This window comes from Callospermophilus lateralis, chromosome 10 (genome assembly GCF_048772815.1).
Source record: "Callospermophilus lateralis isolate mCalLat2 chromosome 10, mCalLat2.hap1, whole genome shotgun sequence".
NCBI classification, from domain to species: Eukaryota; Metazoa; Chordata; class Mammalia; order Rodentia; family Sciuridae; genus Callospermophilus; species Callospermophilus lateralis.
The window spans coordinates 67,784,898-67,856,986 of NC_135314.1; the positions used below are offsets into that span (position 1 = coordinate 67,784,898).

The window sequence follows — 72,089 nt, forward strand, 5'->3', positions numbered from 1 at the left end:
CTTGGATTCAATCCTCACCACTGTAAACAAACAAGCCAGCAAACAAAAACAGCCACCAAATTTGACAAATCTCAGTAGTTGAGAGGAAAACTATTTTGAAGCAGCAGCAGGATTGTTCCAAAGATGAGCACATGAGAAGTCTTGGATTGCAGTCATCTGTAACAATAATCATTTCAACAATTTTATACTTGCCACTTAACTTTTCTAAGCCTCAGTTTATCCAGCAAAGGGCAACTAAACCATTTGTTTGTTTGACTTTTTTTTTTTTTTTTTTTTTTTTCTTTTTTCATTTTTGGTACTGGAGACTACATTAAACCCAGGAGTGTATAACCACTAAACTACATCCCGGGCCCTTTTCACCTTTTCTTACTTACTAAGTTGGTTAGGACCTCACTAAATTTGCTGAGGCTGGCCTCAAACTTGTGATCTTCCTGCCTCAGCCTTACCAGCTTCTGGGATTACAGGCATGCACCACCACATCCCATAATTTTTCTTATTTTTTATTTTGAGAAAGGATGCTGCCAAGTTGCTGAGGCTGGCTTTGAGCTTGTGATGCTCTTGCCTCACCCTCCAGAATCACTGGATTACAGGTGTGCTCCATCACATCCTTGTTTGTTTTTGACTCTTTGCTCTGTCATTTTGTGGTGATGGGATTGAACCCAGGACCTCACACAATCTAGGCAAGGGCTCTAGCACCGAGCCACAGCCACAGTCCTAAGGATAATTTCACTGGCATTTCAATGGTGGGTTTCTATTTTAAAGGATAAAACTTGATAATTTTTGTTTTCCCTGTTACTAAAACCAAACATTTCATTTGTTTTATAGGAACAAGACTTTAATTAATAGTCTCCGGTGGGTATAGAATACCAAGATAAAAGAACTGTCTATGGTTTTCTCATCCCCTTCTGATGTCACCTGCTGTTCTTGTGATGTGGCAAGCTATGACTGAGACTGATGGAAATCCAAAAGCCTATGTATGTCCTCAGATGGCCACCTTACCAAGAAATCACTGGAACATGTCAGATGGCAGTGGCATATGCCTATAATCCCAGCAATTTAGGAAACTGAGGCCGAAGGATCACGAGTTCCAGGCAGCTTGGGCAATTTAGTCATAAAATGAAAAGGACTGGGGATGTAGCAAGAAGCTCATGGGTTCAATCCCAGCACCAAACAAAAACCAAAACAAAAGGAAAAAAAGAACCAAACTGTCGACCTTGTTTCACATTCCTTTAACCAAAAGGAGCCTCATAGAGGAGCCAGTGAGACCACCAAAACCTTCAACAGGCTGGGCAACAAGTACACACTTGTCATCCTAGCTACTTGGGAAGCGGAGGCAGGAGGATCCCAAGTTTGAGGCCAGCCTTGGCAATTTAGTGAGATGCTATATCAAAATCAGAAACAAAAAGGGTTGCAGATGTAGTTCAGTGATAGAGCAGCCCTGGGTTCAATCCCCAGTACCAAAAAAGAAAGAAAGAAAAAACCTTCAATGGGGTCCCCGAGTTCATTGTGTGGCTGCTGACACCCAGCCCCAGCGGTGAACACCAGAATTCATGCCCTGTGTGTCTGAGTGCAGGGCTGAAGGGTTGGTCTCCTGGGCTGTCAGCTGTCCTATTAGCAACACAAAGGGCCCAGCTCTGAAGCTGCAGGTGCAGCCCACCTAGCCTGGAGCCTGGGACACACTCTCCCACTGACTCCTCCCCCAGTTGAGGCACATTGTTCATGTTAGCATGGTATATGCATCTGGTTTCTAAATTTTATTGTTTCCATTTTATAGGGTTGGTTTTTGTTTGGGGGAGGTACTAGGGATTGAACCCTGGGTTAGTTGTTTTTTGGGGGCGGGGTACTAGGGATAGAACACAGGAATGCATTTCCACTGAGCTACACCCTTATACATTTTTATTTTTTGTTTTGAGACAGTCTCGCTAAATTGCTAAAGCTGGCCTTGAACTTGCCATCCTCCCTCAACCTTCTGATTCACTGGGATTGTGGGTGTACCTCCTCTTCCATTCTTTCATACTCCCTTTTGAGGAATGAGCTAATGCCTAGAATAGACTGAAGCCAAGGGGTAGAAGAACCCTTCAACAGCTGGCAGAGCCAGGACAAAACTGATCAGCCAGGATAGCCATCTGGTTCCAGCTTTCATGGACTTATTTCATAGATTACGCAACATGGTGGGAGTAAACACTAGCCACTGGGTGTCTTTGGTGCTGGGCATAAAAAATCATTCCTGGACTGGGAATGTGCCTCAAGTGGTGGTGCGCTTGCCTGGCATGCGTGTGGCCCGGGTTTGATCCTCAGCACCACATACAAACAAAGATGTTGTGCCCGCCAAAAACTAAAAAAAAAAATAAATATTAAAAAATTCTCTCTTAAAATAAATAAATAAATAAATGGAAGTTTGCATTTTAAAAAATTAAAAAAAAAAAGATCATTCCTTACAAATGTTAAAATGAGGTCTTTCCTTGGCTCCCGGGGATGGTGGATTATTATTATTTGTGCTCCTCCAACTCCCGCTCTCTTCCCCTAATGCTTTGAAAGAAAGGGAGACCAACACCTGGAGCTGCCCACTCCATGTGCCTCAGATGAATTCTGCAGCAGAGGTGGGACCTACCATCCTCTTGCTGTTTAGGGGTAGCCAAGGGAAGAGATTTGCACTCCAGTTCCCAGCCTTGCAGATAGGTCTGTGCCCATAGTATGTGGTGTGAACCAGGTGTGAAGTACAACAGGAATGGTGGTGTACGAAATCAAGAACCGGCCTTCCAAATTTCTCTTGGCTCCAAAGGGACACAGAAGATTCCAAGAGTAGGTGCTGAAGTCCAAAGGGCCTGCCAAGCCTGAGCTGACTGACAGAGGGAGATGGGTCTGCAGAAAGACAGCCAGTGAACTCCTTGACAGAATCATAGCAGATGTCAGCACATCTCCAAGCATCTCCAGTCCATGAGGAGAGCCAGGGAGGGAAAAGCAGATGGGGAGATTTTTAAAACCCAATTCACTAAAAAAATTGAAGTTATATTTCCTAAAAATGCACCAAGTTTCTACATTTTAGCAAAGATGGGGCTTACAGACATCATTGAAATTTTTTATGTCCATCTTAGGCAAATTTAGCACCACCAGAAATGGTGAAAACTGAAATGTATCATCTGGTATCATACAATGGACAGCACACAGTATTACTAATATATTTGCTGATAGGATTTATGGAAATCTCATCATGAAGAAATAATTGTCCTGATTATATCTGTTGTTTCAGTATAATAATTAGAGTGAGCTTAATACTCTTGGGCTCCCTGTTTTCTGTTTCCAACACTTTTAAATAAACAAATTTCTCTCATATAAAGTAAATTAATAATTGTATTCCACCATTAATACAGTTTGTATATATCTCCCTTCACTGAATACGGAATAAATATTGCATGATACTATAGCAATTTTTTTTTTTAATTTTGTTCTTTTTTCCAACTTTTCTTCCCTGCAAACTCAGGGTAGAAACTAAATTTCTTTGTTGTGATAACTAGTGTGGTTATGCAGAATATAGGTATATAATATGCAGAGAGAATTTTGCAAAAAACATTAAAAATTAATGAGATATAGAATATATACAGGTACACCAACTTTTTTTTTTTTTTTTTTTTTTTTTTTTTTTTTTTTGTACCGTGAATTGAACTCACAGGCACTCAACCACTGAGACACATCCCCAGTCCTATTTTGTATTTTATTTTAGAGACAGGGTCTCACTGAATTGCTTAGTGCCTTGCAGAGGCTGGCTTTGAACTCGCCATCCTGTCTCAGCCTCCCAAGCCTCTGGCATTACAGGTGTGCACCACTGCGCCGAGCAGGTACACAAACTTTTAAGTTTGAAAAGTAACCGAAACTTGGGAAAAGAGACAGACACTAGGACACAGGCGTGTAGTCCCAGGGACTCTGGAGGCTGAGGCAGAAGTCTTAGAAGTTTCAGGCCAGCCTCAGCCACTTAGTGAGACTCCGCCTCAGAACAAAAAGGGTTGGGGATGGGCGCGGTGGCCCACACCTGTAATCCCAACGGTTTGGGAGGCTGAGACCAGAAGATGGCGAGTTCAAAGCCAGCCTCAGCAAGGCACTAAGCAACTCTGTTTCCCGGTACCAAAAAGGGGGGCAGGGGCGGGGATATAACTCAGTGGTGGAGCACTCCAGGGTTCACCCTTGGGAAAATACTCATTTGTATATATGAAAAGATCTTTAGAAATACAAATCAGCTCACCACATTCTTCTCATTAAACCCTCCCAAAGATCACATTTCATTCAGAAAAAACCTGTCCTTGTAATGACCTCCCATACCTTATCTATCTTTTGTCCTCTTTATCTCTTGCCTCACCTCCAACCACCCTGCCCTTCCTGTTTCTTAAGCAGCCAAATATTATCTCACTTTAGGGTCTTATCTTTGGTTGGAATGATCATTCTCCCAATGTTTCCGTGGTAAACTATTTTTTTTTCTTTTTTAAAGAGAGAGTGAGAGAGGTGAGAGAGAGAGAATTTTTAATATTTATTTTCTAGTTCTCGGCAGACACAGCATCTTTGTTGGTATGTGGTGCTGAGGATCGAACCCGGGCCGCCCGCATGCCAGGCGAGCACGCCACCGCTTGAGCCACATCCCCAGCCCGGTAAACTATTTTTTTAAGTCTCTCTTAATGTCACTTTATCAAAGAGGCAAACTCTGAACCCCTTTTGAAATCACAAGCTGTTTCTCAACCCCTACATGTACCATTTAGCCCCTTTGTATACTGCCTATAGCTTTCTATTTTTCTATGACATTAATCTCCTTTAACATAATCCATAATTTGATATTTTCGTTTGTCTTCCTCTAATAGTATCCTTTTTTGTTTGTTTGGTTTGGTTCGATTTGATTTGGTACTGGGGATTGAACTCCAAGGGTTCTCTACTACCAAGCTACATCCCTAGGCCTTTGCATTTCTTGTTTTAAGTTGTCCTGGCTGAGGGCTGGGGGTTGTGGCTCAGTGGCAGAGCGCTTACTTAGCATGTGTGAGGCACTGGGTTTGATCCTCAGCACCACATAAAATAAATAAATAAAATAAAGGTATTGTGTCCATCTATAACTAAAAAATATAAAAAAAAAAAAAACAAAAAACAGCTGTCCTGGCTGAATTCAAGCTTACAATGTTCCTGCCTCAACCTCCAGAGTCACTGGAATTACGGGCATGTGCTACCGTACCTGGCTTCCTCTAATAGTATGAAGATTTACTGTGTCTTATGCAGTTAGATGTACAATCTTTTGGTCTTTCGTTTTTGAACCTGTTCTTTTCCCATCACTGGGAGGAATTATAATTTTGCAGGAAAGTGTTAATGTGTTCAGAAGAGGAGTGCGACCACCTGAGTATCCCATTTCTCTTTATTTACTTCAAAGCATGCAGGTAAAGGACATTGTGTCTTTTTGTGATCTACTACAGGGGAAGTAACTGATCTCAACTTTATTTTTAAATTTTATTTATAGGTCTTGCAGTGCCGGGGTTTGAACCCAGGGCTTCACACACCGAGCTACATCCCTAGCTCCAATATGGTCCCAACTTTAAAATCACCACTGCGAGTTCATGCTCAGGCTATAACTCTTACCAACTACTCCCAACCAGCAAGAGCTGCAGGGATTCTGTGCCTGGGTCATTTTTACAGTTTAGACTCCAGGACTCCTCATCAGCCCTGCTGACACTGTCAGAACTGCACTGACACTTGGGATGCCTCCTTTCCAAACTCCCTTCCCTCCTTCACAGGGTCTCATGGTCTCCCCGTCTCAGGGTCTCCCAGCCTTCCCTGGCCTCTAATTTTTCTTAACTGTTTTCTACAATAAATCTGACATCTTGCCATCTGCTTCTTGGAGGACTCAAACAAATCTATGTTGTTCCAAAAATGGTCACAGGAAAAGGTTATCAGATGGGACTCTGAACTCTCTTACTTGCCTGCCACTGCACACGGGAGGACACCATTCTGAATACTGTGTGGGACATGGATACCTGGCAAATGATGGTGGTCCAACTGCTGAAGACTTCACTGGGAATGACTTGGAAAATGTCCTGGTGGAAAAGAAAGCCTTTGAAAGTGCAATGATTCAGACATTTGAAAAATGTAAGCATGAAAGTGTCTATGAAAGCCCAGTGCACTGGCATGTGGCCTCTAATCCCAGCAACTCAAGAGGCTGAGACAGGAGGATCTTAAGTTTTTGGCCAGCCTCAGCAATTTAGGGAGGCCCTAAGCAACTTAGCAAGAACCTGTCTCAAAAAAACAAACAAACAAACAACAACAACAAAAAAAAAAAACGAAGGCAAGCTCCTATGGAGCAGAAGAGCAAAAGCTCGCTTGATCTTGATTTTCAAAATAAAAATAATAAAATTAAAAGGGCTGGAGAGGGCTGAAGTTATAGCTCAGTGGTAGAGTGCTTGCCTAGCACACGTAAGGCACTGGGTTCAAACCTCAGCACCACATAAACAAATAAAAACATAAAGGTATTGTGTCCATCTACAACTCATATTTTTTAAAAGGGGGGCGGGTTGGGGATATGACTCAGTGGTTAAGCACTGGGGAGGGGAGGGGAAGCAGCATATGTTGTAATCCCAGCAGCTTTGGAGGCTGAGGCAGGAGGATATTGAGTTCAAAGCCAGCCTCAGCAAAAGCAAGGCACTAAGCACCTCAGTGAGACCCTGTCTCTAAATAAAATACAAAATAGGACTGGGGTTGTGGCTCAGTGATGGAGTGCCACTGAGTTCAATCCCTGGAACCAAAAAAAAAAAAAAGCTAGAGGGAGGGAGAAAGAAAATTCCATTTAAAAAAAAAAAATTAGTTGTAGAAGGACACAATATCTTTATTTATTTATTTCTATGTGGTGCTGAGGATTGAACCCAGTGGGAGGCAAGTGCTTTACCACTGAGCCACAGCCACAGCCCAAGAAAATTCCATTTTGAGGGGTTGCTGAGTTACTTTTACTTCAAAACAGAAACCCAAGAGTTATGGCTGTTTAAACTGGTGAAGGAAAGAATCAAGTGTTCTGGATTTTTTTTTTCGTTTTGTTTTGTTTGTTTCCAGGGATTGAACCCAAGGTGCTTAACCACTGAGCAACATCCTCAGCTTTTTAAATTTAATTTTTTATTTTGCAACAGGGTCCTCCTAGGTTGCTTATAGGCTCCTCACTAGGTTGAACCTAGCTTACTAGTTTCCTTCTCTTGCTCAGCTGTAGTGATTGTGGGCTTTTTTCAACTACAGATGCCTATATGGCACATGACATAAATTTACTAAGACTGTAGTCAAAAAGGCCATGTTATGGAGGCTTCTTTCTAAAAGTGGTCAGTGAAATAGAATCACTGGAAAGCCCTGTGAAGTTGTAGCAAGGATTCAGACTGGTGGGTGGGGAAGAGGTCATTTCATGCCAGGAAGGAAACCCTCTTTTTCTCTTTTCTTTTTGTTGTTGCTGGGGTTGCATGTCTAGTGACTTCTATGTTTTCATCAAAGGCAGATCTGCTACGCTAAAGTCAACAATCTGGGTGGGGAAATTTGAAACCCTAAAATATAGGGCAAGGACATTTGGATGGTTGTCCCTGAGAGTGTTGGCTCTGCAGACCACTATGAAGTCCCAGAGCTTGCAGCAGTGGTCTGCATTTCCCTAGGAAGAACTGGCATTATTCTCGTGCTGGAAGATGCTGTACACTCCCCTCCTCCTCAAGGCAACAGATGCTGCTTTCCAAAGCTCCTTCCAATTCCATTTCCAGTACTAGGCCTATCACCTACAATTAAATTTCAGCAAAGCCCATCTGAGGAAGTTCTGAGCTGGCAAGAGTGGAAAGAGAATATACGCCAAAGGAATGGCAGATATTAGCAGTATTGGCAGGAGTTAGGAGAGAATCTTCCATAGATTTCTTTTCTTTTCTTTTTTTGGTGCCAGAGATTGAACTCAAAGGCTCTTCACCACAGAGCCACATCCCAGTCCTTTCTATTTCTTATTTTGAGACAAGGTCTCACTAGGTTGCTTACAGCCTCCCTAAATTGCTCAGTGGTAAGGCTGGCTTCAAACCTGCAATCCTCCTGCCTCAGGCTCCAGACTCACTTGCAATTCAGGCATGAGCCACCTTGCCCAGCCTTCCCCATAGATTTTGAGAGCAATTGATCTAAGGAGTTGGAACATAATACTCAATAAGCAAGAATTCATCACCTTAGGGATATACTCTCCTGGCATAGGATATAACATCCGATGGGATAAATTCATGGCCAGGATGATTGCTCAAGACCTGGAAAAAGGGAAGGCCGGTACTGAACCAAGTAGAACTAATCCAAATTGTCATGACAGAGGGTAGAGGAAGGAATAACAAACTGAAGAAATAGGCTTGCAAGGATGAATACGTCACGTGGGGCTATACACCCACCAGTGGTTGTTTCTCAAGAGGGCTCACGGGATCAGACATTCAGAAAAACCATCAGGAATGTGCTGGAGATGGGGCACCCGCACTGCTGAAAAGGTCCTCAATAGACAAGGCTGACGGCAGGTGAAGCAGTCACAGTGCTGGGCTTTAATGTCATTTTAGGGATGATGGACCTGAAGTGATAAAGCTAGATTATGGCACTTAATCACTAGAAGCCAGGAGCTTGCAATTACCAGAAAGATTGGAGGACAGCCAAAGGGGTTTGACCTGTGGGGGACAATGAAGGTGGTTTATGGAGCATGGTGTCCCAAGGGGCAAGGTTTGATGGGCAGCCAACAAGGATGCTGCTTAACATCGACAATGAAAACAAGTCAAGGATGGAGAAGCAGGAAGCTGGGGGCAATTGTACCAATAAAAAGTTAATGTCTCTTGCTCAGCTTCCAAACCTGAGCTGATTTTTCAGTTCTGGGACCCACTGAGTAATGATATGGCTGGCTCCCTGGGAGAAAGGACTATGTACCGCCATGGTATTCCTTATAATGATTTTCCCCAGTACTTCCCCTAAGTGATCTAGAGTTACTCCTTTTTTTTTTTTTTTTTCTTTCTTTTGAGTACTGGAGATTGGACCCAGAGTCTCATGCATGCTAGGCAAGTGCTCTATCATTGAGCTATACCCCCAGCCCTTTTTAAAATTTTATTTTGAGATAGTATCTTGCTAAAATTGGCCAGGTTGACCTGGAACTTGCAATTGTCTTCCCTCAGACTCCCAACTAGATGAGATTACAGGTGTACCTCACCACATCCAGCTGATCTATAGCCATTCAGTCATGTGACTGTAAATTTTTTGGGGGGAAGATAAGCAATTTTAAGGACCTGCCTTGACAATGATAACAAAATTATCATAATCCTTGACTGTTATAGTGGGAGCTTAAAAAGAAGCAGGTAATAACTGGAATCCTGTCCAAAATCTTGGAGACCAAGGGGTTATTTCCTCAATCTCCAAAGCATAATTGGTGGAATCTACATACTTGACATTGAGTCCTTGGTCTTTGTGGTAATAGAAAGTAATCAAAGGAAGAAATCAAAGGAAGAAAGCCACCCACCTCAAAAACTATTCCTTATCTCAGCCTGGTAAACATAGACCCTAAGTTTTCTAAATATTAAACCAAGCTTAAGTTGGTGCATAATTAATATTTTATAGTATCAACAATGGAGCGGGGGTCATGTGTCATTAAAAAGAGCCAATTAAAAAAAATGGAGTAGGGCATGACGGCACATACCTGTAACCCCAGCAACTCAGGAGGCTGAGGCAGGAGAATGGCAAGTTCCAGACCAGCCTTCTAGCAACTTAGTGAGCTCCCAGCAATTTAGCAAGACCCTGTCTCAAAAGAAAAAAATAAATAAGTAAATAAAAATAAAGAACTAGGGATGTAGCTCAATGGTAAAATGCCTCTGGGTTCAACAAGAACAACACACCTGTAATCCCAGTGGCTCAAATAGGAGATTGTGAGTTCAAAGCCAGCCTCAACAAAAGCAAGGCACTAAGCAACTCAGTGAGACCCTGTCTCTAAATAAAATATAAAGTAGGGCTGGAGATGAGGCTTGGTGGTCCAGTGCCCCTGAGTTTAATCCCAGTTACCAAAAAAAATAAAAATAAAAATAAAATAAAATAAAATAAAAAATAAATAAATAAACTCAAGAAGGAACAAGTGACAAAATGAGATGGGGTTTACTTTTCTTATTCTGAATCCCCTTCCTTCCTCATCCATCACCATCAGGGAGAACAATAGTTCAATAACTCTTTTATTTGTTTATTTTGGTACTGGGGATTGAACTCAGGGGTGCCTTATCACTGAGCCAAATCCCCAACCCTTTTTATTTTTTATTTTGAGACAGGGTCTTTGCCCTGTTGCCTAGGTCCTTGCTAAATTGCTGAGGCTGGCCTTCAACTTGCAATCCTCCTGCCTCAGCCTCCTGAGTTACCGAGATTACAGATGAGCACCACCATACATGGCTTCCTTTTATTTTTTTGAGAGAGGTTCTCAACAACTTGTTGGGGCAGGCCTTGAACCTGTGATTCTCCTGCCTCGTTAGTTGCTGGGATTACAGGCATGTGCCACCATGCCCAACTGATAACTGTAGTTTTGAATGCTGTTGGATATATGAACACAACATATATTTTAAAAGTTTGATAATATTAAATAAACATTTTTTATATTTAGATATGGAAAAGCTATTGTAGTTATGATAAGAAAAATACTTTTTCCCCTGAATTTATTTGTAAATATTAGAACTGATATTAGCTTCCAAATGACCTAGTATAGGAGGAATGGGTAGAGGTTTACATTTGAAAGCGAGAGTGACTAGAAGTCGTTAATTACTGCAGCTGATAAATACATGGGAATTCATGACACCAATGATTCTTTTTCAACATGTTTGAACTTCCCATAATATAACACTATAAATACAGGAAAGCCAGTCCTGGTGACTACTCGGGAGGCTGAAGCAGGAGGTGGTGGCAGGTTGAAACCCAACCTAGCGAGTTAGTGAGACCCTGTCTCAAAATTAAAAATTAAAAAGGACTGTGGATGTAGCTCAACAGTAGAGCTCTATGTCTAGCTTGTGCAAGGTCCTGAGTTCAACCCGCAAGACCAGGGGTGGGGGCGATGAGAGACTTCAGGAAAAAGCTTCTGGGAAAATAAGTAAGACACTAATTTTGTGACAAATACTATGAAGAACAGAAACATGGTAATGAAATGGTCTTTCTACATGAAGCCCAGTCCCAGCTTAGCAAAAGGATCATCTCAGCCCACCAAGTAAGCTTCCCTCTAAATCACCCAGGCAAAACTGCAGGGGCCCCACACCCAAATGAGCTGGTGGAGAACTTTCTGATTTGAGTCTCTTTGGGCTGTATTTGGTTTTCGTTCTAAAAGGGAGGAACTGGTATTTCACCATTATCTACCATGATCTACCTATCTCCAAAGGCATTTGGTCAACTGCTAATCCTGCCAAGGCTTCTAGACTTGAGGAGCGTAAGAATTATCCAGAGGGCTTGTTGAAATATGGATTCCTGGGCTCCACCCTCCAAGATCTGATTTAGGAGGTCTAGGGTGGGGCCTCACCATTTGGATTTCTAACCAGTTCCTCGACAAACTAAAGATGAGGCTTCGTAGGCCCCATTTTGAATATATTGTATTACTAAATTAAATGGACTTCAGGCCCCTGAGTCCTCAGACTAATGGAGCAAATCATTTTCCTAGAGGCAGAGAAGGTCCACTCTAAGGGCACTCATCTCAGTGCGGCGGTGTTGTTTGTGGATAATGGTTCTTTTAGAAGTGCTGACTCCTTCCAATGACCTAGGAAAGCATCTGCTTCATCACCAGATGCCTGCTGCCTCCAGCGGTTGGCTCCAGAGCTCCCGGAATGCTTGCAGTTCATTCATTCTTTCCTTTATGTTTTGGCTGCTGCTCCTATTCTCAACAGCCTAACCTTTATTTTCTCATTATTACTGCAGGTTTGTGTTTAGAACTAGATCTAAGAGGGACATGTTAGACATCCCTCACAATTTAAATTCAGTGAGTGAAACACCCAGGGATATAAATGTAGTATAAAATACCTCCCTAGCTGGGTGTAGTGGCACATGCACACAATCCCAGTGGTTCAGGAGGCTAAAGCAGGAGGATTGCAAATTCAAGGCCAGCCTCAGCAATTTAGGGAGACCTTAAGCATCATAGTGGTACCCTGTCTCAAAATAAAAATATAAAAAGGGGTAGGGATGTAGCTTACTGGTTAAGCGCTATTGGGTTCAATCCCTGATACCAAAACAATTAAAAAAAAAAAAAACTAAATATTTCTCTAAAATCTTCTGAGTGTCTTTTCATTTAGTTGATCACCACTATTGTCCTGGAACTACTCTAGAATATTCCCTTCATTCAATTGGAACTTGTTGTCAACAAGGGTTTGTGGATTCCAGTTTTCTCCCAAGTCCCACCTTACAAACAAAAAGCTCATTTTTATCAAAAGGATTTAGAGTTAAACGAATTACTTAATCATCCATTACCTAGAGAACAAGACAGGATCCGGACAGTAATGAAACTAATAATTATTGCATTGTCAAATAATCAGGGAGGAGGGGCTGGGGATGTGGCTCAAGCAGTAGCGTGCTCGCCTGGCATGCGTGCGGCCTGGGTTCGATCCTCAGCACCACATACAAACAAAGATGTTGTGCCCGCCAATAACTAAAAAATAAATATTAAAATTCTCTGTCTCTCTGCCTCTCTCTACCTCTCTCTCTCTTAAAAAAAAAAAATAATAATCAGGGAGGAGAAATAGAGAAAGGAAAACAGCTCATCTGGGTAACAGGAAGTAGAAGGAGACATTTGCCTATAAAAGGAGCAGTCCGTAAGCCTCAGGTTACGAGGAGCACACAGCATAGCTGTCCTGAGCCCTGCTGCCTTTGCCGTCTCCCGGTGTTCCTGGAAATGTCAGGCGCAAATGACAGGGTCACTGAGAAGGTAAGTTTCCTTTCTCGAGGAATTAATTGTCTCACATTTGGTTTACACAGTCTTACTAGGTCTCACTTACATTTTCTTTTTGCTGCTATGAATCAATCCATTTCTGGGTGGAAGAAACCTCCATCTTGGAACCTCCTCCTCTTTCAGATGGATCCTTAACTTTTCTTTTGATTGATACTCTGTGTATCTGGGTGAGAATAAAAAGAAATAGTTTCCAACTCCGAAGGAAAAAATTTATCTTGTAGAGAGAGACAAGAAGTGCTGTAGCGGGTTAAGATAAAAATAGTAAAGAAATGGTCAGCTAAATTAAAAAAAAAAAAAAAAATGGGGGCTGGGCATGTGGCTCAAGCGGTAGCGCGCTCGCCTGGCATGCGTGTGGCCCGGGTTCGATCCTCAGCACCACATACAAACAAAGATGTTGTGTCCGCCGAAAACTAAAAAAATAAATAAATGTTAAAAAATTCTCTCTCTCTCTCTCTCTCTCTCTCTCTCTCAAAAAAAAAAAAAAAAAAAAGGGAATGTGTAATGTGACCAAAAGTCGGAAAGTAAAGTGACCGATTGCTTTTTCTCCCAGGAGGAGGAAGCAACCAATTTCCAATGCCCTTGTATCCCATGGGTTCCCAGACTAGACTTGATTCATCCTGGACAGGATAGGAAACTAAATTAAGATATCCTCGTGTATTTACCGGGGCCACTGTGCCAGGCTAGAGGACTGCTTCACATCCCCACTTTGCTCAGAGTGGAGTAATGTTCCACCAGTAATGTCAACTATTTTTTTCTTTTGTAAGCTGAAAAAGTGAATCTCGGGAGCACTTTGAAAAGTGCTATACAAATGTAAAAATAACAAATTGGAAGCTAAGAGTTTTGAGAGCCTAAGGGAAGAGATTTAAATAGGGGGAGGGGTGAGGAGTAGTAATCCACTCTGAGATTACAATAGGGCTGGAATGGCGTCCATTCACCCCTGGGGTTAAGAGAAAAAACACCATCAGGACCGTACTCAAGTGTGTGTTGCTCTGTGGCATTGCTCATTTAATTTCTGAGACTTGGTTTCCTGAGTTGTAAATCAAGAAAACCAATAAATTACCACCATGTGCACCATGAAGATTAAACAGGAGAAAGACAGCCAGCAACTACCACCGGGTCTATACTGTAGAAAACCTGGAAAAGTTAGTCCCTTCCTACCCACCTGCTTTTTAAACAGTATCCTTCACTCCTGGGATCCTTCAAACACTGATGGTGAAGCCCTTCCTTCCCTTGCAAGACCTTGGGATCTTGCTAGCACTGCAAACAACAAACAAGCACTGCAAACAACAAACAACACTGAATGCTTCTTGGCAATATGTAGTTATCTTGAATAGAACAGAGGAAGGTATGCATTCTCTTCTGTCTGTCTGGCCAGGGCTAGACCAGTTCAGGAATTTGTAGGCTACTTTGAGTTTTTTCTTTAATCAGAATAGCATTAATGAGCCGGAGGATTAAGCAGACAGAGCATTCTAGAGGGTCAGTGGCTTTTTTGGCTGAAGTTACTGCTTTGAGTGAAAGTTGACAATAGCTTGAGTCCAGATCTTTCTGCTGGAAGATAGAAAGACAAGAATACATTCCATAGAGATTTCCGAGATAAATGAAAGTAACACATGCTGAAGAGATGTATGAGATAAATGAAAGTATTTGTTTTAGTTCATGGAGAGGAAAGAACTTGAGGAAAATCCCTCAAAGCCAAATCCTATCTTCTGTTTTCTCTTGATCACCCATTTCCAAATTGACTTTTGCCCGTTTCCTCATTATTTCATTTATCTAGCAAAGGTTCAATACCACATTCAAGGAATCCCAGTACTGTCTCCATTCACCTATTGTCTCCTGAGTTTCTTATTTGTACCTTGTGTCTTGAAAGTAAGTAGTTTAGTTGTGTGGCATCAAGTGAGAATATGTGACTGACTCTTCTCTTTCCAGAACTTCCTTGAGGAGCAATTCGATGAGGAAAATGTGATTTTAACTCTGGTCCCAGTTACAGAGGAACAAGAATATCCAATAGAAACAAGTGTTTCTTCAACTGCAGAAATCAAACAGGAAGGTATCAAACCTTAAAATCCCAGGAAAAACAATAAGAGTATGAGAACAGAGACCGCTCAGTTAGCAGCACTGGGAAGCCCAAGAAAAGTAAAAGTTGTTTGTTTTTTGTTTTTTTTTCCCCCTCCCCTGTTATCTAACTAAACAATACCCACCTAAATCCCACCTCCAGTGCCTGTGGCAAGAGATTTCTCAACTCCCATACTTCTCCTATGCTAAGCTTCTTGCACTGCCTGGCTTTTAAGATGCAAAATAGGCACTGGGCTATTTTGGATAGAAGCAGCTGGTTTTTGTTTTTGTTTTGTTTTTTTTTGTTTGAGTCTATTTGTTTGTTGGTGCTGAGAATAGAACCCAAAGACTCAGCTATTTTTTGAGACAGGCCTCCCTAAATTGTCTAGGCTGGACTCAAACTTGCACCCTTGTGTCTAAACCTCCTATTTAGTTGGGATTATAGGAATGCACTATCACATCAGGCTCACAACATAATCTTTTCTGTGTGTATGTGGTGCTGAGGATTGAACCCAGGGCCTCATACATGCTAGGCAAACACTCTATCACTGAGCCACATCCCCAGCCCAGAACATGATCTATATTTATAAGGCTTCCAGACATAAAGAGTCCAAATTCCCAACCATGGAGCTCAATCTCCTCATCTATAAAAATGATAATGAGCTGGAGGATTTCCTCAGTAGTAGAGCACTTGCATAGTATACATGAGGCCCTGAATTGGATGCCAGAAATGCAAGAAAAAAAAAATCGTTGAAACATACTTGCCTCTTAAATAATTTTGAAAAATATCTAGTATTTGCTTCATGAGAATTACTGCTAAAATCTAGCCACTCTGAAAAGCACCCTTTTGTATCTGTTTCTAGTGCTTCATAGAAAGGCATCAAATAAGTATCTTTGGGATGATTTTATCCTCTGGGCCAATAATTGACTACAAGATGAAATAAATAGTGATGGGTTAGAATTAAGCAGAGTGAAGTCAGATGTGTTGGAGAGAAAAATGAAGTGGGCTGACTGGACCATTGTTGATTGGGGTAGAGTTTAGGGGTAGATTCTTTGGTGTCTGATATTTTGTGGTTAAAAATCTAGACACTTTGGAAGTGAAATCCAATATAATGTTCTATCCAGGTGGTCAAGGGCTACGAAAACAAGATGCAGTATGTAGTATTAAAAAAAAAAATAGAATTTAGAATTTTAATGTAGGTTGGAGTTCCAGGTCTGCCATTTTAATAACTGTGATCTTGGGCAAGCACTTTCATTCCTGAATCTATTTGTTCATTTGTAATATCAAGGGGAAAAATATATGTATATGTATATGTATATGTGTGTGTGTGTATATAAATATATATAAAGTGGAAACTGGTTTGTGGGAAAAGTGAGAACATTTTTGTGAAATTATAAAAAATTGTATAAATCTAAACTACTTTGATTCCATTCTTTTTTCAGTCTGCTTCCCTGAAACAAAACCTAATTGTAAAATACGACCCCTTCCCTTGCCGACCATTTTGCCTCCAATTAATAAGGTTTCTCGGGATACTTTGCGAAACTGGTGCCAACAATTTAATTTGAGTACTGATGGCCAGGTTAGTACATGGGTGGGAATCCCCTGCTTCTTGATCTAAGGATGGAAACCTTTGCCAAATCTTAACTTTTATTTCCCTTTTAATTTCCTTAGAAAATAGAGGTTTATTTGAGGCTACAGAAGCATGCATATCCCGAACAAAAATATGTAAGTGATGGGTGTGGGGCTGACAGTGAAGGTGGTGGGCTCTGTGTGGGTTGGCCTGCCTGTTAATGTGCTATGTATGTGGCACCTCCAAGGCAGGGTTTCTTAGCTGTAGCACTATGGACTTTTGGAACCAAATAATGTTTCTCTGTGTGTGTTTTAGAGGCAGACCTGTACATTGCATGATGTTTAGGAGCATCCTTAGCTTCTTCCTACTAGGTGGCAATAGCAGCCTCCCCCAACCCTGCACCCCCCATGGTTTTAACAATCAACAGTTTTTCCTAAGGGAGCTCATATTTTTAAGCTCCCACACTGACATACACATTCAGGTCAGTATAGAGAATAATAAGGGGCTGGGGTACCCTAGCAAACACCTGTAATCAGGGTGGCCTGGGGAGGCTCAGACAGGAGGATCATGAGTTCAAAGCCAGCCTCAGCAAAAGTGAGGCGCTAAGCAACTCAGTGAGACCCTGACTCTAAATAAAATACAAAATAGGGATGGGGATGTGGCTCAGTGGTTGAGTGCCCCTGAGTTCAATCCCTGGTAACCCACCCCCGCCAAAAAAATGGGCATGTGGCACACACTCTTCTAATCCCAGCTACTCAGGAGGCTGAGGCAGAGGATTGCCATCTGGCTAGCCTGGAAAACTTAAATAGACCGTGTCTCAAGGAAAAAGAGAGAGGGAGAGAAACAGGAAAAAAAAAAAAAAAGGTTGGGGGATGTAGTGGAGTAGTAGAACATCATTAATTTCAACTTCCAGTTCTGCAAAAAATAAGAAGTAAAAATAACAAGGGCTAGGAACAGAGCTCATTGGCAGAGTGCTTGCCCAGCGGGTACAATTCCAGTAAAGTACAGGGAGAAACTATGACTTAAGTTAATACAAGCCACCCTTATGGCAGTAACACTTCTCCAAATACTTACCATGAATTTCATTTTCAGGATATTCCTGAAACATCTCAGGAGGCCAGATTGAAGCCAGTTTCCAGGAAATGGAAGGCAGCGGCCAATGCAGCAGGGCTTCAGGAAAGTCATAAGGTTAAAAGAGAGGAAGAGACTAACATGATTGAAGTGGTAAATTCAGCTCAGGAGTCCATATTGGCATCTTGGGCAAGGATCGCTGCCAGAGCCAATCAGCGCAAGGCTGTGAATTCGTGTCCCATCCCTACTTCTGTGGAGGCCTTTTTGCTGCAAACCTCAGGTAAGATCAGCCTTAAGATGTGAGTACTAGACCCAAGAAACAGGTTAATGTTTATTACTGCAAGACTGTAAGGGGGCAAAAGGGAAGGAATTAGTTAAAATAACTGTAGATTAGAAATTGGATTCATGTGGGACTTCTTCTTTGGTCGATGAATAGCCAAGTTTTGTTTGGATGGATCTCCAGGCCAGGTGACAGGATAATTGTCCTTTTTCATCACAAAGCAGAATTCCAAGGTGGGAAGAAAGCACCTAAGGTCTTTTCCTCTTAAGGCATTGGTAACAGTGAACACAAGGAAAGATGTTTAAATCCTTGATTTAATTATCTCCTAAGTATGAATAACTTAAATAAATTACTTGGCTTAAGCCCTGGTGTCATTCTCTATGAAAACATTATAAATACCTATGATTGTGAGACTTATGTGAAACACATGACTTGTCATATTCGAGAGCAAACAATGACCATGGAAATGTTTGGTGCTAGGCTGAGGGTGTGGCTCAGTGAAGTGCTTGCCTAGAAGTTCTGAGGTCTGAGATTCAATTCCCAGCACTGGAGGGGGAAAAAAAATAGATATAAATGTTAATAATATACTTAAGAATACATATATTAATGGGTAAACCACTTAGAATCCTGGACACAAAGCAAGCATTACAAAAAGTTGACTATCATTTCTCTTGTTCTATATAATTTGTGAACCTAGATGATAATGTTTTTTTATTTACACTTCTTATTTATTTATTTATGTATTTAGTACCAAGAGTTGAACTCAGGGGCACTTGACCACTGAGCTACATGCCCAGCCCTATTTTGTATTTTATTTGGGGACTCACAGAGTTGTTCAGCTTCTTACCATTGCTGAGGCTGGCTTTGAACTAGAGATCCTCCTACCTTAGCCTCCCAAGCCACTGAGATTATAGGGGTGCACCACTGTGCCTGAGCCCTGCACTTTTATGTATTTTATTTAACTGATTTATCAGCAGAATAGAAGGATAAAATAGAGTGACTTCCTGAGGGTTGTACTGGAGAACCATCCAGATCTTGCCATTCATATTTGCTTCTCTTCCCTTCTCAGGTGTCAGGTGGTGTGTGGTCCATGGCCAATTTCTTTCTGCAGAAACAGCAGGCTGGGTTCGCCTGCAGTTCCATGCAGGTCAGACTTGGGTCCCTGACACTCCCAGGAGGATGATTTCCCTCTTCCTGTTACCTGCCTGTATTTTTCCACCCTCGGGACTAGAAGATAATATGTTATGCCCTGAATGTGTAAAAAGGTAACATTTGATTTTTTTTCTAAGCATGGCATACAAATAAAGGAGATGTGTAGATGGATTTCTGAATAATTTAATAGGAAAAGAAAGAATAAACATGCTATTTTCTTAAGGTGCTGTGTAAATCAGGCAAAAGGAGGAAGTAAAAAGAATTGAGTAGTGAATTAGCACTCAGATAAACATGGCTAGTTTTTCAGCCTTAACAAAATATGTGACATGGAGCTGTATATACAGCTGTATATAGCTGCCTATATGTAATCCCAGCGATTTAGGAGGATCACAAGTTCAAGGCCATCTTGGGAAAACTAGGAAAACTCTCAAAATTTATTTTTAAAAGTAAAAGAAAAATAAAATCCAGGAATGGAATGCCTGTGAGTTCAATCCCCATTCTCAAAAACGTGATAAGTCAGAAACTTGTCTTTTCGTCTCAATTTAAGGGACCTGTTTAAAGGGGTGGAGAGGAATTAGAGTTTTTACCACATGTCAGATAACTTCCCGGAGATACAAAAACTGGAAAATCCATGCAGCATACTGGAATGGAAATGAATAAGAGAATCTCTGAAAATATATGGGAAGTAGCTATACTAGAGTAGTTTAGGGATGTTTCCAAAGAGGTTATATATACTTGGTGGGGGGGGGGGGGAGCTTACCAGTTGGAAAGGAATCATTTGGGCCTTTTTTAATGGAAATAGCCAATATCAATATGGAAAAGAGATTATCATACACTTGGAAACTGCAAATAGGTCAAGATTATTAATACATATATATTGAGTGAATCTGGGAAAAGGTGAACAGACCAGAAAAGATTTTTATAGTCTCATATGTTACTCTGTAGGTCATTATATATTATTGCTCAGTCATTTGGCAGGGGACACAGACTTTTTTTTTTCCTTTTTCTTTTTGGTACTTGGGATTGAACCCAGGTATGCCTAACCTCTGAGCTACATCCCCAGTCTTTTTATTTATTTATTTATTTATCTGAGCTACATCCCCAGTCTTATTTATTGATTGATTGATTGAACTTGGGGGCACTCAACCACTAAGCCACATTCCCAGACCTATTTCATATATATTTAGAAATGGGGTCTCACTGAGTTGCTTAGTACCTTGCTTTTTGCTGTAGCTGGTTTTGAACACATGATCCTCCTGCCTCAGCCTCTGGAACCGCTGGGATCACCAAGCCCGGCCAAGGGCCTCACTAAATTGCTGAGGCTGGCCTTGAACTTAAAATCATCCTGCCTCAGCCTCACTAGTTGCTGGGATTACAGGTGCCCAGCTTTGAGACAGACACTTCTTTCAGAATATAATGATTACATAGCCTCTAGGAAAAAAACATACATTACAAGCTGTTTTAGGGCTGGGGATGTGGCTCAAGCGGTAGCGTGCTCACCTGGCATGCGTGCGGCCCGGGTTCGATCCTCAGCACCACATACAAATAAAGATGTTGTGTCCGTCGAAAACTAAAAAATAAATATTAAAAATTTTCTCTTTCTTAAAAAAAAAAAAAAAAAACAAGCTGTTTTAGATTTTAGAGAGACCATAAAAGTAATCTCTCCCACACACACATTCTTCCTACTCCTTTCTCTCTTTTTTTTTTTAACTTCTTTTTTATTCTTTTCAGTTACTCGTGACAATAGAACATTTTGACATACATACATGGAGTATGACTTATTCTAATTAGGATCCCATTCTTGTGGTTGTAGATGATGTGGAGTTACACTGGTCATGTGTTCATATATGAACATAGGAAAGTTCTGTCCGATTCATTCTACTGTCTTTCCTATTCCCATCCCCTCTCCTTTCCCTACACTCCCCTGCCCAATCTGGTGAACCTTCACCCCCTTTTTGAGTCAGCATTCCCAGAGAACATTCAACCTTTGTTTAACATTTTGGGATTGGCTTATTTCACTTAGCATGATAGTCTCTAGCTCTTTCTATTTTACTGGCAAATGCCATCATTTCATTCTTTATTGCTGAGTAATATATTCCATTGTGTATATGTACTACTTGTTTCTTCATTTTTTATTTTTTATTTTTTTAGAAAGAGAGAGAGAGAGAGAATTTTTTAATATTTATTTTTTAGTACTTGGCGGACACAACATCTTTGTATGTGGTGCTGAGGATCAAACCCGGGCCGCACGCATGCCAGGCGGGCGCACTACCACTTGAGCCACATCCCCAGCCCAGTTTCTTCATTTTTTAATGGGAGTATCATAAGTGTGTGTAAATGGGGAGGAACTGTGGGATGGGAAAGTAAAAAGATGACCATTGCAATAAACAGGAGTCCTGAGAATAAGTAGACAGTGCTGTTCCTCTATTAAACAAGCACCCTTTAAAAAAAATATATATATATATATATTTTTTTTTAATACTTTTTTTGTAGTTGTAGATGGGTATAATGCCTTTATTTATCTATATGTGGTGCTGAGGATCCAACCCAGGGCCTTGCCTGGGCTAGGCAAGTGCTCTACCACTGAGCCACAACCCAGCCCCTCCGTGTATCCTTTTAACTCACTATCCTGTATGGGGGTAAACTGCTCAGGAGCTCCAGAATTGCATTTCTTGTTTATCAGTCACTTTCAAGGGGTTAGTGTTAAATGGTATCTACTCTAGTAAATTTTTTTACAATTCTTTTCTAACTTGTCTTGTAGGAATAAGAAGATGATGAAAGGATTAATTATAACAAGAGAAAAAGCAATGCACTGTAGGAGACCAAAAGGTGCCACCTTAAGCAATGTTGAAGTACTATTTTGATCTGAAGGCAATTGAGAAGAAACAGGCAAAAAGTTTTCTGCTTTCCCACTATTGGCCCCAAAACAGGACATAAATTTGCAAATATTCCTCTTCCCTCCCAGGACAAGTGGTGGAGAGCCCATAGGTAAATCATCACACAGCCTGATGAATGCTGGGCTGGTTTCTGACCATCTTTCATTTTCAGTGTCTCCTGATCATTTGTGTCAGACTCAAGTATTAATTATATATATATATAGTTAATATATATAATTTTTTTTAAGCAAAGCTGCTAGGTTTATGGGGAAACTGAGCAAAAGAGTTCTTTTATGCTTCTCTTTAATATTAATTTTTTTGTGTGTGTACTAAGATTGAACCCAGGGACACTCTACCACTGGGCTATAACCCTAACTCCCTGCCTCTTTTTTTTGTTTATTTTTTGGTACTGGGAATTTAACCACTGAATCACATCCCAGCCCTTTTAATTTGAGACAAGTTCTTCCAAGGTTGCTTAGGGTCTCACTAAATTGCTGAGACTGCCCTTGCTCTTGCAATCCTGTCTCAGCCTCCTCTAAGTAGCTTAGATATAGGTGTGTATTATCTCACCTGGCTTTAATATTAACATGTCCTATTAGTGTTGTACATTCCTTAATTGATGAGTCAATATTGGTATATTATTAATTTTGGTGGTGGGTGGGGTACCAGGGATTGAACTCAGGGCACTCAACCACAAAGCCACATCCCCAGCCCAATTTTTGTATTTTACTTAGAGACAGGGTCTCATGAGTTGCTTAGCACCTTGTTAAATTGCTGAGGCTGACTTTGAACTTGAGATCCTCCTGCCTCTATCTCCAGAGCCACTGTAATTGCAGGCATGTGCCACCAAGCCCGGCCTATTATTAATTATTTACTACCTATTATTACTAGTTATAATGAATTATTATCTTTATGTGGCACTGAGGATCGAACCCAGGGCCTCACACGTGTAGTCAAGCACTCTACCACTGAGCTACAACCCCAGTTGTATATTTGGTTTCATGCTTTTTGTTGAACGTCTTATGATTTTGATCTCTGTGTGTGTGTGTTGTGTGTGTGTGTGTGTGTGTGTGCGTGTGTTTTACTAGGGATTGAACCCAGGAAAACACTACTACTAATCTATATTAACAGCCCTTTTTATTTTTTATTTTGATATAGGATCTCAGTAAATTACTGAGGCTGGTTGGGTGTGGAGATACACATTTGTAATCCCCCAGAGACTTGGGAGGCTAGGTCAAGAGGATTGCAAGTTTGAGATCAGTCTCAACAGCTCAGCAAGACCCTGTCTAAAAATAAAAAGATGGGGTGTGGCACAGTGGTAAAGCATCCCTAGTACCCCCCTCCCCCCCCCAAAAAAAAGTTGCCAAAGCCAGCTTTGGATTTGCAATCCTCCTGCCTCAGTCTCCCAAGTAGTTGGGATTATGGCGCCCACCACACTTGGCCACTGACTAAGGTTTGACGTGTATCCAACATTCTGCATGATAATTCATAATTATCTAGGCCCTAATGCTCCATTCCTCAGTTCTACCTGTTTTTTTCCTCCCGCCAAGCCTCTATAAATCAGATCTTTTTACTGACATTGTAACTTTACCCTTTTTAGGATGCTTTATATTTAGAATCATACACATGTATTTTAAAATAGTCTGAAATATGTATTTAAGGTCTCTTCATGTCTTCATGGATTATTTTTTTAGTGCTGAGTATATCCATTCTCAAGATATACCACAGTTCATGTATTCATTCAGCTACCGAAAGACACCTTGGTTGCTTCCAAGTTTTGGCAGTTATGAATAAAGCTGCTATAAACATCAGTGTGCAGATTTTTGTGTGTTGGGAGGGGTAGTACATAAATTTTCACTCATCTGAGTAAATGCCAAAAAGCATGGATTCCATGGTAGGAGTTTAGCTTTATAACAAACTGACTTTTCAAAGTGGCTATGGCATTTTGCATTTCTACCAGCAATGATGGAGCTCTTTTTTTATTCCTGGTGGTGCTGGAGATTGAACACAGGGCCTTGAGCATGCAAGGCAAGCACTGTACCAACTGAACTATGTCCCCAGCCCAATGATAGAAGAGTCTCATTGCACCTCATGCTTGTCACCATTTGCCATTGCCTGTGCTTGGGTTTTAGCCATTCTAACAGGTATGTAGTAGTAGTATCTCATAGTTTTAGTTTTGCAGTTCCCTAATGACATGAAGTTCAGCACCTTTCCATATGCTGATTTGCCATCTGTATCTTTTGGTGAGGTGTCCATTTCAATTTATCCTTGTTCCTTTACAGTTAGTGTTTTTTTTGTTTTTTGTTTTTTTCCCCTTCAAGATTTTTTTATCTTGAGTTTCTACAGTTTGGATATAATATGCCCTAGATGTAGGGTTTTTTGATGCTTATCCTCTGAACTTCCTGGATCTGATTTTGTGTTATTAATTTTGATATACTCAACCATTGCTTCAAATATTTCTTCTGGTATTCTCATTACATGCATGGAAGCTTTTTACTATTGCCTCATCAGACTTGTGCATTCATTTCTGTCTTTCATTCTATTTTCTTTTTGCTTTTCTGTTTGGGGTGTTTGCATTGACATTTCTTCAAGCCCGCTGACCCAGCGCTTAGGTGCGTCCATGTGTCAGAGTTCCCGTCTCCACTTGGCATTGCCCATCTGTGCTTGAGTGTTCATTTTTTTCCATCAGAGCCCTTTGTGCGTGTGTGTGTGTGTGTGTGTATTTGTATATAAAATTATTATTTTTGGTACTGGGGATTGAACTCAGGGACATTCAACCACTGAGCCATATCCCCAGCCCTATTTTGTATTTAGAGACAGGGTCTCACTGTTGCTTAGTGCCTCAATGTTGCTAAGGCTGGATTTGAACCCACAATCCTCCTGTCTCAGCTTTCCTTAGTATATTAACTGAAGTTATCTTAAATTTCTGGTCTGATAAGTTTAACATCTCTGTCATATCTTAGTCGGATTTTTTTTTTTTCCCCCTAAGTGTTATGTTTCCCAGGTGGGCTCTGAGCGCATGGGCTCAAGTGTCCTTACCACCTCCTCCCAAGTAGCTGGGACTACAGGTCCCTGTCCCTGAGCCCGTCTTTACTTTTGTTTTATTTATTTTGGTTTTGAGGATTGAACCCCTCAGAGGTGCTTTACCACCGAGCCACATTCCCAGCCCTTTTATATTTTGAGATAGGCTCTTGGTAAATTGCTGAGGCTGCCTTTGAACTTGTGATCCTCTGCCTCAGCCTCCCAAACTGTTGGGATTACAGGTGTAGGCAATCACCCCGAGCTCTTGCCTTGTGCTTTAAAAACCATGTTTAAATCTTTTGCTATGCCTTATAAAATTTTGTCAAAAGCCCAATTCAATGTGCTGGCTAAAAGAAACTAGGTACTAGTTTACGAGGAGGCTTTTTTTGGGGGCTCCTGTGGCAAATATTCTAAATATTCTCAATATCTACCTGTCTTTTTTCCAGTATTTGGAACAATAGTTTTCTCTGTGATATCAGTTGCATCCTGAGTATGAATTTTTCAAGTTTGTTGGACTTGCTTTTCCTTTTTTTTTTTGACTTTTTTTTGGTGTGTGACACTGTGGATTGAACCTACAGCCTCACACACGCTTGGCTTTTTTCTTGTTAGATTGGGAGTGGTATGTTTTTCACATGCTGGACCAGAAATATACTTAGTTCTTTTCTTTTCCTTTTTTTTTTTTTTTCTTATTTTATACCAGGGATTAACCCCAGGTGTACTTAACCACTGAGCCACATTTCATCCCTGTTTATTTTTTTATTCTGAGATAGGGTCTCCCTAAGTTGCTTAGGGCCTGGATAAATTGATGAAGCTGGCTTTGAACTTATGATCCTCCTGCCTCAACCTCCGAAGTTACGGCCCGTAGCATTTTTTTTTTCTTTCACTGGTGCTGGGAATTGAACCGAGGGAGGGCCTTGTGCATGCTGGGCAAGTGCTCTATCACTGAGTTCCACACCCAACTTATTCCTTTTAAAATGTTTATGCATGTATAATCATTAGAAAGGTACTTAGGTTTATAGAGTAAAATATTTTTCAATGATAGAACTTTGTTCAATCATACTATACATACTCACTTGTAAAATAAAATTACTAAAAGATTTACTGAATAACAAAATTCCTACAGGTGAAATTGCTGAGTAAAAGTATATGCATTTGTAAGCTTTTCTTTGTTTTTGGTGATACTGATAATTGAGCCCTGGATCAACCACCACTGAGCTATATCCCTAGCCCATGCTTTCCCCCCTTGTTTTCTTTTAAATTTTGAGACAGGGTCTTGCTGAATTGCCCAGACTGGACTTGCTTTAACATCCCAAATAGTTGGGATTACAGTCATGTGCCACCTTGCCCTACTCAGCATTTTTACATTTAAGATGACTAAATGGTCTCCATAGAGGTTGTTCCAATTGGTTGTCCCACTAGTCATATACAAGAATGTTAGTTATCAGCTGGGCACTTTGATGCATGCCTGTAATATCAGAGACTAGGGAGGCTGAGGTAGGAGGAATGCAAGTTTGAGGATAGCCTCAATAATTTAGTGAGATTCTGTGTCAAATTTTAAAAAGAAGGATGTAGCTCAGTGGTAAAGTACCCCTGTTTTCAATTCCCAGGACCAAAAGAAAAAAATATAAATATACTACCTGTTCCCACATTAACAACCTTTTGGTGTTTTGTCAAATTTATTTGGTAAACATGAGAGTTTGCTGTTTATAACAGTTTTAAAGGATCTTATCACTAAAAAGCTCTGACTCTTGGTCCTGTGGATACCCAATGGATATCTACAAATAGAAGAAAAGCTTAACATCACTCTCTTTACTTTGTGTTTCCTTTGTTACCTTAAACTTTGGGTCATATTCCTGCTCCACTCTACCTATAGGCATGTTAAATATTTAAGGAGTTTAAATACTAAAATTGTTATTCCTCCCCCTTTGATGCTGAAGTCACCAAGAGTAACTAGGTATTTTCAGGATTTGCAGGGACATCAACAGATCGTCAGTCAGCTTTCACTTTTTTTTGCAGGGGGGGGCAGTTTGGGGGATTGAACCCAGGTGGGATTAACCACTGGGCTGCATGCTCAGCCCTTTTTGATTTTTTTTTTATTTTGAGACAGGGTCTTGCCAAGTTGCCCAGGCTGGCCTTGAACTTGTGATGCTCCTGTCTGAGACTTCCAGTGTCCCTGGGACTATGGGCATATGCCCCTTGCCCAGCTGTCAGTCAGCTTTTACAGTGTCATGTTTCAGATCAACTCCCCCATGTCTTTCACTCCCTGCCCCACTGAGGCCCAGAAATCTCCAGTCACTGCCCTAAACCTGCCAAGAACAGTGAGTCTTCCAGACAGATCACTGAAGAGACTGCCTTCCTATGTGGGAGCAGCTGTAATTTTGAGAACAGAGACTATCCCCTAAGCAGAAACACCTGTCTCTTGGGAACCAAATTGCCCCTCAAGCCGTAAGATTTTCTCAGGGAGCAGGGAGCCTCGTGGAGCCAGAGCTGAGATAATGATCAGCCAGACCACTGTTGGAGCAGTACTGCTTGCTTGGCCATGCATGTTCCTTGCACCCTTCCCTGTATAATCTGGAAGTTCTGTCAATATCCCAAGACAGGGCTGCAGATGCTTGATCCCCCTGTCTTTCTGATACAGCTATATTTAATATATTTTTGCCTTGCACAATTTTTCTGTTTGGAACAAGTGGCCAGACCGGATTTGTTGGGACTCCCCAGAGTCAGGCCCCCTCTGACCTAGGACTCTATTAACATTTTATTCTTTTGTATGTGTAGGGTTTTTTTGTTTGTTTGTTTTGTTGGGGGCAGCTCCTGTACTGGGGATTGAACTCAGGGCCTCACACATGCTAGTCAAGGGTTCTACCACGGAGCTCTACATTCCCCAAGAACTTGATTTTGAAACAAGGTCTCACTCAATAGCCTAGGCTGGTGTCAAAGCCGAGATCCTCCTATGTATCTGGGATTATAGGCATGTGTGGGAAAATGCCAGATGCCTGACTGGTTACTTTTTGAATTTTAAATACTGGGTTCTGATCCACTTGGAATTCTTTCTAGTCTAAAATATGAGCTCTGTGGGTCTCCTTCTTTCCTTTTTTTTTAATATTTATTTTTTAGTTATAGGTGGACACAATATTGTTATTTTTTATTTTGTGTGGTGCTAAGGATCCAACTGAGTGCCTCAGGTGTGCTAGGCAAGCGCTCTACCGCTGAGCCACAATCCCAGCCCAGGTCTCTTTCTTTCTTTTTTTTTTTCAGTATTAGGGATCAAACTTAGGTCCTCTTGCATGCTAGGCTAGCACTCTGCCACTGAGTTATAACCCCATTCTTTTATATTTCTGTTGATATGTATTTACATATGTAAGCATGTACACCTTTAGTGATTTTTCTCATTATGTCTTTTAAAAATTTTTGGGAACTGGGGATTTAACCCACGGACACTTTACCACTGAGCCACATCCCCAGCTCTTCTCCGCTTTCATTTTTATTTATTTTGAGATAAGGTCTCATTAAGTTGCTGAGGGCCTTGCTAAATAGCTAAGGATGGCCTTAAATTTGCAATTCTCCTGCCTTAACCTCCTGAGTCACTAGGATTACAGGTATGTAGTGCCTCACTTGGCTCATTATGTTTTATAGTTTGTTTATTTATCATGTTTTTTATTTAAAAAAAATTTTTTTTGGTACTGGTGATTGAACCCAGGGGTGCTTAACCACAGAGCTATATCCCCAGCCATTTTTTTTTTTTTTTAAATTCTGGGACAGGGTCTCTCTAAATTGCTTGGGGCCTCGCTAAATTGTGGGCCTTGCTAAGTAGCTGAGACTAACCCTCGAACTTGTGATCCTACTGTTTCACTTCCCAAGTTGCTGGTTTTATAGGCGTGGGCCACCATGGCCAGCTATCACGATTTTAAAATAAGATCCACTTGAAAATAGCAGTTAACAGATTTGTAATGTGAAAGCATTTTTAAAACTTTTAATGAAAAATCTGTAGCAATTTAAAGATATATCTATTTATAGGTATGATATTGATTAGGATACATGAAGCAAGATAATAAAATGTCAGAAAATAATGCAAATTTTTTGGGGGTGGTACTGGGTATTGAACCCAGGAGCACTTTACCACTGAGTCACATCCCTAGCCCCCGCTTTGTTTTTCCTTATTTTTTTTTTTTCATTTCGAGACAGAATCTTGCCAAGTTGCTTAGGACCTCACTAAATTGCAAGGCTGCCCTCAAACTTGTGAGCCTCCTGTCTTAGCCTCCTGAGTTGCTGGGCTTACAGGGTGAGTCACTGAGCCCAGCTAACATGGATCTCTTAAAAAGTGGTGATGAGCTAGCTGGGTGTGGTGTTGCACTTCTGTAATCCCAGCGACTAGGGAGACTGAGGCAGGAGGATCACAAATTCAAAGCCAGCCTCAGCAACTTAGTGAGGCCCTAAGCAATTTAGCAAGACCCTGTCTCAACCTTTTTAAAAAGGGCTGGGCATGTGACTCAGTGGTTCACCATCCCTGGGTTCTATCCCTGGTACCAAAAAAAGAAAAAACTAAAAAGTGGTGCTGAGGTGTATAAACATCAAGTTTACCTATAGCATTGTATCTTCTAACATAATTTTGTCTCTTATGAAGCATGCTGCCATAGTCACCATTTCCACTTTCCCCCAGGTTTGAGTGGGTGTTGCCTTCAATGCAACTGAGTTATCAATCGGGGTTCTCCAGAGAAATAGAACCAACAGGATCCATAGATATGTAGATACACAAGAGGAGATTCATGTCAGAATGGCCTCACATAATTAGGGCCATGGAGTCCCACAGGTGCTATCTGCAAGCTGGGTGGCCAGGAAACCTGGTGGTATCAGTCAGTCCTAGTTCAAACACCGAAGAACCACGGAATGGAGACTAATACCCAGTATAGAGAAAAGTGGGGAGGTGAGGAAAAGGAAGAAAAGGGACGTGCCACCTCAATAAGAGAAAATTTGCTGTTCCTTGGACTGGCTGCTCCATTTGGGGCTTCCCAGGATTGGATGATTCCTGTCCCCTGCTGAGGGAGGATCTTTACTCAGGCTGTTGATTCAAATGGTAATCTCTTCTCCAACATTTGCCTGCTCTCAGACCGGCCCTTAAATGTAGTCAAGTCGACACAAAATGGCATTATGGCTTCTCCTCTTGGAAAGCTAATAAAATGATTTGATGCTCATGGATAGAACATTTTGGGTAAGGATACAGCTCAGTGGTACATCACCCGCCTAGTATGCTCTGGGTTCAATCCTCAGTACTGTTAAAAAGAGAAGAAAAACAAAATCACCTGTGTGGCAAGGGATTTTCTCCCCCCCATAAATTGAGATCATCTCAATCAATTAAAAAATTATCTGGAAAACAAAAGAACAACTCTTCGGATTCTCACCCCCTGTGGTAGACATTGGGGTAGTGGTGTGGGCCCAATCCAATACTTAGATTCCTAAAGTGAAGCTAGAGGACTCATTTAAAAGTTACTTCTGGGGGCTGGGGATGTGGCTCAAGTGGTAGCGCACTTTCCTAGCATGCATGAGGCACTAGGTTCGATTCTCAGCAACACATAAAAATAAAATAAAGATATTATGTCCACCTAAGACTAAAAAATAAATATTAAAAAGTTACTTGTAACTCAGTGTTATATATTAACCTTCTTCAAGAAAGGAGCACAGGGGTCCATCGCCTCCTCCAAAAGAGTCAAGAAAGTTAAGATAGATGAGTTTTAATTAGGCAAAGTAGACAGTGATTTCATTATTAATCACTTGAGCTGGGGAGGAAGATCTGCGACACAGTACTTGCCTAACATGCAGAAGGCCCTGGGTCTGATCCCCAACACTGCAATAAATAAGAACAACATAATCATTTAAAGTAGCTATCTAATTTAGTCTTTTATGAATTGGTGGCCCTGATGAAACCCAGGGTCTCATGTGTGCTAGGCAAGTGTTCTAATTTATTTTATTTTTTCTAGTTTAGACTTTGTTTCCCCCACCCCTTTTTTTTCAGTGGAGATCCTGGGACTTGAACCCAGAGTGATTTGCCACTGAGCTAAACACTCAGCTCCCCACCTTTTAATTTTTATTTTGAGGCGGTGTAACAGTGGTTCGTCCCCTTTATGCTTTGAATGTTTTGAATGCAACCCTTGCTTCTCTGCCACCTTGACTTATTTTTAAAATGACATTCCCCCCCAATCTTTTTTTCTAGACCCCTCCCTAATCTCAGGGTAAACAGGATTACCTCCCCCCGCCCCCAGTCAGAGTTATCTGTCCTTGAGCCCACACCCACTACAGGAGTGAAATAATTCAGATTTAGGCATGGCACCAAAGATCTAAGAAATGACTGTCTCCCAATTTAACTAGGGAATTATGACTCCCAACAGAGAACACTGGAATATAGCCTTTAAATGACCTTAAAACCTCCTATTTCCCCTGATGGTCACAATCACAACCTCTGGGACAGAAGTTCCCTGTGTTTCTCCTTTTCTAGCAAAGCAATAAAACTTATTTTCCCAAAACTGTCCTCATATTGGACTGGCATTGGGGACAAGGATGGAGATTTCAGTAGTAAACTGGCACCCCAGATGGGACTTGAGAGCAGCCCCCACTCCGGCCTGGCCATCCAAGCAATCCCACTTCCATGCTGAGGATGCAAGGTGGTGGTGAATGTGTTGAGTGCCAACTGCAGGAAAGTTACGTGAGTTTGCCTGGGGAACAACCAGAGCAGCTATTCCAGTGAGTAAAGGGAGGGACCGAGGGATCAACCCAGTAGCTGCGGAAGCTCCTTTTGCTTTGGGAACTCAGGCCTTCGCTCCCTGAACATACAGGTTGCTCCATCTTTTACTGCCTCTTTAAGACCTGAGCAATACTGGTCCACTTTGAGAAAAAGAAAACTGAACACAATAAAGTCATGATATCCTTGGCCATCTGGTAAATCCTCTGGTGTGCACAATGAGACCCTCAATTCCTCACATCTTGTACCCCTTCATTGAAAGATCTGGTCCTTCTTATGGGGACATCTGTGACACGGCAGGTTTAGACATCACAGTTAAGAGAGAACCTAGGGATTTTTATTCTCTTCTGGTCTGTTCTAGGTTCTCATCTGTTTTTTGGCCTTGGGTTCGGGAATTTCCTCTGGTTGTCTGTGTTTTCGTTTGTACCTGTTACTGCCACTTTAAGACCTGAACAATAACTGCATTGATCCTATAGGTAGTATCTTGGGAAGAAAGATCTTGGCTGAATGGGCCACCTATAGGTATAAGCCTGTCTTAGGGAAAGATGTTTTACTGTAACACATTCTGGCCTTTGAATGGTTTTTCTGAATTATCATACAGTCTTGCAGTTGGAGTTGGTCTATCAGAGGGGAAACATGGGAGAGATTCTGTATGTACAGGCATTTATGCAGTTGCACGATGAGAAGTCTAAACAGTCAGAAACTAAGTTGAGGATTCAAAAAGGCACTGCCTCTGGTGTGCCTGGACTGCAGGACACCAGAAGAAAGGGTTTAAAAAAAAAAAAAAAAAGATTTAAATCTTTCAAACCAATGCTGGCAGTCCTAGTACTGTTCTCAGCCTGGCTTCAGGCAGCTGCAGATCATTTCACTATGGGTCAGAGATACCAGCCCTGGAATGGAAAAAACAAAAGCCCAAACAGGAAAGCTGCCTGGTTTGCAGAAAATTGGGCAAAAGGAACCTGGCCTCTGCCCTGCCTTCCAGACCTTCTTACCCCTGGATGCTGGAGGTTGCTGGCCACAAAGGATGTGGCAGTAGGTTTCAACACTGTTACTATATAAGTTGGGGATAGGAATGGTCTCCCCTTTTATGATCTGTCAGGACACCCTGTTTAGCCAGGGGATATCCATTACTGGGGCAGAGCAATTCTTGCTATGACAGTATCCCACCAAACTAAACTCATGGGAAGACCGGCAGGATAAACTGCATCCCTTGAAAAGATAAAAACAAACTAAAGCAACTCATGTTTTGTTGGCAGCCTCTGCAAAGGGATCTTCAAAGAAGCCTAAAGAAAAGAATGGAGAGGGCCTTCTCTACTGAATATCAATATTCTTAGTATAAAAAAAGACCCAGGGACTGGGGTTGTGGCTCAGTGGTAGAGCATGTGCCTAGCACCTGGAGGCTCTGGGTTCAACTCTCAGCACCACATAAAAATAAATAAATAAAATAAAGATCCATTGACAACTAAAAAACATTTTTAAAAAATACCCAAAAGGAGCCTTTGGGTACAATTAACAATGGGGAACCCATTAAAAGTTGATGGCTTTGTGATAATGATACAGTAAACAGGTCAGGATCCAAAATATCCTGTGCTCCAACCCCTTGATATGAAGCAAAGTCTCAAACATTAGCCCCACATAAATGTGATTCTCTTTGTTCTTGATTAGGTTGGTTATATTCTCAGTTGATAAATTTATCATTTTTCAATTCTGGTGGCATAAAGTCTTAAAACTAGGTGTCAGCATGGCTGCTTTCCTTAATAAGGCTCTCAGGGATTGTCAGTTTTCTCCCCTTTCAAAGCTGATTTTTTTCGGCGGGGGGTGGTGAAATTTAAAACCAGGGGCGCTTACCACTAAACTACATCCTCAGTCCCTTTTACTTATTTTTTTGCCAAGTGTGATGGCACACACCTATAATCCAGTGACTCACGAGGCTGAGGCAGGAGGATGGCCAGTTTGTGGTTAGCCTCAGCAATATAGCAATACCCTATCTCAAAATAAAAATATTGAAGTGTTTGGGGACTGGGGGAGTTTAGCTCCATAGTATAGTGCCCTTGGATTAAATATCTAGTACCACAAAAATTTTTTTCGACTTTGAGACAGGGCCTCTTTAAGTTGCTGAAGTTCTCACTTAATTGCTAAGGCTGACCTTGAACTTGCCATCCTCCTGCCTCAGCCTCCTGAGTTGCTGGGATTGCAGGCATGTAGCTGCACCCAGTTTTTTCCAAGCTGTTTTTAGCCTCTTCCTTATATCACTCTAACCTCTGTTTCACTTGTCACATGTCATTTTCTGACCCTGGCCCTCCTTCCTTCCTTTTATAAAAACCTTTTGACTGTTGGGCATACAAGGATAATCTAGAGTAATTTTGCCATTTCAAGATCCTCAATTTGGTCACATCTGCAGAGTCTCTTTTTGCCATATAAAGCAATATATTCACAGGTTCCTGAGGTTAAGACATGGGACGTCTTTGGGTGGGAAGGCATCCTATTACACCAAAATAAAGTCATCATCTTCAAACAGTTCACAGTCTCAGAGAATAGATGATAGATGACAGATAATAGATAGCTAGATAGCAGCCTCAGGTTCTATGAGAATCTACAATACCTATCTGGACTTTAAGTACCAGGCAGAGTTAGGAAAGAAATTTTACAAAGGAAAGGCCCTGAAACCAAGTCATGCTCAGGATGGAAAGAAAAATTGAATGTGTTTTGATACAGAGACCAGTGCTCATGATGCATGAAAGTGAGAAGAATGTGGTTCATTTTAGTAACTCTAATAAGATGAACCCATGATATATAGTATATGGTAGTGGATGAGCTAAGAGAATCATAAATCTTTCCCCATGACTTTTAAATTATTAAATTATAAGACTATACTTTCAGGGATCATTTCTATAGTATGTTTCTAGAGAAGTTTCTCTGATCATGTAAAGTACCAGAAACCATGAGGAGGAGTGGAGTGTTCTGTCCAGAGAGTGAAGTTGGTTCTAGGTGTTGCATTACTGCAACTGCCTTTTGCCGTTGATGATCATTCTTAATTCTCTTTAGAGATTAAGAGGGAGAGAACAGTCTGAGTGGTTTCTGTTAAATAAATAAATAAATAAATAAATAAAATATATAATTTATATATAATTTTTTTCTGGGATCTAAACCCCTTTAGATAATTTGATGAACTTTATGCACTTCTTGCTTAGAAAATATTAGTACAAATGGATGGAGTTGGAGTGAAGTGAGCCAATCTCCAAAAGCCAAATGCCAAATATTTTCTCTGATATCAGGAGGCTGATTCACAATGGGGCTGGGGGGTGGAACATGGGAGACAAACTCTAGATAGGGTAAAGGGGTAGGAGGAAAAGGGAGGGGACATGGCAGCAGGAAAGATGGTGGAATGAGACAGATATCATTACCCTAAGTACATGTATGAAGACACGAATGGTGGGACTCTACTTTTGAGTATAACCAGAGATATGAAAAATTGTGCTCTATATGTGTAATATGAATTGTAATGCATTCTGCTGTCATATATAACAAATTAGAATGAATTTTTAAAAAGACAAAAAAAGAAAATATTAGTACACAGTGTTACATAAATTTTCATGGGTCCATAGAGCTGTTGAAGTTTTTTTTTTTTTTTTGGTAGTGCTAGGGATCAAATCCAAGGCCTTGCACATGATGAGCAAGTGCTCCACCTCTGCACTATATCCCCAATCCTTTTTATTTTGTGTATGTACAAATTACTTATGTGTTTCTTTACTTTTGCAGTACTGGGGATTAAATCCAGGGACGCTCTACCACTAAGCTACATCCTCAGCTCTCTTCATTTTTTATTTGAGATAGGGTATTGCTCAATTGTCAGGCTGGCCTTGAACTTGTGATCCTCCTGTCTCAGCCTGTAGAATATATGGGATTTCAAGGGTCTGCCACCAGAGTCAGCTCTTAAAGAACATCTATGCATCCCTGCTTATCAAACTCAGTAACAGATGTGGAAGTGTGAGTCATTTGTAAGGAGTGAACTTTCTCTTGGTTTCTCTAGAAGAAGAAGAGAATAAAAGAAAATTAATCAGAAGGCTGTGGAATCAAAGTGAGGAATAATTTAGGGCCTTAATGAAGATAGTAGTGGATTGGATTAAATGTAACAAACTCAAGAGAAAGTGAAAAGGTGGAAGAGTGACTGGACTTTTGAACAATTGGATATATAGTTGAAGACTGAAATGTCTCTGTCTGGGCTTCCCTGGTTTCTGTGATGCATGTGGTTAGTGGTTACCAGTGATAAAAAGGGAAATAGAGGCAGGAAATCAGACTTGAAGGCTCAGTTCAAGTTTGATGAGAAAGGCTCAGTTCAAGTTCAGATCTATTTGAAGTAATTTGGTCTGGAACTCAGGAGAGGAGTTTCTGTTGAAGAATATTCTGTATCTTAGCTACCACAGCAAGTCCTGGTAGCTAAGACCTTTGGGACAATTGAGGTTGCCTAGAGATTATGCCCAGAGAGAAGTCTTTGTCTTAAGGGAAAAAGTCCCAAAGGCCTGTTTTCGAAGAGGGTAAGCAAAGGGAATTGAAAATGATCAATTAGATACTAAAAGAAAATTTAACATTCTGATCAATGGGAGTAGGTTTGTTTTAGTCCATTTAAGCATCTCTAACAAAATATCATATCTGAATGGCTTGTAAAAAAACAGAAATTGACTTTTCATATTTCTAAGGGCTAAGAGTGTGAGATTAGGGTGTCAACAATATTAGGGTTCGGTTAAAGCCTTCTTCCAGGTTGTAGAAAGAGAGAAAGTAGACTCTAGCCTCTTGTGTTTTTAAAAAGTTTATTTTAGCTAAATGTGATGGTGCACACTTTTAATCCCAGGTATTAGGAGGGCTGAAGGAGGAGAATCACAAGTCCAAGACCAGCCTTGGCAAATTATCGAGACCTTAATTCAAAATTTAAAAAAAAAAAAAAATTAAAAGGGTTGGAGACATAGCTCAATGATAGAACACTTTTGTGTGAGGTCATGGGTTTAAACCCTAGCACTTTTTTTTTATTACGCAAAAATAAATAAAGGTAATGAAGTAAAATAAAGTAATGTAAATAAAGATTTATTTTATTTGTGTTGAGGATTTAATCTAGGGCCTTACTTATAATCAACACAAACTCTACCACTGCGCTGCAGTTCAGCCTTCTAGCTTCTTATGAGAGTACTAATCCCACGTGTGAGGTCTCCATCCTCATGAACTTATCTCCTCTCCACATGCCACCTCCAAAGAAAATCATAGTGGGAATAGATTTGGACATCAAAATTTTGAGAGGACACAGAAACATTCAGTCCATCATAGGTTGACAAAGATGTAGAAGGTGATATGGAATGAGAAGCACTAGTCAAGAGTAAGAAAGGAACAGGTGGTTGTGTGGTCCCTGATTATAATCCTAGCAACTGGAGAGGCTGAGGAAGAAGATCTCCAGTTTAGGGCCAGCATCAGCAACTTAGCTAAGCCCTAAGCAACTTAGTGAGATGCTGTCTCAAAATAAAAAAAATAAAACAAAAGAGGGCTAGGGATGTGGCTCAGTGTTTAAATGCCCCTGGGTTCAATCCCTGGTACTAAAAAAAAAGAAGAAGGAAAAGAAAATGGAGGCAGTGGGAGTCTAGCGCAGTGGTAGAGTTTATGCTTAGTATGTATAAGGCTTGGGTTCCATCCCCAGCATCCAAAAGAGAAGGAGAGAGAGATGGAGGAGGAGGTGGAGGAGGAGGAAGAGGAGGGGGGTGGGGAAGGGAAGGCAAGGACAGGGAATGAAATTAACTCTTCCCCACCCACCAGTCTGAGTCATTGCTACAACTTCACAGGGCTTTTGGGTGATCTTATTTTACTGACCACTTTCAGAAAGAAGCCTCCATAACAGGGCCTTTTTGCCTATAGTCTTAGTAATATTTATGTCATGTGCCACCAATCACAACAGCTGAGCAAGAGAAGGAACCTAGTGAGCAACCTAGTAAGACCCTGTCTCAAAAAATAAATAAATAATTAAAATAGGACTGGGGAATGTAGCTCAGTTGGTAAAGTGCTTACCTCACATGCACAAGGCCCTGGGTTCAATCCCACCAAAAAAATTCCACCAAAAAAAAAAAAATTAAAAAATTAAATGAAAGGGCTGGAGATGTGGCCCTCTGATACCAAATAAATAAATAAATAAATAGAACCCAGACACTTGATTCTTTCCTTCACCAGTTTAAAAAGCTGTAATTCTTAGGTTTCTGTTTTGAAGTAAAAATAAATCAGCAACCCCTCAAAATGGAATTTTCCTTTCTTCTCTCTCTCTCTCTCTCTCTCTCTCTCTCTCTCTCTCTCTCTTGATACCAGTGATTAAACCAAGGAGTGCTTAACCACTGAGTCATATTCTCAGCATGTTTTTTGTTTTGTTTTTAATTTTGCCCTTTTTGCTCTTCTGCTCCATGGGAGGTTTCTGTCCTCCATGAACTGGCCTTACCTTTTTTTTTTCTTTTTTTTTTTTGAGACAGGTTCTTGCTAAGTTGCTTAGGGCCTCCCTAAATTGCTGAGGCTGTCCTCAAACTTGTGCTCCTCCTGCACCCCAAGTCGCTGGGATTGCTGGTGTATACTACCATGCCCAGTCTTTTCTTTTTTCTTTTGGCAGAGCAAAAAGTCCCTTCCCATGAGCAATATCACCAGCCCTTCAAAATGGAATTTTCTAGCCCTAAGGGTTGGGGAGGGTCACAAGGGGGCAAATAGAAACTTCCTCTGTGCTGCTTCATGTTCTTTCCCCCTGGAAGAGAGATACACTTAGAAGCTGTCCCTTCCAACGGTGACACATGGCCTCATGACTATCAAGTTCAATTTCCAGAAGATGTAAATGAACCTATTAAGAGGAAAAAATATCTAAAAATTCCTATTTACAATATCCTCTGGCAGCATTTGAACCAGAAAAGTTTAAGCTATTTCTCCATGGCCAAGAAGCAGCCCATTTTGTTTCCCTTTTTTTGTTGTTGTTGTACTGGAGATTGAATCCAGGGCCTCGTGCATGCTAGGCAAATGTTCTCCCTCTGAACTACGTCCCCAGTCCTTTTTAAATTTTATTTTATGACAAGGTCTCACTAAGTTGCCCAGGCTGATCTCAAATTTAAAATCCTCCTGATTCGGCCTCCAGAGTCACTATGATTATAGGCATGCATCACCATACCCAGTGAAATGGTCTCATTTTATTTTATTTATTTAATTTAGTATTAGGGATTGAACCTAGGGGCACTATACCACTGAGGTATATCCCAGCCCTTCTTATTTTTTAAATTTGAGCCATAGTTTCACTAAGTTGCTTAGGGCCTTGCTAAATTGCTGAGGCTGGCCTTGAACTTGTGGTAATCTTGCCTCAGTCTCCCAAGTTGCTGAAATTACAAGCCTGTTGCCACTGCACCCAGCAACAGTCCCATCTTAAATAAAGTAACCATAATTTATTTAGATGGGTATTTTATGATATATAAAACAAAATGCTTAAATTTCATACAAATTAATAGGGTATGTAGCTTTTTAAAAATATAATGCAAGATTCAGATTAAAAAAAAAAATTCTTCCCTTTAAACAAAAAGATAATCAACCTAAAAATTCTGTCTCAAGCTGTCACATCATCAGCTGATGGAAGAAAAGACATGTAGATGAATCATCAATTCACGTTTTTTTCTTGCTTAATAGAGAACAAATTGATGTCAGTGGTATGGGCAGCTGTTTCATGGCAAAGTCCTATTTTATATTCTATAGTTGTCATAAGGCTCAGTGGCCAGGATTTGATTATTTGTTAGAATCCTGAGTCATGAAGTTAAATCTTGAATATGTGTTTATTTAGGGACAATGAAACAACCTTGGGGTTAAAAAAAAAATACAGAGTCTGGTAAAATGTAGGGTTCTCAGATGAAGCAAACTTCAATAATCAACTTAAGAGATAATTTACTTTGCTGGGAGGTGTGGGGAATATATTGCTTGCAAATGTGATCCAGAAATTCAGACCTAGTCGAACCTGCTGGGAGCTGCAGTGAGCTAGCTAATCATTGCTGGTGCTCCTCATCATCCTGGAAAGGAACTTAATATAGGATGTTTATGATTTTAGGGGGATTTTATACAATATTATTATTCTTAAATTATCAAACCAATATGCAGCTAGTAGTGGATGTTAAATTATGTTACCATGGAATATAATGAGGCTATTAAAAAGAATGAGGTGATTTTATTGATATGAAAGCTATCTGGCACATATTAAACATCTCAAACATCTATGAGATTTACTTAGCTGTATTTTATAAATTGATCTTAATGTATATTACAAATTTTATCAGTTAGCTTTTGTGGCCTAAGAAATCACCCCAAAATATAGTCATTTGAAAGTATCCCTGAACTGTTGGATGCAGAGGCGCATGCTTGTAATCCCAGGAACTGGGGAGAGTAAGGCAGAAGGATTGCAAGTTCAAGGCCAGCCTGGGCAATTTAAGGAGACCCTGTCTCAAAACAAAACAAAACAAAAACAAACAAACAAACAAAAATGAAAAAGGCTGAAGATGTGGGAATGTAGCTGAATGGTAAAATACCTTGGGTTCAGTCCCCAGTACTGAGGTTGGGGCAGATAGATTAGTGAGGTTGGTGGGAGGGTTGTTTTATGAAAGAAAAAAAGATCTTAAAAAAAAAAAATGGTAACTAAGGGTTGTATTCTCCATTTTCCTCAAAAGAATGTGTAGAATATAAGGCAGGAACTTGGAAGGTTATGAAGCTCTCATAGCAGGAATGGTGGCAGTACTTTGTCCCAACTCTCCAGGAGCAATTTTCTCTGAAATGTCCTGTCAAATAATTTTGAACTCTTTTCCTCATGAAATCTCCTGCTTGAACCTCTTACTTCCTCCTGCCAGTGTCTTCATAGGAAATTCAGGTCTGTTCAAAATCTTACGCTTTTTTTTTTTTTTACTTTTTTCATATTTCCCAGGATAAAAATCTGTATTCCTGCTCACTTGCACCAGTGTTCTTGCTCTCATGTATTTCTTTTCCTTCAGTGTTAGGGCCTGAGCCCAGGCCCCTGAGCACGCTAGCGTGTCCTCTACCACTGAACTTCACTGCCTGCAGGCTCCTCTCTTGTATTTCTAGACCTTAGTTCCTGTTGATCTTCTCAACTGACCTTGTCCTTCCCACTAACTTTCCCTGCTCCAGCCTCTCCAATCAAAAGCAGAGGCCTCGGGGCTGGGGATGTGGCTCAAGTGATAGCGCAATCGCCTGGCATGTGTGCGGCCCAGGTTCAATCCTCAGCACCACATACAAACAAAGATGTTGTGTCCACCGAAAACTAAAAAATAAATATTAAAAAATTCTCTCTCTCTCTAAAAAAAAAAAAAAAAAAAAAAAAAAAAAACCAGAGGCCTCTTCACAGAAAAGTTGAGAGCTACTTGGTTTGTTTTCTGAATTATTATTGTGCAGTACATACAGTCAGCCCCCCAAATCGGCAGATTCCATGAGGTTCAACCAACCATGGAACCAAAATATATGGAAAAATAAATTGCTTCTGTACTGAACATGTACAGACATATTTTTTCTTTGTCATGATTCCCTAAACAATCAGCATAACAGCTATTTTTACAGCATTTACATTGTACTAGACATTATAAGAAATCTAGAGATGATTCAAAGTATATGGGAAGGACTGGAAGGGGAACTCAGTGATGGAGCATTTGGCTAGCATGTGTGAGGTCCTGGGTTCAATCCCCAGTACTACGAACATTTTTTTTAAAAAAAATAAGTTTAAAAAAAAATTTCCTTTTTTGTGTTTTGACAGTGCTGAGGATAGAACCCAAAGTTTCATATGTGCATGTGAGGCAAGCACTCTACCATTATATTATATCCTCGGCTCTCAAAATAAATAAATAAATAAAATAAAATAAAAAAATAATAAATACAGTATATGGGAGGATGTGTGTGGGATAGATGCAAATATTATGTAAAGTCCTTTTATATAAAGGACTTGAACATCTGAAGATGTGTGTGTGTGTGTGTGTGTGTGTGTGTACTAATACCCAACAGACACTCAGGCCCAATTATAATGCCTTTTGTTATAATTTTACTTTTCATTATAAATATCATTTGTCTTTTTTTTTTTTTTTTTTTGGAGGTACTATGGATTGAACCCCAGGGTGTTCTACCACTGTTATATTCCCTAGGCTTTTTAAATTTTTTTTTTTTTTTTTTTTTTTTTTTTTTAGTCAGGTTCTCTTTTATTGCCCAGGTTGACCCCAAACTTGCTGTGCTCCTGCCTCCAGAGTCACTGGGATTATAGTTGTGCACCACCAAAACCGGCTCATTTGTCTTAAATAAGTGTTTCCTCAAGGCTGTGATTGTAATGTTATATTTCTAGGTTTCCAACCAAGATGCTAATATCTTTAATTAACTTTCCTTAGAGAATTCTACAAAAGAATCTGTGGGTCCAATTAACCCTTCACCGGTAGTTTTGCTAATGCAGCTAAGGAATTCTAGAACGTTCTTATTCAAAAACCATGTGGGTCTGTGGTTTGCTTAACTACTTCTGCTTCAACTATTTTCTCCAAGCGATCATGCCGCTGTAACTAATCTTGTCTCAGGAGCGCCCTCTAATGGAAGTAGCTTCTAGGTTGTGCATGTACCTGAAATTTAGGAATAGCACAACTTCTCTGGTGAAGTTTCATTCAACAAGCAAGGATTGGATGCTTAAAGCAATTGGTGCAGGTCCAATGTAAATTAGTAATATGTTTTCTCTTTCTAATCCCAGTATGCCCCGATGACTCTTGATGACTTTTTAAATAGAATACTGTTCAAATAACATCTCTTATACACATGGATACCTATTCTTGTTTAATTTTCTTGGCTTCAAAAGTTGACTCAAATAAAGCCAGGATTCCATTCTTACACTCCACTGACATTCCCCCAGGACAGTGTAGTCAATTAAGCTATGCTTCCAAGAGTGCTAAATGTTCATTAGCACTATTAATTATTTTTAAAGTACCAGTGGTGTGATATCCTCTGGGAAATGTGGCATAGTGTTTTGTTTTGTTTTGTTGGTATTAGGGATTGAACCCAAGTCCTTATGCATTCTGGGCAAATCCTCTACCACTGAGCTATATCCCCAGCCCTGTGTAATGTTTTTGAGTATATATTATGTCAATTCTACTACAAAAACCTCTCCAGTGGCCATATTCTTCAGCTCTGTTGTCAAATGTGTCAAAGCTAAAACTTACTGTTGATGGAATGATTTAGGGGTTCTAAATGCAGTTTTGTAGTGTCATAAATTGAAAAACCAGCCTCTACCTCAGAGCAAAGCCTGTCCAAGGAAGAGGGCATGACCCTTGTCCTTGGAAAGACCCACAGAGCACTCCTAGGCACATACCCACCCTGCTGCTGAGTTGTTTATCTACAAATAACAGGAGAGATCGGCTGCACCAGGTGTCCCTGACTCAGTCAGGCTAGGTGGGGACCCATAGCAACCCTCTAGCACCCACCAATCAGCATGAGACGGGGAAAATACCTGGGATGCAAGATGACCCTCCCAGTAGTTTATGGTGGTTGATAACATGTTGGGAAACCATGTAGTTCAGCACTTACTCCCCTCCTGGCCTAAACCAATCAGTTCAAATGAATCCCCCTCTTGTACTAGACAATCACCCATACCCAACTTGTTCCCCCCAGTGACTATACTAATCATGTTTTAGAGTTGTTTTATAATTTTCCCGCGGTGTGTGATGATTTGCTAAGAGATGCTATGATGTATGTGGGGTCCCTGCCTTCCCCAAAGAGTGTATAAAACTGCTGCAAACCCTGGCCTCGGGGCCTCTCAGCATCACCAGTTGCTGCGTGTGCGCGTGGAGGACCGAGCTAGCTTGCAATAAACACCTCTTTGCTGCTTACATGGATCTTGGTCTCTGGTAGTCTTTTGGGGGTCCCGAATTTGAGCATAACAAAATCAGTTGAAACTCCATTGCTAGATATGGTTCCCTTTTAAATGAAAATATTTTCATCATTACTGAGTATTAATCTGTTCAGTGACAAGAGCTGATTGCTAATAGCAGCAAATACTCCTAGAGTCCTTCACATATATTAACTCAGTTGATAACCACAACAATGTAATAGAATAGGTAATATTATCACCTCCATTTTACAGACAAGGAAGCTTAAGCAATTTACCCTAAGAGACCCAGCTATCAATGGTAGGCTGATAACTCAAAACCCCCCAGGAAATGTGGGCCTAGAGTTATTTTTCTTCAATACTATGCTTCTTTAAATTGAGAATATGTGTATCTGAAATAAGTTATTGAAATGAGAACATCTCTGTAGTTTGTGTACTCCTCAAAAGTAATATTGAAGCCATCAGCACTTCCCCCGCTTTTGAGCAAACACCATAAGTAGTTACCTTCTAGTGAAGGTGATTTAATTAAATCTCTCTTCTCAGTGGCCCTGTATGTGAAATCTCTGCCTGTAAACACATGTGGCTATGTCAGTTGACTGTATTAGGTGTAAGTTTCCAGAACTTATACTTAATTAGAAATGAGGCTGACCATAAGACTCCCACCTCTTCTCAACATCAAGTTAGCACAAGGCTCTCCATTTCTCACTTTAATGCTCCAGTTCAGAGCATCTCTAATTGCTGTCTTCGTTAAATATGTTCTTCAGAGACTATGCCAACTGTAGTAACTTTTTGTTATTCACTGTCCCTTCTATAGGGGAAGTGCTTTAAATGTTCTATTACTGTACACATACCCTTATATTATAATGCCATTGAAAAATACTCAAGCAAGCCAGGCATGGTGGTGCCTACCTGTCATCCCAACTACTCCAGAGACTGAGGCAGGAAGATCACAAATGTGAGATCAGCCTGGGCAACTTAGCAAGACTCTGTCTTAAAATAAAACATAAAATGGACTAGGGATCCGTGCCAGAATGCAGGCCTAGCACATGTGAGGCCCTGGGTTCAATCCTGGGACTTCAAAAAGAATCCAGTTAGATATATGCTAGTAACTTCTAGGAAGCACCACTATTAACACCCTACTTCTACTACTGTTACTGTTGCTAACAGCAAATGCTTGGATGGTATTCAGCTTGAGTTTGGAAAAGTACTTAAAAGTTCACATATATGTACATTTTTTTCAGTGCTGGATTGAAAACCAGGACCCTGTGCATGCTAGGCAAGTGTTCTACCATTGAGGCTCAGCCCCAGTTCACATATATTAATGCATTTAGCCTATAGGTTATGTCTAAAAAGATATGCGAAAAACTGACAATTGTGTTTCTACTGGAATGGGTGTCTGGGGCTGCTGGAACCTCGTCTAGGGACATGGTTTTCATTGTAACCCTTTCTATTTGTTTAAAATGAACATGCACATTATGTTGGATTTAATGTTATAATATTTTTGATATAATAATAGCTTCAATGTTATTAAGATAAATGCAAATAAAAGTAGAATGTAAGTGCAAAATAGGCAGCAAGCAGTATGTGAATACACAGCCCTGGGGATGCACATTCATTAAAAAAAAATAAATAAAAAAGAAAGAAAGAAAAAAGGATGAGCAACACTGAGATATACAGTTCAAATCTCCCTTCAAGAAAGAACTCACTGCTGTGGCACATGCCTGTAATTCCAGCAACTCTGGAGTCTGAAGCAGGAGGATTGCAAGTTCAAGGCCAGCCTCATTAACTTAGCAAGGTTCTAAGCAATTTAGCCAAGGCTGTGTCTCAAAATAAAAAATAAATAAAAAGGGCTAGGGATGTGACTTAGTGGTTAAGTGCCCTTGGGTTCAATCCCTGGTAGGAAAAAAAAAAAAACAGAGAGAGAGAGAGAAAAAAAAGAACAAACAAATTCACTGCCTGGCTTTAAGGAGAGTGGTTCGCTGACAGCCTCCAGGTAGTATTCAAGCCAAGATCATTCTCTTCCTAATGACTGGCTAGGTGGTAGCACAGTGGCCAGCCCCGTTTTCTCCAATGTCTGACTCCTCTAATCCTGGCTCCTGAGCTCCCCACGGGAGATTTTGTCAAGTACACATCAGTCTGACAACTCCCCTGCCCAGTACTGTGCCCTCTTTGTCTTTCATAGGTCATCTCCTCAGTAACTATTTACTCTCCTAATTCTGTCACATTTTCTGCTGCTGAAATGCAGGAACCCCAAGGTTAAGGTCAGTTAAGAACTGAACCTGCACATGTACCCTGAGGACAAGGGCAAGGACTGAAGCATAATGTCTGTGACTCCTTCCTTCCCTGATGGTGTGTGACTTTCTTTTTCTTTCACAATTTTTGTTTTAATCCTTTGTCTAGGTCGTTTAAAGGCATTCACGTAGTCAGTGAACTGTGTGAGCAGTTTAAAAGTACAGCCACTTCTAAAAGACTTGCTAAGCAATGCAATTCCTTAGTCTGTCCTCCTCCATTTTTCTTTTCCTAGAGTCCAACACTTTGAATATGTGAAGTTGACCCTTTTTAATTTTAGTCACTGTATTGCTAAAATATGCTTGAATCGCTCCTTAATTTTGCATTTTAGATTTGTCATCTTTCTACTACGAAAGATAAGGATTTAGCTTCCCTCTCTATCCCACTATCCTTTGCACACAAGCACACTCCAAATCTTCCTCTCTCTGTATCTACATGCATGTTTTTGTGTAGGTGATGGTGAAATCAGGGGTGGTTTACCACTGAGCTACATTCTCAGCCCTTTTTTTGTTTTGAAATAGGGTCTCGGTCTGGGGATGTGGCTCAAGCGGTAGCGCGCTCGCCTGGCATGCGTGCCGCCCGGGTTCGATCCTCAGCACCACATACAGACAAAGATGTTGTGTCCGCCAAATACTAAAGAATAAATATTAAAAAATTCTCTCTCTCTCTCCCTCTTTCTCACTCTCTCTCACTCTTTCTTTAAAAAAAAAAAAGAAAGAAATAGGGTCTCACTAAGTTGCCCTGGGTGACCTTGACCTTGAGGTTCCTGCAGTTCGGGCCCTTGAGTAGCTGGGATTATAGGCATGTACCACTTGTGGAGTCCTGCTCCCTCCCTGTACTGGGACCCCATCCAGGGGCTCCTGTATGGAGACTGTATGTTCTTCCGGTGAGCTGCATCCCAGCCTTGTACTGAGTCTTGTGTTGCATAAGGTACTATGCTCACTGCTGTAGTGTTCCTTAAATTTTCCTATTTATTTAAATCACTTGGAAAAAACTTACTTAAGTTGCAGATTCTGACATACACTCAATGGGTTTTGGGTGGAGCCTGTGATTCTTCATATTTAGTAAGCTCCCAGGTGATAACAATGACGTTGGTCTGTGAAGCACACTTTGAATTGCACAGTTGGGAGGCCAAGGTGTATAGAACCTGGTTTCTGCTCTGAAGGGGATATCACAGTCAGGGAGCAGCACACACAAGAACAATTAAACACGCAGAGAAGCATAATTGTAAAATAGCTCTTCTTTTTTGGGGGTCCTATTCTCAAGGCCACCACATTTTTACCTACCCTCTTGGACAGTTAGAATTTGTGCAGTGTATTTTAAAAGTTATCAGTGCTACATAAGTTTATTCTTCCTGAGGGCTTTTCTCTTTGATAATTAATATGCTAATTTATAGCTTTAAAATATGCCAATGTCAGTCCGGTGCAGTGGCACACACCTGTAATCCCAGTGGCTCAGGAGGCTGAGGTCGGAGGATCATAAATTCAAAGCCAGCCTCAGCAATTTAGTGAGAACCTAAGCAACTCAGTGAGACCTTGTTTCCAAAAAAAAAAAAAAAAAGTATACACACACAATCACACACACACACACACACACACACACACACACATAAAAGGCTGAAGATGTGGCTAGAGTTAAGCACTCTGAGTTCAATTCCTGGTACCAAAAAATATGAAATAAGAAGCCAGAAGCGGTGGCACATGCCTGTAATCCTAGAGGCTCAGGAGGCTGAGGCAGAAGGATCTTGAGTTCAAAGCCAGTCTCAGCGAACAGTGAGGCCCTAAGCAACTCAGCAAGACTCTGTCTCTAAATAAAATATAAAAAAGGGCTGGGGATGTGGCTCAGAGGTTAAGCACCCCTGACCGTAATCCCTGTTCCAAAAAAAAAAGAGAGAGAGAGAGATAATAAATTGTGCTAATGTCTAATCCCTTTCAGGGATTATGCTGAATTCTCTAGTAGGTGCCATCTTACGGTGTAAATAAAAGAGCGTTTCTACAGGGGAAATGATAAGGCCTGGCACATGCTGCACATGGCCTGTAGGTCAGTCTTAGGAGCTGGGCCTGAGCCACCACATGGTCCCATGATTAAATACCCAGAGCTATGACAGCACACCTGCAGGTGAGCACTTCCTGAGTGAGCAGGGTGGTAGCCTGACACACAAGAAAAAGGAAGGCAAGAGTCCTGTTAGCCTTAAAATGGACTCATGAAAGGATTAATCATCAGTGATAAATGTTCATTGTTCCCGGGAGCTGAATGTATTGTGCTATTTTGAGCAAATCCTATCCATCACTGCTGACCCTTAAATAGCTATCCATCTGTGATGCTGACTCTTAAGGATCTGCGCCCAGCTAGGTCAGCTTTATGATTTGTTTGCTTCCAAATGACCACAGTGGCTGTCATACCTGTCGCCATCACCAAACAGCCTCCCCTTCACCACAACTGCCAACATAAACAGACTCACCACTTTTTTACTCGAAAGCAAAAAACAGAAATAGAGTGGTGTGTTTCTTTCCCATCAGGTGGGACTACCAAGATTAACTGAGAGAATAAAACATTACCTTTCAAGTCTAATCAATTATTGAACATTGAGTGTCTACTTTGTAAACACACTCTGTTTGGACTGCTTTTTTTTGGTGGGGGGGTACCAGGGATTGAACTCAGGGTCACTCGACCACTGAGCCACATCCCAGCCCTATTTTGTATTTTATTAGAGATAGGGTCTCACTGAGATGTTTAGTGCCTCACTTTTGCTGAGGCTGGCTTTGAACTCACAGTCCTCTTGCTTCTGCCTCCCAAGCCGCTGGGATTACAGGTGTGCGCCCAGACTCTGTTTGGACTCTTGAGGAATCAAAAGATGCATGAGAGCTGGCTCTCCACTTCATAGGGCTTCCTTTCCAGTTGTTCTGACAATAGAAAATTCTTTCAAGATTTCACAATGAGCCTTTAACTAAGTCTTATTTACTTTACGTTTCCAGTACCTGGGAAAGGTGACTGGCACATACCAGGAGACAAAAATGTACACTAAGGAGTGGCTATTAAGAAAATTAAGCAACAGTTCAGGTGACAATAAAGAGCTCTTGCAGGACGAGACACAAATAATTTCAAAAGAGCTTCAGGTCAAAATATAGGAATAATATTTTTTTCAAACTGGGTCAAAAGGTTTGCCTCAGGGGAAACACACACACACACATACACATACAAACATACATACATATGCATATGTATGTATGTTTGTATGTGTGTGTGTGTGTCAGGCATGATGGCACATGTCTCTAATCTCAGTGACTCAGGAAGCTGAGGTAGGAGGATGGTAAGTTCTGAGGCCAGCATGGGCAGCTTAGTAAGAAACCTCAGCAACTTAGTGAGATCGTATCTCAAAATAATAAATAAAAAGGGCTAGGGATGTAGCTCAGTGGTAAAATACCCCTGGATTCAACCCCCACTACCAAAGAGAAAACAAAACAAAACAAAACACAGACTCTTACACACATATATTCTTGCACACACATATATATTTAATTTTTATTATTTTTTTTAAGTACCGGAGATAGAACCTAGGGTGCTCTGCCATTGAACTACACACCCAGCCCTTTTTATTTTGACATTATTATATATATAGCCCCTCTTTTTATTCATGATATTGATAATCCAATGTATATTTGCTCTCTTTTTCTTAATCTTTCAAAGGATTTACCTATTTTATTATTATTTCTAAAGATTTTATTACCATTACCATTTATTACCATTACTTTTGGTCTTCTTATTGTTTATCTATTTAACATTTTACTCATTTCTACTCTCAGGGCTTTCTACTTAACTTTGGTTTTAATTTGTCTTCTTTCTCTAGCTGCTTCTTGTGTGTATGTATATGTGTGCATATGTATAGAACTGGGGACTGAGCCCAGGGGGGTTCCATCACTGAGTTATATCCCAATCTCTTTTTATTTTGAAACAGGTTCTAACTAAGTTCCTGAGGTTGGCCTCAAACTTTTGATCCTCCTGCCCACAGCTTCCCAAATCGCTGGGTTTATAGGCATGTGGCACTGTGCCTGATTTTTAGCACTTAATTCTTTTCCCCTTTCTTTTTCTGGCGGTGGTGGGAGAGTGGGTACTGGAGTTGAACCCAGGAATGCATTTTATTTATTTACTTACTCAGGGGCACTTTACCACTAAGCTACATCCTCAGCTTTTTAAATTTTTTCTTTGAGATTGGGTCTTGCCAAATTTCTGAGGCTGGCTTTGAACTTGTGATCCTCTTGCATCAGCCTCTCAAGTTTCTGGGCATACAGGCATGCACCACCATGCCTGGCTCTCTAGCTTCTTAAAATAGTTTACTCAATTTAAAAATATTTAATATGAGATTTAAATCTGAATTTTCTTTTAAGTCTTGTTCAACTGCATATTACATATGTAGTTGTATTTTCATTATCTTTCAGCTTAGTTTCCCTTGCATTTTTTGTTTAATTTCCAAATGTTAGGGAGTTGTTTAGTTATTACATTGTTATTTATTCCTAATGTAATACAGCCATGTTTAGAAAACTTATTCTTTAAGATTCCAATCCTTAAAAATTTGATAACCTTTGCTGTAAGGACCCTGTACAGTTTATATTTGTGAACTTCTCATGCGTTCCTGGAAATAATGTGTAATCTAAAATTATTGGGTATAATGTTCTATAAAAATCAATTAGGTCAAGGTGATTGAGATTCAAATACAAATCTCTTAATCCTTATTGATTTTTTATGCAATTATTCTATAAATTGCTGAGAGATAAGTGTTAAAATCTGTAATTAATATTATGGATTTGTTCATTTTTCCTTTCTGTTAATTTTGTCTCTTTTTCTTTTTGGTCTTGGAGATTGAATCCAGGTGCACTTTACCTTTGAGCTACAACCCCAGTCCTTTTTAATTTTTTATTTTGAGACAGGATCTTGCTAAACTGCTGAATCTGGCCTCCAATATGTGATTCTCCTGCCTCAGCCTTCTGAGTGGCTGAGATTATGGGCCTGCCCTACCACCCCTATTCTTTTCCAGCTTCTTCGTCGTCTTCTTCTTCTTCTTCTTTTTTTTTTTTTTTTTTTTTTTTTGTGGTGCTAGAGATCGAACCCCAGGGCTTGGTGCATGCAAGGTGAGCACTCTACCAACTAAGCCATATCCCCAGCCCTCTTTCCAGCGTCTTAAGTACTTCTTTCTATTTTATTTTTTTAATCTTGCTCATGATTTGCATTACATACTCAGGACTCGTCACCTTTTTCTCTGCAGTGCTTGGGATTAAACCCAGGACTTCATGTATACTAGGTAAGCACTTTATCATGGCGCTACATCTCTAGGTCCCACACATCAGTGGTAGAATATGTGCTTAGCCTGTGGGAGGCCCTAGGTTCAATCTCAGCACTGCACACACACAATTAATTGAATTAATATGTAATTTATACCAAGTTGTAAATTGTAAGAAACATGTGACAGTATATTCCCTCTTGTCCCATCCATACTTTGTAGTATTGTTGTCTTCCGTTTTAAAGCTACATGTTGAAATTCATCAAATATAATAATATTTGCATTAAACAATCTGTTGCTTTTTATTTTTCATCATTTTTTTATACTTATATTTCTTAGGGTTGTAGATGTAGCTCAGTGGTAGAGTGCTTGTCTAGGAATGTGGAGGTCCTGGGCTTGATCCCAGTATAACAAAAAGTAGAAGGAGAAGAAAACAAAACACTGTATTTATATTATTTTGGGTGGTTTGGGGGATGGAACTCAGGACTCAGGCATGGTAGGCAAGTACTCTTCCATGGAGCCAGACTTTATTTACTTATTATTTTTTGATTTATTATTTTGGGGGATTGAATGCAGGGGCACTCTTGCACTGAGCTAGATCCTCCCAGCCCTCCCCACCCCAGCCTTTTTTTTTTTTTTTTTTTTTTGTGCAAGGGATTGAACCAAGGGGGTACTTAACCACTGAGCCACATCCTTGACCTTTTTTTAATTTTTATTTTTTGAGACAGGGTCTTGCTCAATTGCTTAGGGCCTTGCTAAATTGCTGAGGCTGGTTTTGAACTTGAGATCTTCCTGCTTCAGCCTTCTGAGTTGCTAGGATTACAGGTGTGTACCACTGTGCCTGGCTGACTGGCCTTGAGTTTGAAATCCTCTTGCTTTAGCTTCCCAAGTAGCTGGGATCATAGGCATCTGCAATCATAACTGGCACTGGTTTTTCTATTTTTTGTTGTTGTTGTTGTTGTTGTTTGTTTGTTTTACACAATAGCTTTATTTTATTTATTTATTTTTTTATGTGGTGCTAAGGATTGAACCCAGTGCCTCACATATGTTAGGCTAGCATTCAACCAATAAGCCCCAGCCCCAGCCTGCACCCAAAAAGATCATTTCTAAATCAAGTGTGGTGGCACATGCTTATAATCCCAGCCACTCAGGAGGCTGAAGCAAGAGGATTTGAAGTTCAAGGTTAGCCTGGGCAATCTAATGAGACTCTGTCTCAAAAATAAAATAAAAAGTGTTGGGGGTGTAACTCAGTAGTAGAGCACTTGGCGAGCATGTATGAGGCCCTGGGTTCAATTCCCAGCATCAGAAAAAAAAAAAAAAAATTCAGTTACTCCTTATTTTTTCACATATATTTCTCTCTGTGTCATTACCCTTCAACCTATAAAACCTCCATTAAAAAATTCCTTAGTGCCTTGATTATATTTAGTGCTTAGTCTATATTAGGAAAATTAACAAGAGAAAAACAAGCAAACAAAACTGAGAACATGTATTACAAGCCAACTTGTCCATATTTACTTGTTTTGCTATTGCTAATTCTCCAAGTACGCATTGGGCACTAAGCATGAGCCAGGCATTAAAAGTTATTATTTAATACCTTAAATACTTTAAACTTCCTAAGGAGTTTGGTAATTTGTGTACTGTTTTGAAATTCTATATATTGGAGAGTAGTTATCAGTACCAAGTCATTATCAACCAAAACATGGCTAAGGGCTGGGTATGGGGTGGGAAGAGCACTTCAATGGTAGAACATGTGTTTAGCATGTGGGAAGCCCTGAGTTCAATCCCAGCACTTCATTCACACAACCAACTCAGAAACTGAAATTCAAGTAATGTTTCAAAAGCAAGATGTTCGATATAAAGAAATGTATGTAACAAAAGATACACTTATGTCATTAATATATTATCACTATCTCTATCCTTAGGTTTTGTGATTTGGAATTATAACCGTTAATTTACCACAGTTATCTTTAAAAGGAAGTTATACAAATGAGTTAATTTTTTTCTTTCCTTTTTCTTTTTCTTTTTTCTTTTCGCTACTGATGATTGAACACACGACTGCTTTACTACTGAGCTACATCCTCAGTCCTTTTTATTTTCTATTTTGAGACAGGATCTCATCAAGTTACCTAGGCTGGCCTCAAATATGTCATCCTTCTGCCTCAGCTTCCTGAGTCACTGGGATTACAGGCATGAGCCACCATGCCAGCCAAAAATCTGTTAATGCCAAAAGGAAGCAGTAAGTAGCTTCTGGTTCAAAGCTGAATGACAGGAGGATTGGGAGGATTGGTTCAATATTTATACAGTTCTGAAAATCCTCAGTCATGTAAATAGGAGAAGAGCAGACATTTTAGATTGCATTTCTGAAAGAGAGATTCTCAACCATGGATGGTCCAAAAAATATCCCTATATCACCTTGTTTTTTTTTTTTTTATTGAATGAGTTCTTACAGATGTTTGGCTTTTGTCCTCTTCTAGTTACTGTAGTAAACAAGCAAAGTTATTGGGAGTGAACAATCATTATTCATCTTTTTAGCTTAATTAGTTCTTTTTTAAAGCAGAAAGCCAAACCCAACACTATCTGCTATTCTTCCTTGACAGATACATTCCAGTTTGAGGTGAAACACAAGAGGTTTATGATGCAGGGTTTTACCATACATAATCCCAAGCACATTGGCTGCTTGCCACCACAGAGAATTTTAGGGATGAGAAGTGACTGGCCTAATGAGATCGTAACCTAGATTTATCAGCATCCCATCATCAGACACATGTTTACTTATTTACAATGTCTGTGGTTTTAGAAGTATCGTTGTTGTTTCTTTCCTCCTCATTTTTATGATCATCCAGTTACCCATTTCATTATTCCTTTTGGAGCAACTATGTTAAAACTCTGATTTAATTTATACATAAAGGCTGATGCTGAGTATTCAAATGGATGTACCCTCTGACATGAGGATGAATTATGCCAAACAGTGACTGAAAATAGAACTAACCCAGAAAGCAATTTTGACCTCATTTTTCTCCTAGAGGTTTTTTTTTTTTTCCCTCCCCCCCGCCCCCACACTCCCACTAATAACTCTGTCTTGGGTTTTGAGGCTGAGTTAAAACAGCTAGGTAGAACAGGAGGAGGGAGGCAATTTTACACTGAGCAATTCTGCAGTATCCAGGGTATAAAGATGTGGCCCGTAAATATTACTGTGTGTTAATTAAAAATAAAAATAAAAGGAGTCTGTAAAACAGAGGACCTATAATTATGCTGAAGGAACAATACAATAAGAACAATTAAATGCTGAGTTTTATTCTAACATACTAATTATAGACTCAGTAAGGAGAGACTGTGAATTGGAATAATTGATGTGGTTTCAACAAAGGAAATGGGGAATCAACTGAAGGCTTTATTCTGGGTGGAATGACTATGAAGTAAAATAAACAAATAACCAGATTTGTTGATAGAAATAATTTAGAAAATCTGAGGAATGATCTAAGTAAGATATGCCTAAGCTTCTAGGCCAAGGTGAATTAGTGTACAGGATAAATTTCAAGATGATCTGGTTTCAATTTTATTGGGATAAAAGAGATTAAATGCTATTCTCTGCTGAGCTATTGTATTAATTTTCTATTTTCTTTCTTTCTTTTTTTGGTACCAGGGGTTGAACCCAGGGCCACTTAACCACTGAGCTACATCTCCAGCCCTTTTTAAATTTTTTATTTAGAGACAAGATCTTGCTAAATTGCTTAGGACCTTGCTAATTTTTGAGGCTGGCTTTGAGCTTGCAATAGTCCTGCCTCAGCCTCACAAACTACTGGGATTACAGGCGTGTGCCACTGAACTTGGCTAATTTTCTATTTTTGAATAACAAATTACTCCAAATTTAACATCTTAAGGCGGCACAATTTACTAACCCAGTTTCTCTGGGTCAAGAGTCTGTGCACAGCTCAACTGGGTCCTCTGCTCAAGGTTTCACGATCTTGGCTGAGCTGGGCATAGTGGCACACACCTGTAATCCCCAGGGGTCAGGAGGCTGAGGGCAGAACGATCATGAGTCCAAAGCCAGCCTCAGCAACTTATGGAGGTCCTAAGCAACTTAGTGAGATCTTGTCTCTAAATAAAATACAAAAAGGGCTACAATGTGGTTCAGTGGTTAAGCACTTCTGGGTTCAATCCCCAGTACTGGGGCGGGGGCGGGGGGAGATCTTGGATGAACCATAGTCTCATCTGGACTGTCAATTTACAATCTACATCATTCTCATTCAGGTTTTGGCAGAATTCTCTTCCTTGAGGTTCTATGCTTTTTGTTGTTGTTGTTGTTATTTGGTACTGGAGATTGAATCCAGAGTTACTTTACCACTGAGCCACATCGCCGATCCTTTTCATATTTTGTATTTTGAGACAAGTTCTCACTAGGTTGCTGAAGGTCTCACTGAATTGCTGAAGCCGGCCTCAAATTTGTGCTCCTCCAGCCTCAGCTTCCTGAGTAGCTGGGATTACAGGCTTGGCTCACCGCACCTGGTGAGGCTGTATGAGTGGGGCCCTAGATTTGGTTGTTCGATGGAATCTACCCTGAGGTCTTAGAGACCACCCATAATGAATCTTTCTAAAGGCAGTTTGCTTCCTTAAGGTAGCAGGTTTTAAACTTCATCTGTTAATATGACCTTCTATATATTGTAGGTCTGCTAAGAGATAGATAGATAGACAGACAGACTGTTAAGGTCTGTAAACAAGTCAGGATGGCACCTGGTATTTTGCCAGAAAAATGTTAGAGTCTGTAAACAAGTCTGGATGGTGCCTGGCAAAATGCCAGAGGGAGTGGTTTATGAAGTAACAAAAGCGAGCCATTAAGTGTGGAGATTCCTTATTGGTTGACTGCTGTATCTATTTTATGCTAATTAGATAAGCTGTGTAAAATGTATAAATACCACTCCTGTCCTACAATAAACGGCTTCCACTCCTGCTGCATCAATCTACACAAGTTATTCGTCACCCCCAGGTTATTCTGCTGCAGCCGGACTGCGGCACAGACAGACAGACAGACAACCTAATCACAGCAGAGGCATCTTATCACCCTTGGCATATCTTATTAGTTAAAACTAAGTCATAGGTTCTGCCAGTATTCAAGAAGAGTAATTTCTTTGATATCACCTGAGGGTATATTTACCTGTCTACCAAATATTAACTAATGTGTTTATACCATATTTTTGTACTAGTTAAGAACTCAGCACTTTAATTGTTTATATATATATATATATATATATATATATATATATATATATATACACACACACACACACACACACACATTCATACAGAAAGAGAGAGAGAGAGAGAGAGAGAGAGAGTCTTGCTAAGTTGCTGAGGCTTATCTCAAACTTGCAAGCTTCCTGCCTCAGCCTCCTGAGTGGCTGTACCACCATGCCTGGCTCAGTTGGTGATCTTTAGTAACCTCTTATATGTGCTCTGCACATCTTCTGAGCAAGAGGCTTTGACATCTCTGTTTTGTTTGCATAGCTAATGTCGCTCTCCAGGCCAGATGACATATTTGTTTATTGACCAGAGTGGTAAAGCAATTTTTCTTTCAGGGAAACATTAGGCAGGTCCACTAACAGCTCCCTTCAAGACTGAGGGTTTTCCGAGCTGCAGGTTCCTCAGTTGTGACACAGATCTACTGAATGTGCAATGCTCCACACCCTCATCTCCCCACCAGACTTGAGAAACAGCAGAAATCTAGGTAAACAGGAAGCTTGGGGAGCTCGTGTGCTTGCTGTGATGTGGGTGATCAAGTCCTTGTCTCTGACCCAGGGTCTCATGTTTTGCTGCCAGCATATGTGAAAATGCATCAGTTTATAAACAGTAAAACCTCAGACCCTCCACTATTTTTTCATTAATTTTTCTTTTCAACACACAGTAATTGTGCATGTTTATGAGGTAAAGTGAGACATTACTTTTTTTTGAGGGGGGGGGTACTGGAGATTGAGCTCAGAGGCACTCGACCACTGAGCCCCATCCCCAGCCCTATTTTGTATTTTATTTAGAGACAGGTTCTCACTGAGTTGCTTAGTGCTTCATTGTTGTTGAGGTTGGCTTTGAACTTGAGATCCTCTGGTCTCAGCCTCCTGAACCGCTGAGATTACAGGCATGTGCCACCACACCCAGCCAGTGTGATACTTCAATACCTGTATACAATATGCAATGATTAGGATAATTGGCATATCCATCACCTCAGACAACCATCTTTGTGTTGGCAACATTTAAAATCTTCTCTATTTGTTATTTTGAAATGTTCAATTAATTGGTATCAACTGTAGTTATTTTACTCTGTTATAGAACATTAGAAGTTCTTTCTCCTGTCCAACCACAGTAGTGTACTTTAACATTTATTAACATTCAATTTTCTTCTGTGTAATTTAAGAGATTAGGGTGAGATGATTTCAAGGTTCCTTCAGTGTTTAATTTTTGATATTCTAATGCTCTAATTTGGTGCTGTCATTTCCATCATTGTTATAGAAGAGCTGAAACATTTTGTACTTGACCTCCTTAAAGTGTCTTTAACTAAACACCCCACAATGGCCTGGTAATAGTCAAGATTATTTAAAACTGCGTTTTGCAATTGAGGAAGCTAAATTTACTTTAATTTGCAGGCACTGATAATGTTATGCATTGGCTGTTTGGGAAATAAATCTGTTGTATGGATTTGTCTGGGAGCTGGGTATTTATCCCTCAGCTCATGTTTTTGTTGTAGGTTTTTTCCCTCTTTGGTGTGTGGCAGCATTAGAAAGTCTCATTTTCTGCTCGGCACGGTGATAGAATCCCCTGGGTTCAATCCCAGTACTGGGGGAGAGGGTGCCTCATCTTCTGCCTATCTTTAAGTACTATTTATGTAAAAATGAACAAAATGTTTCATATACTCTGTTTTATTCACTTTTTCTCTTGCACATCTTTAAATATTGCATTTTCTGTTGTTGTTAATTAGCATTAATTGATTTTTTAAAAGCCTTATTATGAAAAAATGAAGTAGAGCGTGAGATAGCAATGCAGGGAAACACAGAACAGGGTTGGGGTATGTGAGCATCCTGAAATGAACTCATTGCTATAGTTTGGATTTGGAATGTGCCACTAAAGTCTCATATGTTAAGTGGAGTGTGCCCTCAAAGGGAATACGGGAACCTCATCTTTTCCTCTATTTCCTACTCCACCATGATCTACTCCACCTACTACAGGCCCCAAACAATGGAGCCAATTGGTCATGGACTAAAACTTCCAAAACTGTGAGCCAAATCTAACCTTTCCTCTTTATAAGTTGATTATATCAGGCATTTGTTCCAGTAATGGAAGGCTGACTAACATACTCCTACCAGCAGGCAAGGAACACATCAACAAAAGAACACATTACAGTATAATTTTACTGTTTTGTCATTTTCTTTAGCTATAGTTGAAAGCAATAAACTCAATAGTAATTTTTATTGCATATGTAAAATTTATAAAGACTTCAGAAGTAGATAATATTTTTCACAGAAAATTCTATTTGGCTTAATCATTTAAAATTAAACTTCAACATAAAAATAATCAAATGTTCTAACACCAGAGTTCTAAACATTCTATAAGGTGTGTGTGTGTGTGTGTGTGTGTGTGTGTAATAAGCCAAACAGAAGTGTAAATATGCCCGATTTCTACTACAGTAACCAAATTAGGCAAAATGTCATTTATTTGGAGCTTCCTTTCTTGTTCTCTGTCATGGTGATGATAAAGATTGATGATGACAATAGTGGTCACAACAGCTAACATTTATTGAGTCTTTAGTGCGTATCAAGCATTTGTTCTGTGTGCTTTACTATAATATTTCATTTAAGCCTTCAAAAAATTCATGGGTTATTACTATTAAGTTCATTTTCATGAAATTATAGCAAAAAGTCACTATGTAACTTATGTTAGTTAAAACAAATTTTAAGCAATATCAGAATTGTATTCTAAGGACAAATAACATCTTAGTTGTCTGAGGATATTTTTTTCCCCCAAGTTAAGAGGAGAGAGAAAGAGAGAGAGAGAGAGAGAGAGGACGAATCATGAATTGAGTTAGGAACCTCATTTAGATTTTGAGAAATCTGTTGAATATTCCATTCATAAGTAATTTAGAACAAGAAAAATTAGAAAAAAAGTCATTAGTTAAAAGAAAAATGAGGCTGAATATAAAGTGACAGTGACAAAAATCTAGAAGATTCTTGTAGAGATCTTGTTTCCTGCATCCCAGACTCTCCTGCTCTGTCAGATCAGGAGCAACAGCATTTAACATGCCATGAAGTCCTTCCATGATTTTAAGCCCTTTTCCAACTGCACATTCCTCTTCAAATGTCACCTCATTCCTTGGTTCTCCTTGCCAGAAAAGGTTCTCCAAAGAGCTGCCTCTGCTTACTATCTCTACTTCCTTGATTTCTTCTCTTATCTCACTTCTCTTATCTTTAGTCCAGTTTCCTGCCTAATATGCCACAGAGATCGCCTGTGCCAAAGTCATCAGTGATGTCTGTGTTACCTTCAGTAGGTGTCCCTGGTTCTTATCTTACTAGACACCAGATTACATACTCAACATCATCAGAGTGGACTCTCTTTCTCATGAAACACTCCTTCCCCAGGCCTCCCATACTAGGGATTGAACCCAGGGACTCCTACCATAGAGCTAACATTCCCAGACATTTTTATTTTGAGACAGGGTCTTGCTGAGTTACTGAGGCTGATTTCTTTTCCTGGTTTCTCCGATCAGGTTTGTTCTGTTTTCTTTACCTTGTCTCTAGCCTATTACTGGACTCTGAGAATATTCAATAAATATCTGCTGGATATATAAATGAATGAATGAATAGATAAGTGAATAAATTAGTGAATGAATGAAGGGTTGTAGAATCATGGTAGTGATTCTACATGGTAGTGATCTCAGAAAAGGTTTTCTGGAGCAGGTAAAATTGACCTGTCTTGAGAGACTTTCCTGGTGAACAAATATTCAAAATATCCAAAAATAAACATTTTTACAAAATCACCTTTTCTTTATTATTGGTACCTGGAATTGAACCCAGAAGTGGTTAACCAGAGCTACATCCCCATCCTTTTTAATTTTTTATTTTGAGACAGGATCTCACTATGTTGCTTAGGGCCTCAATAAGTTGCTGAGGCTGGCTTTGAACTTGTGATACTCTTGCCTCAGGCTCTCCAGTAGCTGGAATTACAGGCATGACTATTATGCCCAGCTATTTTTATTTTTTTGAAAAGGGGTCTCACTACATTCCCTAGGCAGGTCTCAAATTCCTAGACTCAAATGATCCTCCTGCCTCAGTTTTCTGAGCGGCTGGGACTACAGGTGTTCACCAACACTCCCAGCAAAAATGAACCTTTACTGAACCATTTGTCAGGAAATTATCAGGAATATACTTTTCCAAAAAGGAGATGTTAAACAAAGAAAAAGAAAAAATGCACTTTCTGAGATCCAACACAAGAGATAGAGAAAAGGAACCCCTTGGTGGGGCATGGTGGCACATGCCTGTAATCCCAAAGGCTTGGGAGGCTGAGGCAGGAGGATCGTAAGTTCAAAGCCAGAATCAGCAACTTAATGAAGTGCTAAGCAACTCAGTGAGACTCCATCTCTAAATAAAATACAAAATAGGGCTGTGGATGTGGTTCAGTGGTTAAGTGCCCCTGAATTAAATCCCTGGTATGCACACGCACGCGCACACACACATACACACACACACACACACGCACAGACTAAGGGAACCCCTTGAAAGATGATTAAGAGAGACCATGATTGTGGCTAGCCTGCAGGCCTAGATAACAGTCCAGATTGAATCAGGAGGACAGAGCATTGCAAGGGATGCAACTAATACAAAAGTGAGTTTTCTGCTAGGAAAACTGAGCCTGATAGCTATGTAGAAATCCAGGTAAAGTATATAAATGTTAAGTAAAATAAAAAGTCATACATTAAAAAAAAGAAGAAAAAAAACCAGCATTATGGTCCATGTCATAATAATGCAATATTGAATATTTACTTGATTAAAACTGTTTTATCTTTATGGGAAGAATGAAAGAAAGGGAAAAGTTTTCCATGTGCAGTGGTACATGCCTATAATCCCAGAGGGTTGGGAGGCTGAGGTAGGAGCATCAAAAGTTCAAGATCAGCCTCAGCAACTTATTGAGGTCCTAAGTAACTTAGTGAGACCCTAAAAAACATAAAAATAAAAAAGGGCTGGGATGTGGCTCATTGGTTAAGTACCCCTAGGTTCAATCCCCAACACAAAGAGAGAGAGAGAGAGAGAGAGAGAGAGGAGAGAGAGAGAGAGAGAGAGAGAGAGAGAGAGAGAGAGAGAGAGAGAGAGAGACTGTGTTTTAGGGAGGGACAAACAAAAAAAGAGGTAAATTCTTATGCCTTATAGAAGAAATAATGATTAACTTATTGTTTGCATTATAAGCATTCCTTCTCCTTCTCCTTTTTTTTTTTTTTTGTACTGAGGATTGAACCCCAGGACACTTTACAACTGAGCCACATTCCCAGACTTTTTTATTGTGAGACAGTTTCTTAGGGACTTGCAAAATTGCTGAGGCTGGCCTTTTTGTGATACTCCTGCCTCAGCCAGCCTTCTGAGCCACTGGAATCACAGGCCAGTGCCACCATCATACCTGGCTATTCCTTTTTTTTTTTTTTTTTAATTCAAATGTGTCTTCTCACTGAGTTATACTTCCAGTCCTTTTTATTTTTATTTTTTTTTTAAGAGAGAGAGAGAGAGAGAGAATGAGAGAGAATATTTTAATATTTATTTTTTAGCTTTCGGTGGACACAACGTCTTTGTTTGTATGTGGTGCTGAAGATCGAACCCGGGCTGCACGCATGCCAGGTGAGCGCTCTACCGCTTGAGCCACATCCCCAGTCCCCTTTTTATTTTTTATTTTGAGACCGGGTCTCTGTAAGTGATTGAGACTGACCTTGAATTTGTGATGTTCCTACTTCAGCCTCTAGAGTGGCTGGTATTATAGGCATATGCCATGATACCCAGAAGATGTTATTTAAAGATAAGGAGTTTGCCAGATGCATTCACACATACATGTAACCCCAATGATTCAGGAGGCTGAGGCCAGAAGATCACAAGTTAGAGCTCAGCCTGGGCAATTTAGTGAGAGTCTCTCTCTCTCTTTTTCTCTCTCTCTCTCTCTTTTGGTACCAGGGATTGAACCAAATGGCCCTTAACCATGGTGCCACATCCCTAGCCCTTTTGAGACAGGGTCTTGCTAAGTTGATTAGAGCCTCAATAATTTGTTGAGACTGACTTTGAACTCATGATCCTGCTGCTCAGCTTTTCAAGCCACTGGGATTACAGGTGTGCACCACTGTGATTGACAAGACCCTGTCTCAAAATAAATAATTTAGAAAGGGCTAGGATATAGTTTAGTGTTAGAGCATCCCTTGGTTTAATCCCCAGCACCACCAAAAAAGAGGGGTGGGGAAGGGAAGAGGGAGAGAGAAGAAAGATAAAAACAAGAATGTAAGTGCTAAAAGAAAAAGCAAACACAGATGGAAAATAATGGCATAGGGAAGGGGTCAAATAATTACCACTTTTCATCAGTCATGTTTAAATATTTTGCTTTAAAAAATGTAAGTTGGGGGCCTGGGGATGTGGCTCAAGCGGTAGCGCGCTCGCCTGGCATGCGTGCGGCCCGGGTTCGATCCTCAGCACCACATACAAACAAAGATGTTGTGTCCGCCGAAAACTAAAAAATAAATATTAAAAAAAATTTTCTCTCTCTCTCTTAAAAAAAAAAAAATGTAACTTGGGGCTGGGGTTGTGGCTCAGCGGTAGAGCACTTGCATAGCAGGTGTGAGGTCTTGGGTTTGATCCTCAGCACCACATAAAAATAAATAAATAAAGGTATTGTGTCCAGCTACAAATGAAAAAAAAATAATATAAAAATATAACTTTAAAAGAATAAAGTTAGGAACAAGAGAGATTAACCAATATATATTAAAATAAACAGCTGAGTCCTTAACATTGATTTCTGAGTGTGGATATAAACACATTTCTTGTTTCAATGTGGGAAAGTTTTGTAAAGGACTGGTGGAAAAGTTGAGGACTGTTTTTCTTTTTCCAAAGTTGAGGACAGAACTCAGGGCCTTGTGCATGCTAGGCAAGTGCTCCACCACTGAGCTAAATCCTTAATCCTAGGACTTTGTTTTAAATTAATCTTGATAAAAACAACATGCTAGTTGATGTCATCTCAGAATTGCTTCTTAGAAGGTGATGGGACCACAAGCATATCTAAGTGGAAGAATATTATGAATCTAACCTGGGCCATCATAAATGGCAGTTGGTGAGCATCATAATATAGCTTTCAGGGCTATTTGCAACTATCTCGTGTTGATAAACTCAGACATCCTTAGTCTTATCTGTTCCATGATAAACTGGTTAAACAAGTTAAACTTAATAAACATTGTTAAAGTCAAACTTGTTGTTGAATAATGTGTTTTCTTTTAATAAAAATCCTTTGGGGAAACTCATTCTCTGAGGAACTCTATAATTCCATAGCTTTTGTTACTAATTTATTTTTAATGAAGAAGTCACTCCACAGAGGTGATCTATTTAATAAAGACATAATATACCTAGAAAAACATGTCTGGTGGTTTTACAGTATTACCACAGGCCCAAGACTATAAGCCACAGACTCAGATTGAAGCAACTGTGCCCAGATTTAGGTCTGATGATTTCAGTGTGGAAAATTCTTCTGCTGAAGAATGAAAGAGTGACATCAGATGGTCTGTACTTGGGCAAGATAAATCTCCTATGGCCTGCTTCCATCTACACGAAATAAGTTTGAATAGAGAAAATCATTCTATAGAAAGATCTTACCTGGTAGAGTTTTTGCAGAGATAAGACTTATACAGGGGATTGGCACCTATTTTCAAAATGATTCTACCCTTTTATTGCATCTAAGAGACTTAGAATTACGCCAATAAAAGCTATGGCACATGGTTATTTGAGAACAGCCGACTTTGTCCATCCTTTTGGGGAAAAGTGAGAACAGCACAAGATTTTATAGTGATATAACAGTAGTTCCCAAGACACAGAGATTTTTTGGAAAAAATTTCCTTGAAGGTGTAATTAAAGAACTCAAGATGAGATTATACTACATTAGGGTGGTTCCTAAATCTAATGACAAGTGCCCTTACACAAGAAGAGAAGAGGAGCTGGGCACGGTGGTGCATGTCTATAATTCCAGTAGCTCCAGAGGCTGAAGACAGAAGGATCACAAGTTCAAAGCCAACCTCAACAACTTAGAGAGGCCCTAGGCAACTCAACAAGACCCTGTCTCTAAATAAAATATTAAAAAGGGGGCTGGGGATGTGGCTCAAGCGGTAGCGCGCTTGCCTGGCATGCGTGCGGCCCGGGTTCAATCCTCAGCACCACATACAAACAAAGATGTTGTGCCCGCTGATAACTAAAAATAAATAAATAAATAAATAAATAAATATTAAAATTCTCTCTCTCTCTCTCTACCTCTCTCTAAAAAAAAAAAAAAAAAATTAGAAAAATAAAGGGCTGGGGATGTGGCTTATTAGTGAAGTGCCTCTGGGTTCAATCCCTGCTATTAAGAGAGAGAGAGAGAGAGAACACATAAAGAAGGCCACGTGAAGATGGAGGCAGAGATTGAAGCAATGCATTGATAAGCCAAGGAGCACCAAGGATGGCTAGAAGCCACCAGGAGCAAGAAGAGAGGCACAGCCCTCTTCTTCAGGGGCAGAGTACCACCTTTTTCTCTCCTTTCATAGTGTAGTGTTTTTGATCATGGCAGCTAATATGTGTCTTTAGCCTTGAAGCAGAAAGAGAAACTAGGCAAGTCGAGGTCAAGTTAACAGATGTTGAACCTATTTTTAATTTTGATTCAGGAGGAGGGTACTGGGGAGGAAGAACCCAGGGGAACTTCAGCTCTGTGTTTCATCCCTAGCTCTTTTATTTAGCATCTTGCTAAGTGGTCAAGTCTGGCCTTGAACTTGTGACACTTTTGCCTTAGCCTCTAAAGTAATTGGGATTACAGATGCGCTCCCTGGACCCGACAGTGCCAAGCCTTTTCATCCCATTTCATTCACCCTGAAGTACATCTGTGGGCCCAAGTGAAGAGTTAGTGTTTTCAGCAAATGGAGCCTTTAAGTTCTTGAAAGCTAAACCTGGCAACCGTTATCATCATAACCCACAGGTCTGAGGTATTATCTGCAGCAAAACCAGTAAGAAACTAATAATGCATTACCCAGCTGTGTGACCTCTAAAATTAGTGATGTTTTAAGTTAACTAAGAGCAAGTAAAGCTAAAGGGTTTGTTTAGGTTTTTTCCTTAGTAATAGTAAAATACTTAAAATTTTAAATAATCTGCAGGGCAGTTGGAGATTAACATTATCAAGGATAAATATGGTACAAAAGAAAATTTGTTGTTGTTGTTTGTTTTGTTTTGTTTTCAGTACTGGTGTTAGAACCCAGGGCCTTGCACATGCTAGGCAAGTGCTCTCCCAGTGAGCTATATATATCCCCAGGTGGCTAAAACATATTTTCTTATGGAGGCCCTTGTAGGACTGCTTTTTGGAAATTTTATTTTGTTTTTTTTTCTCTTCAACTCTGGCTGTTTCCTTAGGAGTCATGTCAATAACCATTTCTACTGGGAAGCCTTTTCTCATTCCTCTGGTGCTGGGACCAGAGAGACCTTGAGATTGACATATTATGTGACCTGAGACAGTAAGATTTATTTTAGCAATTAGCACATTTGATCAGGAGGGTTTATTTACACACTTACTTTGCTCACTAGAATGTAACCAAGCTGTGAGTGTATATAGTTGGTTACTTTTTAATAGCTTGGTACATCCTTGCTACATTGACAAATAAATGAATTTATGCCAGCAGAAATGCTAGGAGGACAGGGCAATCCAGAGAGAATAAATGGCATGAACCAAGAAACAGAAAGAAACAGAGGAAATAAGTGCCTATACTGGACCCTGCCTTCCTTAAAACTTGTCAGAGACTAATCACATTTAAAGACATATCATTAAGGATACCCTTCAGCTGCAGGTCCTAGGTCCCAACTATAGTGGTTTAAAAAAAGGCAAGAATGACCCCCAGACAGACCGAAGCTGCCGCACTGCTACATCCCGGTGTCCAGCCCTGCGTCCTTCCATCGTTGCGATGGTGCCCAAGATAAAGCTGAAGGGGATGCTAAAGAAGATAAAGCCAAGGTGAAGGACGAACCACAGAGAAGATCCACAAGGTTGTCTGCTAAATCTGCTCCTCCAAAGCCAGAGTCCAAGCCTAAAAAGGCCCTGCAAAGAAGGGAGAGAAGGTACCCAAGGGGAAAAGGGCAGAGCTGACGCTGGCAAGGACGGGAATAATCCTGCAGAAAATGGAGATGCCAAACAGACCAGGCACAGAAAGCTGAAGGGCTGCAGATGCCAAGTGACATGGGTATATATTTGATAACTGTGAACTTCTGGTGACTGTACAGTTTGAAGTACTAATTTTTTTATCAAGTTTTATAAAAATGCAGAATTTTGTTTTACTTTTTTTTTTCTTTTTTTTTTTTAAGCTTTGTTGTTAGCACACAGAACACTTCAGTGTTGTTTGGGGGGAAGGAGCCTATGTCACTAGTAGAATGTGTCCAAAGCTGGATTGCTGTGGGGGAAAACACCTTTCCCTTCTAGTTTTGAAAGACTTCCTCTTGAGAACCAAGAGGAGGCGAAGAACCAAGGGATTCCCTGATGTTGGCACATATAGTCACCTTGGCACAGATGCCTCATGGTATGAAAAAACTCAAACTTGTCTTTATGTCCTCCTCTCCCTCTCGGCTACCACATAGACTTAGCTCCCCTAAACTCAGACCTGTTTCCCAAGGATTGGTTTTACCAGTGTGTGGAGCAATCTGGACGTTCCAGTGACATCATTGAGAATAGTGTCCTCAGAAGAGCAGCAGTTCCTTTTCTAGATTGTGGATCTTCATATTAATAATTTTTTCCATTTTCATTTCATTTTCTGAAAGTCAGGTCAGCTTGTGAAAAGTTTTTTAACAACATGCTAAATATGAAATGTCAACCCTCACTCTAAACTTTCCCTATTCAGAGCATCAAATGAAGACGTCATTGGGTTTTATAGTGACTTTCTGGTTTTTGTAGTCCATCCAAGAAGGGAGGTTGAAAGTTGTTGTATACTGTTAACAATTGTTTGCCCATGTCCTGCCTGAAATACCATGATCGATCATGAAAAGTATCCTTAATAAACTGGATACAGTTTGGCTTGGGGGAAAAAAAAAGCAGAGGGCATTTTTCTCCTCTCTTTATTCATATATTTGTTGTGATGCTGACATCAAACCCATGACCTCCCATGTGCGCTACCACTGGGCTACACCCTTAGCTCTCTTCTTTTCTTTTTTTTTTTTTTTTTTAATTTGTTTTTAGATGTTGATAAATCTTTATTGTATTTATTTATTTATATGTGGTGCTGAGATTCGAACCCAGTGCCTCACACATGCCAGGCAGATATGCTACTGCTGAGCCCCAGCCCCAGCCCTCTTCTTTTCCTTTAATAAAGAATCTAGGTATAGGCAACCAAAGGCTAAGTCATCGATGATTCAGTCTCCCTTCCTCTCTCTATTCTTGCATTCTTAGTAATCAGCTTTGTTTCCAGAATTGCTTCATCTCACATTCCAACTTCATACCTTCATTCTAGGAAAGACAAAGAAGCAAAAGTCATGCCAGGGGTGCTCAACCACTGAGCCACATCTCCAGCCTTTTTTATTTTGAGACACAGTCTCACACAGCTGCTGAGAGGCTCTCTAAGTTGCTTAGGTTGGCCTTGAACTTGAAATCCTCCTGCCTCTGCCTCCTGATTTGCTGGGAGGGCAGGCTTACACTACCACACCTGTCTAACTATGTTGATTCTTGTATTTGGTATCCATAATTATTTAAGTATTTCTTGCATTTATAAATAATATTTATAACCTATTGGACTCTCTAAAGGCAAAAATTTATTTATAGCAAGATCAGAGTAGTATAAAAACAAGATGAATTATATTTCCGTCACAAACTACATCTAAGGATGCTGCCACAGTAACATGAAAGTTCATCAAAATAAGTGTAAAATATAATTCCAAATAATGACTTGAATGAAACTGACCTCACTATTTAGCAATTATGCCATGTAAAATTGCTCCCTGATTCTGTTTCCGAATATGTGCTTACATATTACATATTACATTACATATTACATATTTCTTACAAGATACTGCTCAATACGTATTTTTGGGTGAAAAGAGGTATTTGCTGCACTATTCCCCACCATGAAGCCTGCAAATAGAAAGCTGTATCTGTAAATATCTGAGCAGTATGTGACTTAGCACCAACCTTCAAAATACCTGAATTCACGACCCATGCAAGAGCTACGAGTATTGTCTAGAAACAGAAAAACTACTTAAAGAATAATGGAGACCAAGAACAACATTTACAAACTATGTGCCCTTAGGACAGTTTTTGTTTTTGTTTTTCCATACTGAGGATTGAATCCAGGGGTGCTGAATCACATTCCCAGCACTTTTTATTTTTTATTTTAAGACAGGGTCTCACTAAGGTGCTTAGGGTTTTAATAAATTGCTGAGGCTGGCCTTGAACTTGCAATCCTTCTGCCTCGGCTTCTTGAGCTTCTGTTATTACAAGTGTGCACCATCATGCCTAGCAGAAAAAATTTTTAAGCTTCCTGGACCTCAGTTTTATCATTATAAAATGGGGCAATTAAAAGTACTGATGTCAGTAAAGCATAAATTTGAGCAGCTGCTGGCACGTTTTAAGTGCCATGTATACATTTTAGCTTTTTAAGTTTTGTCATTACTATTGGAAAGTGGAGACATGGATATGGCTGGTTTAATAGATGGTAAGGATCCAGCTTGACCTGACAGTAGCTATCGAAGTTGTCACCACCACTAATGGCCCTGGAGTATCTCTTGTCTGTTTATTGATAAACAAAACCATTAGAGTGATACAAGAAGTTTTACCACAGGACTCTGGTGCATTGTCAGCATGCCAGAAAGGTGACTGATGTCTTTGATGTTTGCTTGAGATAAGCTGCATACATACAAGTGTGGATGAAGGTGACATTGTCTGAGTCACGGGGGTCCTCTGGTCTTGCTGCATCCCTTGATAATGCTCCTGTCTGTAAGTCCCTAGGAAATGAAACCCTGTGCAATGCTGGATCTGTTTTTGGTCTCTTGGCACCTTGAGGTTGGTTGTTTTACACAAGATTTTCCTGGTTCAATAGGGAGCCTTGGTTTCTCTTAGTCCTAGTTATTGTAGAAGAGCAAAAACTATCCCCCGTGCCTCCCCTGGAAATATGCTACAAGCTGACAATTCCTGCCTGCAGATATGCCCAGGCTGCACTAGAATGTAGTTTTCCCATGAAGTCCTCTGAAGGTAAATTTGAGGAGGTGAATGTGGGAAACCAAAAGTAGGAATCATGTCAGCAAGTTACTCGAATTCAACATTTGAAGAAATCCAAACCCTTGATTTTTACTCTTCGAAAGCTTAGAATTTTTTTTTTTTTTTTTTTTTTTTTTAGTAACAGAGTCTTGCTATGTTGTCCAGAGTGGTCTAGAACCCTTGGCTCAAGCAATCCTCTTACTTCAGCCTCCCAAGTAGCTGGGACTATAAGCATGCACCACCACATCTGGCTCTAAGCACAGAAGCCTTAGGAATTTGAAAATTTATTGTATGGATAGCTTGATATGACCTCAATTATCTTTTTTAAAGTATATTTTTAGGGGGCTGGGGATGTGGCTCAGGCGGTAGCGCGCTTGCCTGGCATGCGTGCGGCCCGGGTTCGATCCTCAGCACCACATACAAACAAAGATGTTGTGTCCGCTGAGAACTAAAAAATAAATATTAAAGTATATTTTTAGTTGTTACTTAATTAATGTACTGGAAATTAAACTCAGGTGCTTTTGTTGTTGTAATGAACTTTTAATTTATTCATTTATTTATATGTGGTGCTGAGAATTGAGCCCAGTGCCTTACACATGCTACACAAGCACTCTGCCACTGAGCCACAACCCCACCCCGACCCCAGTTATCTTGAGTCATAACTGCCATGAGCCACCATGATTGCCTGAGAATAACTCTATTCAGTTTTTCTTGCACAGGTTTCCAGCAATTTATAAATAGACAAATGATTAGAGTAGAATATGGAGCTTTACAGCTGAACTCTAGTGCCAGGAACAAACTCTACTCTGATGTTTGCTTAAGATAGACCAGGTGCATTCCCATTAGGACGAGGTCACTTTTGTCTTAACCAATATATATATGCCCCTTAGCCCCACTTCTTCTTTTTTTTTGCATGTATTTTATTTTTTTATTGATTGTTCAAAACATTACAGAGCTCATGATATATCATCTTTCATACATTTGACTCAATTGGGTTTTGAACTCCCATTTTTACCCCAAATACAAATTGCAGAATCACATCGGTTACACACTCACATTTTTACATAATGGCATATTAGTGACTGTTGTATTCTGCTACCTTTCCTATCCCCTACTATCCCCCCTCCCCTCCCCTCCTCTCCCATCTTCCCTCTCTACCTCCTCTGCTGTTGTTCAATTCTCTCCCTTTTTTTCCCTCCCCCTTGGCCCTCACAACCTCTTATAATTCCTTAGCCCCACTTCTGACCTAAGCTGTGGGGATCCAACCTGTCTTACTGCTGCGCAGTATCATAGCTCCATCAGTACTCTGTGCAGCCCTAGACCTGTGTGCCCTCATTTCTTTGGTCTCATGGCAACTTGAAGCTACTTCTCATACACTGAGACTGGGTTATTCCAGAACACTTCTTCTTCTTCTTCTTCTTCTTCTTCTTCTTTTTTTTTTTTTTTTTGTGGGAAGGAGAATACTGGGAATTGAACTACTCAGGGGCACATTATCACTGAGGTGCCTCATTACCCTTTAATTAAATTAATTAATTAATGTACTGGAAGTTAAACTCAGGTGCTCTTACCACTGAGCTACATCTTCAGCCCCACTCCCCCCTGTTTTTTGGTACTAGGGATTGAACCCCGGGGTACTTAACCACTGAACTATATACCAGCCCTTTTTTATTAATTAATTAATTTATTTTGTACTGGTGAGTGAGCCCAGGGTGCTGAGTCACATCCCCATGCCTTTTTACTTTTTATTTTGAGACAGGGTCTTACAGAGTTGCTTAGAGCCTTGCTCAATTACCTAGGTTGACCTTGAACTTGGGATCCTCCTTCCTCATCCTCCCAAGTTTCTGGAATTATGGTGAATGTACCACCATGCCTGGCCTCCCTAGCCCTTTTTATTTTTATTTTTGAGACAGAGTCTTGCTAAGTTGCCTGGACAGGCCTCAACCTTGCAATCCTCCTGCCTCAGCCTCCCAAGTCACTGAGATTACAGGTGTATACCACTGTTCCTGGATACTCTTATGTTTCAAAATGGGAACATTAGATTTAGACATCCATACAATTTAGGAGTATTTTCAGCTGTAAATATCATAACACACAACCAACAATGTCTTAAACAATAATAACAATAACAATAATAATAATAATTATTATTATTATTATTATTATTTGGTTCCAGGGATTAAACCCAGGGGCACTCAACCACTGAGCAACATTCCCAGCCCCTTTTTTATATTTTATTAGAAATAGGGTCTCACTGAGTTGCTTAGACCCTCACTAAGTTTCTGAGGCTGGTTTTGAACTTGAGATCTTCCTGCCTCAACCCCCTGAGTTGCTGGGATTACAGGAATGTGGTACTGCACTCAGCAACAATAACTATTCTTGTTACTTAGCACAATCAGCAGTTGAGAGGTAGGTAGTTCCCAATTAGGGTAGAGACCTAATGAGATCTTCAAAGTACCAGGATGTTCTCTCTTTCTACTCTGCTTTACTGAGCATGT

General features: G+C 40.2%; 2 protein-coding genes and 1 non-coding gene across 3 annotated transcripts in view; all 3 read left to right on the forward strand.

Annotated features, from left to right (window-relative positions):
- Dppa4 (developmental pluripotency associated 4) overlaps positions 1-954 on the forward strand; it is a 9,732-nt gene extending 8,778 nt beyond the window's left edge. Inside the window, exon 7 of the mRNA XM_076868291.1 lies at positions 826-954. Within this exon, the coding sequence (XP_076724406.1) occupies positions 826-862 (37 nt within the window). The 3' untranslated portion in view covers positions 863-954. The remainder of the gene's footprint in view (positions 1-825) is intronic.
- Positions 955-13,995: 13,041 nt separating this feature from the next.
- Positions 13,996-21,921, forward strand: Dppa2 (developmental pluripotency associated 2). Its single transcript, XM_076867023.1, is given in 7 exon segments — positions 13,996-14,073; positions 14,858-15,014; positions 16,427-16,563; positions 16,656-16,709; positions 17,647-17,905; positions 18,975-19,170; positions 21,819-21,921. Coding segments are annotated over 7 exon segments (984 nt in total).
- A 12,627-nt stretch (positions 21,922-34,548) lies between these two features.
- On the forward strand, positions 34,549-34,760 carry LOC143409069 (small nucleolar RNA U3). Its single transcript, XR_013092581.1, has one exon. It is a non-coding gene; the product is annotated as a small nucleolar RNA U3 (small nucleolar RNA).
- Positions 34,761-72,089: the final 37,329 nt, after the last annotated feature.